The sequence below is a fragment of the Pezoporus wallicus genome, unplaced genomic scaffold (assembly GCF_028554395.1).
Source record: "Pezoporus wallicus isolate ANWC-B61680 ecotype Strahan unplaced genomic scaffold, APGP_CSIRO_Pwel_v1 contig_5069, whole genome shotgun sequence".
NCBI classification, from domain to species: domain Eukaryota; kingdom Metazoa; phylum Chordata; class Aves; order Psittaciformes; family Psittacidae; genus Pezoporus; species Pezoporus wallicus.
In genome coordinates this window covers 900,740-972,828 of record NW_026642361.1, presented here as the reverse complement: position 1 = coordinate 972,828, position 72,089 = coordinate 900,740, and the positions used below count along the sequence as shown (strand labels likewise).

Here is a 72,089-nt window from a genome sequence, read left to right as displayed (position 1 = left end):
TTAATCCTATTTTGCAGATATTTAATACTTATCAGGTGAAGGGTCCCTGAAAGTATTTGTCTCTTTTTAGTATCTACAAGAGTTTCCTATAGTGTGTCATCCATATGTAAACATCCATCCTGCAGATGACTGAAGTCAAATGTGATCAATATCCCTCTTATTTGCTGGAGAGAAATGCAGTGATGGCCATGAACAAGGAGATAGCTGAATCCAAACAGTGCAATTCCCCAGTTTCAGAATAGCACTCAGTTTGTCTACACAATCAGACTTCCAACTTCTCTGATAGAGAACACTAAGTCACTTTTTCTTCCATCTTATATTTTTTTGAGGATTTATATGACAATGGCAACAGGAAATAATGAAGAAAAAAGAGCAAAATAATATATTTGCTTCTAGAATCTATTTTATGTTGAAGAAGATAATAAAGATGAAAAAATCTCTTTACTGATAGAAGTAGACAAAATAAAGAAAGGTTGGTCATCTGCTAAAAGCCTCTGAGATATACAATACTGTAAAGTAGCACAGTGGATGAAAATCAATGTGAAAGCTCAATCAAGTGTTCCTTACAGTGCAGTTCATTATTTATAAAAACTACCATCCAAACATAGAAAATACTCTGCTATGTAATCTTATGTAATATTTACATAATTATTTCATAAAAGAATTTTTTCTTTTTTTTTTTTTTTACATTAAAAGCTGCAGAGTAGGAACTCCTGTGCCTACCAAAGTTTACTTAGAGTAGCAATGAATTACTCTGACCAATAAAAAAGGATAGGAGAGCTAGGTAATACCAGAAAGTACCTGAAAAAAACAATTTCAGGTAATTGTCTTTTTTATTCATTATAAATATAAAATTCAAACAAACTCTTGAGTGGCCTGTGACTTAGGTGGGACTTGCAAAACTTTGTAAAATCTTAAACCAAATGAAGCAGACAGATGTCTATCTCTGTTTCAGCAGTTTTGTGTGAGTCCACGGGTGAATTTATTGAGGTTTTTATTTATATAATATCCAGTTTCTGGAAGACAGTGTGTTCTAGGACTTTAAAGAAAAGTTATTCCACTTCTCAGAAACAATAACAACTGTGTCCTCTCTTTTCTTTACTGTATTGGCAATTTAAAAAATATTATATTTTCTCTTTTATATGCTTTGCTGAATGACATGACTCAATAGAGATATGTTAAGCACCTATTTAGTTGCTCACCTAAGAGTGAGCAACTATTAACCCCCCTTGAATTCTGCCTTTGCTGTTGGCTTTGTGAAAATCTGACTTTTTGTTTTAGTTAGACTTGTGTTATATATTGAAGACTCTCTATTTACAATAGCTAGTCCCCTTTTTTACTTTTTTCATCTTTTTCAACTACAATTAGAAGTTCTATCTTTAATTCTTTCTTAGTTCAGAAACACCACTGAACATAGCATGAAATTCTTTATTTCTGGGCTCCTTTATATAGATATAATAGTTTGTATACATACCATGCTAGATACTGTTTTTCAAAAATACCATACCAGATTGTTATTTAAAAATACTATACCTATACCGTATTAATAAAATTTGGAGATTCCTACACTTTTTACTTTAGTTTAGAAAGCCTAGAAGTCTTGCGGGTGCATAGATTGTCCTTCTCATGAATCATAGTCCCTGTAAGCCCACAGCAGGCAGCAAAATATATGAATGTTAATGGAAACAGAGGACATATGTTGAAAATGGTACACTTCCATGAAAATTTCAACATTTTGGTTTCTGCTTTTTCAAAAAATACTCTCTTAAGCTCTTTTCAGAGCTGGCTGACAGCATGCATGTATTACGCATCAGGAGTAAGTTAGAAAGTTACTTTGTGGAGGTGCTTCAAAGAATTTATAAAGGAAGGATACACAAGTGCATATTTTATTCATTTTCTGTCCCTTGTAGGTATGCCAAATAGGTTTGCACAGAGATTAAATTACCTTCAATAATTACAGCAATTTAATTGAATTTGTACATACATGTAAGACTGTTCTGCCCTATCTGTTACAATTTGAAGCTATTTTATAGAGACAGAAACTTCTCAAAAGCTATTAAGCCTACATATAACATTTTGTAATAAAAGTAAAAAATATTAATCTATTTTTTTTAGTCAGGTTCCAGGTTAAATTATCTCTGGGGAAATAATAAAAAAAAATAAACCCCAAAAGCTCTCTTTGTGCAAAGCGCTGGATGATGATTAGCTCAAATTTCTACAACACAAACATTTGTTGAAATAAATTACTTTTCCTCACACAAGTTGGAAAGAGTCACAAGTACGAAGCTCTTAGGTAGAGAAAAGAGTATTTATCTGTTGATTCTTCCAAAATGGAGATGCTAATACACAGAGCATGTATCCTGGCAGATAAGAGCAATTACCACTATTTAGGTTGTAAACAATGTAGGAATATTCCAGGGAGCCTGAGGGAGTGGAAAGAAAATGTAACAGTAAGAGCATCTATGCATTTGCTTAGGTGAGGCAGATGTTTTATACTTTTAAATTTTGTTGTTTGTGTTGAACTTCAGGTAGAAGTCTGTGCTGATGAAGACAGTCCTGCTGTTGCAAGTAACCATTTCTATTTCACAGCTCTAAATAGAGGATGCTAATTTTGCTGTACTGGACAATAATTCACTGAAGCCACAGAGTGAGAATAATGATATTTTTAAACACTGGGGAAACATTTGCTACCCGCTTTAAAAACTACTCTGGATCTTATCCATCCAAAAAATATAGTTCTTGCACATTGTTTTGTTCTTTACTGAGGAGAAACCTCTCAGATTTACATGGGAGTTCATTCTAACAAATATCTATCAATCTCCCTGACATATACTGATTTTATGCTAAGATCTAATTGGAAGCTGTAGGTTCTCCTATAGTCTGTGCATTTACTCTGGAAAAACTGCTTGCAACTTTAAATTGGAGACTTGTGGGTTTTTTTCCTAATTTTATATTGAATGCACCATTGAGCAATGTCAGAAATTAGGCCAGCATTTTCTATTATTCAGTTTCTAATTCATGATTGTCTTTATACTGTTAATTCTGGAGGGTGGAGCTAACCATATTTTCCTAAAACTTTCTGTCTTATAGGAAGCATGTGGATCATTCATCTCATAAAAATGCTGGGCACTGCTGATGTTTCTAGTAACGAATGGGAATCCTGCTAGAATGGGAGGAAGACCAGCCAGATGGAGGAAAGCTGATGGTGACACGGGTTTTGCCAGCTCCAGGATTCTCCTTGAATAACATGAGGTTAATGAATATTACGTATATTCTGTCTGTTTCCTATCTTAACTTTTTTGATGTAGAAAGTCACTGGTGTCATCCATAGTCCTGTGAATCATAATGACATGTTAGCAGTATAATCCTGCATATGTTAATGTGGATAGAAATTCGGGGGAAGCTTTTAACTTCTCTAAACATAACTGATGAGTCATAATTCCGGAATTCAAATGATACAGAAAATTTTCTTATGGAAGAATTAAGGTTCAAGCTTTAGATAAAAATCCCCTCCCCAAAAAACAAACCAGCAAAACCAAACAATCCCCCCCACCCACAAAAAAGCCACCTCAAACCAAAAAAAAATCCACCACAAAACAACAAAAATAACAACAACAAGAAGTTAATTTTTTTCTGAAAGATCCTGATTCAATGATGCGTACTGTATATGTATAGGCAAGGTGGTGGTCTGGGCAAACATTCAATATCAAGAAGTTGCACTTTTCTTCCTTTTCAGGTGAAGGCTTGCAACTATTTGAAATGGTAAGACATGGCTTTTAATATTTTTAGAAGACAAGCATCCCAGTTAGTAAAAATGTAACTTGTTTTCTAAAGAATGAAAGCTAAAGCTAAAGAACTTGAATGACTTCTAGACAGACTTTGAAAGCTAAAGAACTTGAATGACTTCTAGACAGAAATGGTGTCACTCATTTCAAATCCTATGTACTTAGATCTACCAGTAACAAAAACCTATGATGTGCTTAAATCTAAACCTGTTTCCCACAGCTTACCAGTCTGTTTTGGGGACCATGAAATAGGTAAGTAAACAGTTACTTTTTTTAAAAAAAATCACCACCAACAAAAAAACCTTATTATGTTCTTAGAATACCTTCTTAGACAAATTTATATAATGTGTATGAAATATTACTTAAAATTTGAAAGTATTGGGTTTTATCTTTATTGTCTTTGTTTTTGGAGGGGAAGGAAAGAAAATAGAGACGTATAGAATAAAATCACTCTGAACAAAAATATTAATTGAATTTATAGAACAGTAGCATAGCAATATTAATTAGGCTCTCCAAGTATTCTTCGCTTGGAAGTTTTGTATTTGTAAATAGGAATTTTATGTATAAACAGTTATACTGGAAATGTCTTTGACACTTTTTGTCTTTAGCATATTAGAGAAGGTACTGCAATATAGCTAGTGAACAGAAGTACTGTAATCTAACACACATAATTCTTCCTTTTTCTGGGGGGGAAGACAGACCAAGAGCATAATAGTCGAAGGAAATGGTGTGAGAATAATTTACTGTTTGAAAGTTGTTCAGTCAGGAATATTCTAGTCTAAAATTTACAAATACAATAAAACATACAATATATGACTAAGAAAAATTCTTTATGCAAATGTATACTACATTAAAATTGTTTGACAGCTAGGTAACATTTTTTTTCCTAGGTATTTTTCCTTTCCTGAAGTGCTACACTGATGCTAACTTGTCTATAGGAGACAAAAAATGAGTTTTTGCAACTGTCTCATTCATCGTGCATTTATAAAAATATGAGTTATAAGAGAAGGATGGAATCCTGATTTATTTCTCTCTGAATTCCTAGGAGATACTTAAGCAATAAATTCTTGCATCAAAGATTACCAGAACCACCTCTAGCCAGGGATTTTAACAGATGTGATTCTAGACACTGTTTTTGTCACTCCCATTGCTGTTTGTCTAAGTTAGCTTTTGAGCATGTGTTAAGAGATTTTTCCTGTGGGATGGATAAATCTGTTTGGCTTGTGATAGAACTTGGGGCTTCACTTAAAGAATTCAGAATACATTTTCTTACAATTTATTTAATCTTAAATTTAGGTGGCAAGTTCTTAGAACTGTTTATAAGGAAAGGATTAAATGATTCTATTGGGTGTTTTTTTGTATGTGTCTATTTGATCTGTGGAATTTTCTGCATGCTTTTTTTTTTTCTTAATTTTATATATATCCTAAAATCCAATTTTACTCTCTATCAGCTTTCTATATCTTTCTGTAGATGTGATGTGTATTCTTTTTTTTTAACCATTTTTTTTTCAAATAACTTCATGAGGAAATTTAAGAGATGCGGGACAGATTAGAGAAGTCCGTCTGGAGAATAGATCTGAAAAAAGAAACAGAAAGCCTTTATACGTCTAAATTTAACCAATGACCAGTAACAACTTCAGACCACAAAATCAGAATCCTCTTCTGAACTGTCGTATTTTCTTTCTCACATAGAATGTCCTACTGTAGAAATTAATGAAAAATATGTAAACTGAATGGAGGTAAGATGGAATTAGATTGACCTCTTTGTAGCTGTAGTATTCTTTTGTGGAGCATCCCACCCTGGAGAAGTCCTTTGTCAACTGAATCTTCTGCTGGTACAGCTTAGTCAAACAGGGAAACAAGAAATGAGTAGGCAAAGTTCAAAAGTAGGCAGAGTTCAAAAAAAAGGCTTAGTAAGACAAAGGATCAATGAAGTTAATATCATTTGTCTTCTGGGACCAGATAACTGATCTTCTAGATAAATGCTTTGATGAACTCTCCAATATCATAATTCACAATTAATTTTATTATTTTAAAGATCCATCTTTGAGATGAGATTTTTTTTTTCTTATAGAAAACAGATTTTGAAATAGCAGTGCTTAAAGTGAATCAGTTTCACTATTTTTCCTTTTTCTGCACTGTCTGAAATATACTTACAACATCCATTGATAGGGCATATGACATTTCACAAAGGCAAAGATCTTGTGTTCAGTTAGCAGATGTTCCAGTGTTCAGAAAGACCTGTTTCTTGCTAGGTCACTAAAATACAAGAATTTTCATAAAGTAGCCTTAGGAATTAGTTTCTACTATTATTATTACTAGCATTATCAAGTGAGAAACTGTCACGATCTCAAGTCTGCATTCAGCATTTACATTTTATAAATATTAAAAAAGTTATTACCAAGGCAGACTAATTTATGCCTTTTTTTTTTTTTTCCTCAGATGTAAGCATTAGCTCCTGACTATGAATTGAACGAAAAGAGAAAGGATAGAAAGTTAAAAATAAAAACAACAATCTCATGTCTTTTGTTTCATTCATGTGTTCAGCTGCTGTGTATTTCATGGCATTTTATGCTTTCTGTAGAGGAGCTGTAAAACCGTATATGAATTCAGACATTGATTGTGTAAATACTTGGTTAAATTACTTAGATTAACCCATCATTTACTAGCTGATTCAATTACATGGAGTGACACTGCTTCTCTTGGAAAGACTTTCTGTGTTTAAGACAGCTTTCAAGGAAGCTGAATACTGTATCCATTTTCTGTGAGTAATAAAAACAAGCCTTTACATAAAAAGGCAGGTGCAGCCAGAAATAATTGAGGAATATTAACAAGAAAAAGTAAATCATGCTTAATATTTTAAAAAGAAAAAGGAAATTAAATTCCAGGAGACGGCCTTCCTGGCGGCTCTGTCTTTGAAAAGGTTAAAGATACCTGAAAGCCCCAATACCTTCAAAGGGAGGCAGGACAAATTCATGGAAGGAAAATTCACTGAGGACTACTGAATTCATAGAAAGCTGCAGATGACCAGGAGCTCTGAACTGATATGATCACAGATCACTGACAGAATTATCACTTACCTGTGTCCAGTGCTGTGCTTAGACAACTCCTTTGCAGTTGAAGACAAAATGATTTGGCTAGCAGGATGGCTAGTATCATTTGGCACAAACTGTAAACGAAGTGTCTGTCAGTAGTTCATAAAATTATATTTGCTTTCTGTGATTCTAGTGTGACTTTATATCATAGGCCTTGATCTTCACCAGGCACTTCTTCCTAATCAATATGATCAGCGCATCCTTTATTCTCTCTAATGAGTCAGACCTTTCACACCTTTAAAATTTAACTGATTTTGACCACATACGCAAATCATACATACCTAGTGTTCGGCAAGCTCTCACTTGTTTCAAAGTGCAGTTATTTTTCATAGAATTATCAAATAGTTTTGGTTGGAGATCTTTACAGGTCATCTACTCCAACCCCATTACAATGAGCAGGGACAACTTCCACCAGATCAGATTCCTCAAAGCCCCATTCAACTTGCAGATGCCACATCCCTGGAAGTGTTCAAGTCCAGACTAGATGGGATTTTGAGCAACCTGGCCTTGTGGAAGGTGTCCCTTCCCATGGCAGGGAAGTTGGAACTAGATGACATTCATGATCCTTTCCAACCCAAACGATTCTATGATTCTATGGTTCTACGGTCCCATGATTCTGTGGTTCTGTGGTTCTATGGTTCTATGATTGATTCTAAGATATTAGACAGTACTGGTCCCAGTACAGCCACCCGAGGGACACCACTTATCATTGATTTCTATCTGGACATTTGAGTTGGTAACTGCTACCTTTTGGATGCAACCATCCAAGAAATGTGTTTTGGACAAATTATTCCCTTGTTATCATCCTCACAGCACCTCATAACACCTTATAGCATGGAAGATCTTGCTAAGAAGTGAACTTAGATACTAAGCTGAGTGACCACAGGTGATGTCTCTTTCTAGTTCATTTAATGTCATGTAGTGATAAAAAATTAATGTCTCTACCTGAAAGCAATGGAGTTAGGTCCATGTTGAGAAGATGGAACAGGCTGTGTGTATTTCAAAATCCTATAGAAGCATGTCCTTACTTATTGTTTAAAAAGTTCTTCCAAGCTCATTTTAGCAAATCATGAAAGGAAATGAGTGGGATGGAAACCATGATCTCCCACTGTTCAGACATAAAAGTAATTTCTTACAGCTCAGTAAACCCGGTGTCCACTGACTTCTGCTCTATACAGTTTATACCCATGAATAATTATGTGAATGCCCTGAGTAGGGGCATTTTTCTGCTGCTGACTAAACAAGGCAGAGGAGATTGTTTTCTTTGACTGTTTCTGCAGATAATGATCATCCCAGTCCAATGTAACAAGTGAATTATGGCATGATAGTACTGCCTGAGGTGTCTGCTGGTCTTGAATGTGATATGCAAACCACTTTGTGATGGTCTGACTGGCACCAAAGATAAGCTTGTGAAAGAGGCCTAGGGGAATTCAGTAACCAGATGAATGAAAAGGAGAAATAAATGAGATATTTTTTGCTGCTTAAAGTAACAATAAATTCAGAGAAGACAGAATGATGTAGGGGGATGTAATATTAATAACACTCTTTTCTTACAGTCAGGATTAAAGTTTTATTTGAAAGGACTTGCCCTATTCTAGAACAAAGTTGTTACCATTCTTGAATACTTGAAAGCAGCACAATTAGAACTGCAAATCTGACATAATTTCATTCTTTGACTATTACCAGGAAAGTAATCATGCCCTCCTTAAATAACTTGTGCAAGCCTGAGCTCCTGCAAGACAAGTAATCATTTACATACTTATTAATTCTGACATTTTTCTAAGGTTTTTTCTCCCCTCTTCCCTAGGTTACCTCTAATAGTGTTAGTGAAATATGTAACAACTATTCAGATATCTGAAGCAAAGATCACTCTTGAAAAGAAAAAAATATTATATTGTACTTCATAAATTCTACTCCATCCCTGTCTTCTCTAGAAGCTGAATTGAAAGTTTCAAAAAGGAAATAAGTGGATCTCATGGCAAATGCAAAACAAAGTTTTATTGAAGTAAACTTAAGAAAATCTTATAGGGCTTAAAACTTATTTTCCATATGCACCTGAGACTTGTAACATGTTTTATTTAAAGAAAAAAAAAAATCACTAAAGTTTAGCAATATAATTCCCTCCTTAAGAACTGCCCCTTACTATTTCTATTACCTTTGTCACAATTTGAGTCTTTTGATGTAACTGAGAGAGGAGACATATAAAGAGGAGACAACATAAACGTGTTCAGCAGTTATTGGATCTTAAGCATTGATGAATACTTGACTCATGCATGATGTTACCTACAGCTATTCAGCAATCTAAACTTTTTTTTTAACTAGCAGCCTAATTCAATTTTACTGCTTATTGGAGATAATAGGCAAATATAGAGGCTGCAGTCTTCTGTAAGAATTTTTAGAATTAGACAAAAACATAAAAGGGTTTACCCATACTTTGACTTGAAAAAAGGACAAGAAAGCAACTAAATTTAATATTTAGGAGTAATTTTGTGGTTGCTAAGTTAAATATATGGATGCCTTACTGACATGGATAGGTTTATTGTATTTTATATCTCAGTAGCTTGTTTCAGACAAGTATTATTTTCTGTTTGAAGCCACTCATGACCATAGATTCCATTTAACCTTATTGTCTCTATGCTAGCAATCGGAGGGAAAAACTGCATACACAAAAGAAAGCAAGCACAGTAATTAAGAAAAGGGACTGGCATGAAGTGATGTGGTCCAAGAAGCTCACTCAAGAATTTCTGCAGATCAAGCAGATGATATGTGCATGGTTCAGTAGGACCCCAGTCTTTATCTATGGTTAACTGTAATATAGGCAGCAGTGACACCAAAATATAGTAATCACTCTGGCAGTACTTATTTGGCATTTTATTTGCTAGTGTACATGTCTGAAGAATTACACATGGAAAAAAGGGAATTCAGCTAACATTATTCCCTTAACATGAAGTGGTAACATACTGTCAGTATGTGTCATTCCTGAAGCAAATTCAGTTCTAATTAGATTTTGTGTTGGAGATAATTAAAGTTCACAGATTATAAGTATGGATAGGAGCATTGTGCAAATCCAATCTGATCTCCTATAAAACATAGGCTATGGATTTTTTCATCAACTCTTGTTCTGTATTAGGGCACATCTGAAGAACGCTCCATTTCAACTAAAATATTTATAACATTGGAGAACCTATCACAGACCGTAATAAAGTAGTCTATTTACATTATTCTCAGTGTTTAAAATTAATTCCTTAGTTCACACATGAATTTTTCTTGCTTCAGTTGTATATCATTAGATGATATAGCATTGCTTTCTATGAAGAAAAAACAATTTTTTAAAGAGTTTAGGTGAATAATGAGGAAAAATACAATTTTATGAGTTCACTTGCAGGTTTATCTATGTGACATCATGATATCATAATTTTTTTCTGCATTTCTTTTACTCAAAACATGAGCTACATATGGAAAGAAATATGATAGGTCTCCTTTCAGATAATATACAGACTCAAAACAAAAATTGTTTTGTAAACTTTTTTTACCTTACAGTTAAGAAGTTTTCAGTTTGCGTTTAGGGTAAGATATCATAAAACAACAAAGCTTTACTAGATCCCATTGTCTTTTTGTAAGCATAGTAAAGTGAGCCTTTATGTCAGAAATGGAAACTACAGCATCCAAAATATTTAAAAAGATTTTCTGCGAAGCATCCATATGCTGCATTTTCCTGAGGTAGTTCCAGATGAAATCCTGATTCCTGCCAATACTGGGTTTTGTGAAAGTTTGAATCAGAGCATAATGTTGTGGCTCTGAGAATAACATTTATCTATTTTGTAACTAGCTTAGTTTTTACTAAAGGTTCCAAGAGATGCAATATCTCTCAAGACTACCTTATTTTTAATTTACCTTGCTGAACAGATCCAGTAGTATTAATGGGGTTATATTTATGCACAGATAATTTGATTTAACTTTAATACTGCTTAACAGATCAAGTTTAACACTGTTGTAGTTTCTTAAAGTCATTAAGTTTATACCGCTTTTATTTGAATTATTAAGTATTTAATGATCGTTAACAAAAAAAAAAGAAAAATGAAAATGTAAGAAAAGGTTCAGGTTTGAGGCTAAAAGTCACACAATTTTAATATTAATTATCATTAATGAATCACTACTTCAGTTAATAATAAAAGCTCAAAAATTTTCACAATATGTGTAACACATTTTAAAAAGATAGTTCTGTACTAGTAAGATCTCAGAATATCAGGTGTTAACTCACATTCTTCACAGACATAAACACAATATTTTTTTGTATACCAGAACAATGAAGTCAATTAGAATTTTGGCAGCAATTTTAATAAATGTAAGAGAATGGTCTTTATCTGTCACTTCATGACTCACCTCAAAAGATACCAGCACTGTACTATAAACTTAAAACTATTATTACTGAAGAAGAGAAACTACATGAGCACACACTACCCAAGAATTATACACTGCTACATATTACCAAAGACAGTAAAAGCAGCACAATCATTTCCAAATTGGATGAACAGAGAAAGTCCCTGTTGATTTGATATTTTGTCGTAACTCACAAATGAGTGACTGGAGTCTATGAGCAAGACATACTAGCCAAGCAGCATAGAGGTTTCTCAACACAACCAAAAACACCAGTTTGCCTAACCCACTATCACTTCTCCAGCAGTAGTATGTCTCAGTGGTTCAGAGGATGGTGGGGGCAACCAGTAGGCCCTGATGCATGGAATTAATTACCAACAGAATAAATCAGATTAAACAGTGAATAAGTTTCTTTCTCAGCCATCTGCTGCTTTCATTCCTAAACAGCAAATGTATTCACAAATTAAATACTTAGCAGAAAAACAGCCTGTAGTCGCAGCAGTGAATATTACTGGTACACTCATGTAATTGCTGCAGGACAGGATGTGTCATGCACTGGTTTATATCTTGCTTTATTTATGGCTTTCATTTTTACTTAAAAAGCAGTAAACAAGGAAAAGAGTGAACTGTAATTTTTCAAATATCAGATCTTTAACTTAAAAAACATATAGCAACAAAACATTCCAGTTGCTTCACATATTGTGAGACTAACAACACACATGCTCAGGACTGATGTTCAAAGCTGAAGGGCACCAGATAACAACATAATGAAAATCTGTATGACAAACACTGTATCCCATTTCATAGTAATCACAGAAAATATTTTATTTCAGTGATTTTTTTCCCTATAATTTTTGCAGCACTGTAGAAGTTACAGAACCTTGAAGACAGTGAATTTGAAATGAATGTGGATTTAAAATCTGAGCAGCCGATCAGTACCTAAAAGTCATTTCCTGTTATACATAGGCCTTTCTTACTATTTGGTAACTAAAGAACTTTTTGCTAGCACAGTTTTGGCTTCTTTTGGGTTTGGACCATCTTCTACTACACAGGGGCAAGGTTCTGTTCAGATCTTGTTCTATTCTGAAACTTTCCAACTATTCTTAAATCTATTCTCCTGGTTTCTATGGAAACTTTATGAAATCAAACAAATTTGCTGCAAGTCACTCTTCAAAGCACAATTAGAAGCAAAGTAAAAAAGCTTCAAATTTGGTTATTCGTGGCAAAAAAAAAAATTAATTGATTTGAAGCTGAATATGATTCAAAAAACCCCAGTGAATATTATAGATCATTCTTTCAGATCACTGATTTAAAAAAGATTATATAACTCTCCTACCTACCAATTACTCTTCCCCCTCTTGTATCTGAAATTTGAAAATGAAAATACCTAATTCTCACTATGACATCAGATTCTTCATCAAATTTTCTTTAAAAGAATCACTCAAAATTTACTTTCTCTGCCACATTTCATGAATAACAATACATTTATCGGTGTACCAGCAGCACCTAAATATGGAGTAAAAGTACTGACAATAACATAGCTCTACATCCATAGCCTTATGTCAGAATTTTCTCAGTTCTAAGAGACATCTAAGAAAATGTTTCTACATCTGCAGATTTCTACAAGTGGCCCCTGAATTCTCCATCATAAGCATGGGAAACACTTTGGATAAAATGTAAAGAAGCTTCTTTTCTTCCATTGTCTTCTCCAATAGAAAGATTACATTATCATATCCTATTTATTTTTCAGACTGGCTCACATCTTCATTCCATGACTGTGCTTTATCACATTTTCATTACATTCATTATTTTTTTCCTTCATCATTTAAACCAAATAAAATATTACACTAATAATCTTGGTGTGATGTTTATTCTATTGTGAAGAAATATTAACACAATTTAGCTCCTTGCCAAATATTAAAATTCACTTTTTAAGTAAGAACAATTAAAGGAAAAGTTTGCATTTCCAGCTTCATTGCCCAAATTTTAGTTTTGATGCAGTGGATGTCTGGATCTAATGGAGTAAGGAAAACAAGATGACATCAAAAGGCATAATATCAAAATACTATAATTCTAATGGCTGTAGCCAAGAATATGTATTAAATAACGAGGGGTTCAACACTGATTTTTTTTTTTTTTTAATTCTACAGCAGCAAAGTAATCATCTCCTGAATAATTTTTGTCACTGTAATGAAAACTGTCTCACCACTAATTACTTTATAAAGCTCTTGCAAAGATCTGAGCTAATAGGAAGATACATAAACTAAAGAAAATCTTAAGAAATGGGGAAAAAAGTAAGTAAACGATTGTGGAGACTTTTTTTTCCTGTTGTAGAAGTATGCATAAATAAGGTGCACAATTTCTATATAGGCCATGCTAACAGATATGTGAGCATATATTGTCTCTGTTGCTTGTAAAGGTTTGCTATAGTATGAGGGAGAGTTTACAGCCATCAAAGTGGAACATTCCACTTAGGTTTTTATCAATATGCTTCAGCATCACAATTTTTCCACTGAGCCTGATTATTTTAGGAAATTGGGCAAAGGCATAAAAGTTTATTAATTTTTTATGGGGACAATAAAGCTAACATTGAAGAACATGAGTTTGGGACACCATTGCTCCTCCATTGCTCCTCCTCACTGATTCCTGATATTTAACATAGTGTTTGGCTTAAAGGAATTTAACAGCATTGCAGAAGAAAACCAGTGTGAGTTTGAAAATTATCAACTATGGATAACCAAGTATTTGGAATCAGTAAAAAGGCTTGTTTAGAAATGTCATTTCCAGACATTCCATTGATGCTACTGTTATTTTCATTCCCATGAGCTTTCACGGATATGAAAATCCATTGAAAATATATGAAAATAGCTTTCATGGCCTCATCTGTTAGCTTAGTTTTGCTTTCTTAATGGTGAAATTTCTTTTGCAAATATTAACCACATGTATGTGTGTTAAAATAAGTATAAATTAGCTTGTGAGTTCAGTGGGAGTAAGATGGGGCCCTACCAGAAAAAAAAGATTTTGATTCAAGAGCAAAGTACATACTGTGCTTTTCAAGTAGCAGCTGTTTTTTCCAGTGTATCAGACAGTGAATGTATATTTGCTTGCAATGACAGGTCAGAGCCAAGAATTTTGAGTGGAGAGTTTTATTACGAAGGTAGCTACTGAAGTGAGATTCCTCTTGACAAAGCCTCAGTCATTCTGGGCCAACTTTTAAAATTTAGGTGGGTGGCTGTTTGACATTTTAGAGTAAATCAAGCTCTGTAAGAAACAATGAAACCTAGTTGCACTGAGAAAAATGGCACTGGGATAAGACAGCAGAGGTCACATTACAAAGTTAGTGATTTATGCATTACTTTCAAAGAGTGTTTTAGCCTCTTAGAGCTCATGATGGAGCAGGTTTGCTGGTAGGACTTGTGAACCTGTGGGGTATCCAGGCTGGAGCAGTCTGTTCCTCAAGGACTACACCCCACAGAAGGGACACATGCTGGAGGAGAGAAAGTACATGAGGAGGAAGGAGCAGTAGAGACAACATGTGATGAACTGACCGCAACCCATACTCCCTACCCTCCTGTGCCACTGCATAGAGAAAATTGGGAGTAAAGTTAAGCCCAGGAACAAGGGAGGGGTTTAGGGAAGATGTTTTAAGATTTATGTTTTATTTCTCATTATACTACCCTGATTTGATTGGTAATAAATTAAATTAATTTCCCCAAGTTGAGTCTGCTTTGCCCATAATGGTAGTGGTTGAGAGATCTCTTCCTGTCTCTGTGTTAACCCAGGAGCCTTTCATTGTATGTTCTCCCCTCTGTCCAGCTGAGGAGAGGAGTGATAGAGTGGATTTGGTGAGCACTTGGTATCCAGGCGGGGTCAACCTGGCACACAGATCAAGTGCAGAAGAGGCTGGAAGAAAAAAGTATAAACACAAGGGAAGCTGCATATTACTTCATCCTGCTAATCTGAGTCAATGAACAAGATCAAAAATGTGTAATTTCATTATGCTACTGAGTAGATATAGTTATTTTATAGCCATTTCTTTAGAACATTTGTTTCTGAGAAACATAAAAAATTAATTTAGTTATTACCCTAAATATATATTGAGACATTTATAAATATTCTCACTCTGTATTGATATATGCATAAGAAACCCATCTTCTGTCCCCTTTTAGTTATAGTTCTACCACTTCTGTAGCATAAATCTGTAGTGAATATATTTTCAAAAACCACAATTCAGTTTTATTTACTGCTGATTACTTGAGGAATAGTTATGGGTAAAATAGTTTGTAACACCTGATTTGCTTTCTATTAAGAAATCATTATGTTTGAACTTGTTAATTCCCCCAGATAAAGCTGCTCAGAGTAACGACTGAAAAAACATTCTGTTCTTCAACAAACCTACATATATACGTGCCTGTCAAAGTAGTTCTTTTTTCAAATATTAGTGTACTGTTCCCAGTGTACTTAGCAATTGTTATTTCACTCACCTACACCTCTAAAGAACTAGAAATATCTATATTGTTCACACTGTAACTGCCATCTAATTAATGAAGAGATTCACATTATTATTTGAGCATTACAGAAACATAAAATCTATACTCAAAATGTTTAGATAAAAGAGAATTAAAAAATGCAGGCAGACATACTAATTTTTCTTTCCATGTACCTTTACATTCTCTGTTGAGCCATGGCACATGGATTTACTCCAGTAATCTAACCCCTTAGATTTGATGGCTTATATTTTAACAGTTGTGTTTGTTCTTTTTACTTTTAAAAAATGATTTTATATACTTACATGTTTTCAAATAAATTAATTAAATATACTGTAACAAGAAAATGCAGAAAAGAGAAAATATGAGCTAATTCACAAAATTGCATAGGAGACCTGGGGAAGAAGTGTTATTCAAATAAACAAGTGGTAAATTTACTATATACACAAGTAACAAAGGACACAGTCAGAAAGGAGGTAGCCTACAGTAAGGTGCTAACTTTGTTCATTGCAGACAAAAAAAATCTATTCCATGTTCCTTTCTGAGTGACTTGGAGCCAAAAGAGAGAAAAAATAGGCATAGCTCTTGGTGAAGTGAACTCTCAGTGGAGGTTGTAAGCAAAATAAACTTCATTCCACTTGAAAGACCAATGCAACATATGTTTTCCATGAGTTCTTTTTACCTTACTGAAACACAATTGTGAAAAGACCATGGAAAATTATGCTTTTACAGACTAAATGTTAACTCAGAAGCTATGCATTAACAAAGTCTACAGGAGATCCTTGTTACAAACAAGTAGGAGAAAAAACAGACACAGCTAAATACTTCCTCAGAATCTCAAATCTGCTATCAACGAAAGTCTTTCAGGATTATCACTGGAAAAGTATTCTCACTGATTAAAAAAAAAGTACTCCTCAGAGTTCAGTAATGCGCTAGTTTTAGCAGCCACGTCATATTTTTCTAAAGACTTATCAAATGCTTGCTATTAAGCTATATAACACTTCAGAACTGAATCAACAGCAGTGTTGTAACACGCAGGCAGGCCTTTATTTTCAAGTTCCTTTTTAAATATCTCTCTGTGATCACCTTATTTGCCTTGTTTGTGATCCTCAGAATACAGGCTGTAGGGATCCTGTTGTGAGTACTGTGCCTGGAGTGAGTGATCCACAGCGCAGCTAACCTGACCAGATGCATGTGCCGCATGCAAGGTGTGCTGTGCTGTGCCACAGGACAATCTCAACCAGCTCATTGAAATGGGAGAACCTGGAGTCAGCTCCTGCTCAGCACTGATTTTGCCTCCCCCATGACCTTGCCTTTAAACAGTGCAGTGAGAAGTTCTCATGGGAACATCTTTCATATTTGACTGTAGAAATGGTGAAGATAGTTGTTTCCTCATGAGAAAATCTTCTAATATCTTGAAGGACCAAAAGGGGATAATCTCTGCCATAGAGAGCACCTGCATAATGTGCTGCACATGGATCAGAGTCTTGTTCCATGCTACACTACTCAGGGCTCTCTGTTTCTAAGGGGATATATTATCCATGCTATTCTCTTCTTCTAGTGTTAACTCTAATGAACAGCCTTTTAAATGATATTTTAAAGAATATATGTCTTTCTTTGAATCATAATGGGCAGCACCTCCTGGGGCAAAACTGGCTTACCTAGACATTTTTTAATTTCAGTGTTTCAAAATGTGTTTGCCCATAGGATACCTTTTGTCTTTTCCTGTAAACATTTTGAAAGCCCTGGGTCAACAGAATTTGTTCTGATTCAGAATCCAGGTAAACGATCCCAGGTTTGTTGGGTTTGTGTTGATGTCCTGCAAAGCAGAGCTATTCTTCTGCCAGCTCTAAAGATGATCTCTGTCCATTAACATTTCCAACTAACTGTTTTTAATCTGTATCATACATTATCAAAGCCAAAGCTGAGTTTGTGCTTGATTTAAAGTATAAACTAAATCTCTTATTGGCATGGTTTATATTCATTTCACAAAGCACACAGCAGGACATTTTTATCTTATATACATACATGAACCCTGTTCCAGGCCTGCTTGAAACCCTCATAGCCAGCCTGTATAAAATGCTGTGGCATCCCCCTTGTACAAATTAAGAAACAAATCACAGTGGCCAGGTTTTATCCCACTGATCCTCTAGTATCCAAAAGACATGGTTCATTTAAAAGTTGTGCTAGTTTTGGCTGTCTCTATAGTCACTGGAAAAAGAAAACTGAGAGAAAAGATATCTGTTCAGAGGAAAAGACACAGCTTAGGGGAAAAAAGACTAAGCTAGCAAGATTGGAAGGATGTAGGCACTGCAGGATTCCCACTGTATCATGCAGATAGCATCACTGTACTGAACAGTGTACAGAACTCTGCATGAAGACACAGAATCTCCATACTATGATTAATAGCTTGAGGTCCAAGACTGGATTCCACATCAACCAGCTTATTCTTCCTTTAGCAAATAATGAATGCCTATGAAACTTGCTGCTGCACTCCTTTTTGGATTCATAACCATCATCAATGTAAGATCTTTTGGAATCAGCAGCCTAAAATTTGCTGTTTTAAACAGCTATAAGACTAAGTGAGAAAACCAGTGCTTAAAGAGCTCTGAAGAAGGGAGGAGGTCAAAGATTCATATCCCTTGTATTGGTTAAAGATCCTAGTCTCACGTTTTCACTCTCCTGGGTAGTGCCTTAATTATCAGCTTTCAGGTTTATAAGGATTTTTCTATTCAATCTTTATTTGTAAAGTCATTCCATTATATATTACTTTGCATGTTTCATGTACCAAGGTAGAAAGGATGGGAAGGAGAGAAGCATGGGAGTGAGTGGATAGAATGTCCTGAATAGGGAAAGAACTTCAGAACCTGTTCTAAAAAATAGCATATACAGAATGGATAGATTGGAGAGCATGAAGTCCTCTCTGTCCTCATTGGTATTCCCTTGATAAATGAGAGTTCAGGTGTTTCTAGGCAGCATCAAGAACTGTTTCCATTAGCTTTGGTGATTAACCTAAATACCATTTTGCTTGTCTGAAGAAAAATCTACTCCTTGATGTGGATCAAAGCTGTTACTTACAGATTTCTAAGAGTCTGAGTCACATAGGTTTACTCAATACAGGTTTTGGAAATGAAGGAAATTCTGAGTAAAACCATTTGAAGTCAAATAAGGAATCCAAGCAAAAGATTAAGTTAGTCCCATTTGGTCTCAATGCTATTAAACTACATAAATTATCTTAGAGTCTCTAGAATAGTTAATGTCAAGTAGCAAGATATAGAACCACAGTTACTATTTAGTGTAAACATCATGAAGTATTCAGGTTATGTAGGCTGCATTATTTTACACAGAAAAGACTGTGGATAGTTTCTTATTCCCAGAAGGATTTGAATGCTATTTTCTTCTCAGCTGAGTGAAAACAGTACCTCAGCTGTTACATCTGCAGGGAACAACAGATGAATAACCATGTATCCTGAACATGTTGTATTGAACATTGATTATTTTAGTAATTTCGTTTCTTTTAATGTTCTCTTTCCATATACATAAGTGATATTTAGCCTTTTCAGACTAAATATGTTTCAGGTGAACACTTTATTTATTTATCTGTGAAAATTTTATTAAATTCAATGTTACATTATTTTTGCTGCAAATTATTATCCAATGAATTCTCACCAGGAAGAAACTTATTCCGGTTTTGTCTTCACCCATCCCCTCCCCCGGACTGTAATTATTAGGAAATTACAACAACATACATGACAACTTTGAATAACTCTTCTATCCCTAAGATGAAATTTGTTGGCATAACAGTGTGGCAAGTATTCCTGAATTAGATACACATGCAAAAATCTGTGGTGTTCAGACCATTCATGAACAGGAAAGGGCTAATCATTTAACCAAAATATTCTTCCAGCTGCAGCTGTAATTTCATTTTTCAGGTTACTATTTAATTACTGTTAAAAGAAATTAAGAAAATTTGTCTGAAGGATGCCATATCAAAGTCTGCTATAGTTGATGATAAACATTGCATAAATAGCTGACTTTTTAAAGGTGTTGGAAAACAGAATTTTCACTAATATGGGTGGAAGACCCTGAATTTAGTTCAGTTTCAGACTGTGTGAACAGTTTTCTAACTTCTAGATGGATATATATTGAGCTTAATATCCTTCTGTTTCTAGATCAGTTATCTATATTAGTGTTGCTAAGGGTCCTGACATGTTTGACTTTAAATTTAACTCCAGAAATTTCCAGGAGAAAAAGTAATGGATTTGTTGACTAATTAAGTAACTTTATTTCTTTGGAAGTGGAAGGAAGTCTATAGAAAATTATTCTGTGATAGTTAAGCAAAACCATTAATTGCATCAATCACACCCTTTATTCTGGATATGTCACTACTAGTGTGTTTGTTTAGGAGACAGATAATAGAGCAAGACTTTCTAATAGTCAATGATGCCTATAGATGATGCCTCATCCAAAAAGTCTAATGTTTTGCTAGACTTTCATACAGTGGCTTGGACAATAGGACAAGCATTTTCAGGCAATAGTGCAATATACTTTATCAGTTTATGTAGTTCTATCACTCAAACTCATATTTTTGAAGGCATATTTGGACATAGATGTAAGCAATTTTTCAGAGAATTCTGAGACTGTCTAAAACAAGAATTCTGAAGTACATAAAAAGGGAGGAAAATATTTGCCTCGAGAACTTTCTTCCAGCAAGGAAGGCACAGAAGGAAACTGTCCCTTGTCAGAGGCTTTCTCATTATTATCTTTCAAGGGAATAACTGAATATTCCTGATGCCACTAAAAAAACAGGTGTTGTTTTTTTTTTTTTTTATGAACCTCAAAGGATAAGCAGGACAGATTCCAGCAGAAAATTAGAATTGCACCTGAGGTTATGGACACTTTGACATATCAGTGCCAGTGAGGGACTTACTACAGCTGCTGAACTATATGCTGTCAAGAAGCCAGACCTGAGTGCTGCAGTGCGTTATAGAATCATAGAACAGTTAGGGTTGGAAAGGACCTTAAGATCATTTAGTTCCAACCACCCTGCCATGGGCAGGGACACCTCCCGCTAAACCATGTCACCCAAAATGAGCATTCTGGCTCATTTTGTATAATACCATGTATACATGCAATAAATTAGTCATACAAATAGAGCACTGCATTTTTTTTTGTCACTATTTTTGTCGTATTGATATTTTTCTTGATTGCTGTGCATCATGGGCAATTTAAGCTTATATGTTTGGCAACCATAGCATTTCTGCCTGTAGCCAAAGATGGTTGTATTCAAGAGTCTTTCTGCACTTTGGTCTCTATAAGATCTCTTTATCACTGTCTGCTAGAAACTGCTTTTAACTGTTCACTTGAACCATTCTTCCTCTCAGGAAAACATCTGAAAATGAATACTTAAAACAGTCAGTAAAAACAGTTGACTTTTTTTGCCTCTCTTTACATATGGTATTTACCTCTCTTCATGAAAGGGCATACCTTTGAACACTTAACTTTTTGTATTGTATTTCATATGCAGGGAGACTTAAGTTGTTTATTTCCCATTACTGTCAGTTATTTATAATGTGAAAAAAAAAGGAAAATTAATTTCTGGGTTTTATATAAAAGTAATTGGTGTCAAAGTAAGGTTGTCTGTCCAGTTGTAGTTATCCAATTCTAAAGTTCTCCAAATGAATAAATAAATAAGTAAATTGAATAGATATTGATGGGCATGGCAAATGTCTGTATGTCATGCCAAATCTTGCAGAGCTTAACTCTAAACATTTTGTTGAAGTTTATACAAGTCTAGATTGAGTCTTGAAAATCGGACCGTTTGGAATGTGAATACCTTAATCACTGTCAAAATGTTAGTGTTCTATCATTTAAAAAGGGGTCAGTTTTACTGTGGGGAAAGACGACACACATCCTGGAGTGACAGCTACAAAAACCTGCATCTTAAATAATACTGATCAAATTATAAACCAAACTAATTGCTTGTGAAGATAAGGAAAATTCAAACATCTGAAGAAAAATCTTGTGGCAGAAAAAGGATGTTGATGAGAAGATTCACTTAGAATGATCATTTAAGGAGAATAAAAAGAAAAAAAAAATAAATAAAAATAAAAATGTTTTTATTCTGTAACCTAAGAAATAGTTGACATCCTCATAGAGGTAACTTGAATTTTTCAGATAAATTATTCTTATTCATACCCACTTTTAGAAGAGAAATAAAAATAAAATATTCAATATTCTATTTCATTTTTGTGGGGGAAAAAATAAAAAGAAAAAAACCTCTAAAGCGTCCAGATGTCCTTGTGGCACCTTAGCCACTAGTAGGCTACTTTTATATGCTTTCTAGTATTTTACTACGTTGTTAACCAATGATCCAGCAACTTGATATGAATCCCTGGGAATATTCAGATATCTTTATATTAAATAAACATAGAAATTTCCATCAGATCTGAATATTGATCTTGTGGTTGAAAGAGGAAAAACAACATTCTGGTTGGTCTCATCCTGTGTTGCTGCAGTGCTGCTGGGAGAGGGGCCAATCAGAAGACAGCCTGTGCTGGTGTTCCTTTGGGAAGGATGGGGTGGGAGTGAGCATGGATGAATGTTGGGCACAGCAGGAGGTTGGGGTTTACCTGGACTGGATCTGATGCATCAATTCTTGGTGGACAGCATCCCACCAGCTTCAGATCCTCACCTGGGGCTGGTTTTCCCAGGAATTACTTGGAAAAGAGCTGCCGAGCCTCTCTCCATGAGGAAGGGGTAAGCTTTGCCTTCCTTAGGGCCTGGATCATGAGAAACTCATATGGAATTGGGTGAGTGTCCCTGCCCATGGCGGGGGGTTAGAACTAGATGATCTTAAGGTCCTTTCCAACCCTAACTATCCTATGATTCTATGATTCTAAATCAAAGTAAATAGAACAGTAGAAGCTTAGCTAATGTCCAGATATATAGCTCGACCAGATCAAAGAATAAAGTAAATAAGATGGCTTAATTCCAGTTACTTGCTGTCAAACACCTAAGTCTAAACATTTATCAACTTCAAAAAACAGTTCAAACACTTCAGCTCTAACCATGGTATGAGGGGTGGATGTCATCCTATTGAAGAGAAGAAACTGAATGCTTTTGCCTTATGTTTTCTTAGCAACTTTACTGACCCACAAGGGAACAGGAGGATTGACTATACAGGAGTCATTTGACTCTGAATCAACTTCTTTCCAAAATTATCATCCTAAAGAAAGCTTGAACAGTTTTTAAACTGAAATTACAGGACAGGCATCTGTCTCCTTGCTGAGTACCTGTTCTCTGGGCGCAACACTAAATGTCTGCTCAGTTTGCCTCTGAGAGTGTCCTGTTCCATTAAAGGCATTTTTGTGAAGCTGAGTCTGAAGGAAGAGCACTTGAGCTGAAACTTAAAAGCTACAAATGGCTGTTTCAGATATTTCTAACTAGCTCTTAGTCTTACTCAGTCCTACTAGTAGATAGAACAGCATTTATGTTTGCAAGGTGGCTTTGTCATCACAAAAGACCATTAAGAGTTTCTTTTTCTTCAGCTTTGGGAATGGTGTATCAACAAATCGTTTTCCTTTCTGTCTTAGCTCTTTAAAGGCAGCAGAAGATGATCCTGTTTTCCTTACAACCAAATGTGTCACAGAAGAGGTAAAAAAATATAGCTAGTAAACAAGTCATAGACTGCATATTTCTACATGAATGTCTTCAAAGCTTTCAAGTCTGGTATACAATGATACAAAGATTGGAAACTATAGAATAAAAAGGATTTAGAAGATATAATTATTGGATTCCTTATCTTTGTAAGTAAAAAACAAGCCTCAAATTAGTAATTTAAATTGGTCTCCAATCTATATGTAGGAAATATTTTGTAGAATTAATGATGTAGAAAATTGTTCAGATCTGATAACTAATGATAAAAGGAAATTATTAGTCATAAATAGAATAGATAATAACTGAAATTTTGTTTCAGGCAAGAGAAATCACTGCAGCTGAAGCTCTGCAATTGAGAAACAGCGTAAAGCAAAAATCTAAATTTTATTGATTCTCATTCAGTGCTTTAATCAAAAGTTTTACATTAAGATTTACATATTATGTAACTTCAATTGTCCAAAATTTGGGCATACTGAAGCTATTTATGCTATCTCACCAAATGAAATAATTTATCTCAGACTTAAAGAGCATTTTTAAGATGTATTTGCTATTTTGCCTTGGTTAAATGATCTGGTTTACAGTATTATTACCCCATAGAACAGTTGCACAGATGCATGTTGCTCTGCAGTTCACAATGAAGCAGGTATATAAACCAGTTTTCCACTGGACAAAAAGTTTATAAAATTACATCCCTAGGTTCTGAAAGCTATGAAGCACCCCTAACCTGTGTACCCACTAATCCCCATACTATCTACACACATTTCAGTTCTTCAGCAATCTACAGACATGATCCTTGTCAGTTCAGAACAATGTGTTTTATAAAGTACTTTTAACTGGGACACTTCTCCAATTTTTTTCTGTGTTCACTTACAATTTATAGTTTTTCCCTTTTGTGGTCTTGTTGGGTGCAGTAAGATTCTCCAGACAAATGCAGTGGGGTAGCTGTTGAAATGCTATATTTTTGCACAAAGTATCTCCTAAAGACAAAATCACTTTAAATAATTTTTTTAACCAAAATATAACTTCACAGTAACCTAACCTTGAATCTTAAATGAATATCATTACTTGAAAGGATCAAGGAGAGAAAACTAAAGGTTTTAAAGTTACATATAAAACTAGAAAGTGTGGATGGTTTAAGGTAAAATAACAAGTCTTTAAGAGAAGATGGTACAAAAGTAATTTGTGCAGTTTATTCATATTCTGCTGGTCCCTTTACAGAAGACTGTAATGATAACAGTCCAATACTGGTTTTGCAAATAATTGACTTTTGGTTATTAAACTAAGATATGCCTGCTTAAAATGTATCAGATTTTTCAGAGGACCTTCATATTCATGTAAAAGTTTGGCCACATCTCATTTATAGTACAGGTCAATCAGCTTCTGGGTTGACCAAAAAAATCATAAACCACAAAACAGTTCTCAGGTACATGATTTTTTTTTTTAACATCATCATAGCAACTTTTTCTTTTCTCGTCATTTTTTTTTTCCGAAGAAACAGCTAGCTGCTGAAAATTCTTACAAAATAAAAGGACAGGTAACTAAAATTTAGCAGATCTTCAGAAAAATTAAAATAGAGACTAAAAGTGGAAGATATTTGGCAACTTATTCTTTTAGTGTCCTTTCCAGTTTCACCTATGTAAAGGCAAAAATGGGGGCAGGTTAGCAAACTTTTTTCTTACCCTAATTTTATTTTCTGATGCTTTTATAAATTTTCTTACCATCAAGCAGATAAACATTACAATTTATCAGGTTCCCAACTACTTTAAATCCAGAGACTGGCATGTTTATTCTACTTAAATAAGTATGCAGTTTTGACAAGGATTTTAAAATGCATGTCAATCAAACAAGAGGATGGTATTTTTCTCAGTTACTTCCACTGTTGACATATGGCATGGGAAAAACAAATGTAGTACTTGTCATAAGGCTGCACATACTGGTGTTATCTGCTAAGTAACAGAGCCATAAACATAACTTCCAAAGTACCATGAATTTTCTTTGTTTCTCTTTTTGGACTGGATGATCACACAGCTGTCGTGCTGTATATTTTACTCAGATTAATTTATACCCCAAATATGGCTAGTAATGTAGTAAAGAAAAAGTCCTAACTTCATTAAAAAGAAAGAAAAATTCCCTGTAAGTTAATGGGGATCAGTAGTCTATCTAAAAAATTTTTGATTGACTTTTTGTACAAATCAGTTGTGTCTGGGAATTCAATCATATGCTGTACTTCTGCCTTAAAGAAAAATAATAAAAAAATCTCCTAAGAAGCTTATTATCTAAAGACGTTCATTAGAGAAGTCTTTTCATAACTAAGTCAGTTTTAACCAATAACAAATTTTCATCTAAGAAAACCCGTACTGTAGGAAACCTCCAGAATGAATTAGCTTGTCTTGGCCACTCTTTTGTCCTGGACAGTGACCAATGGCATATATTTAGAGTAAATGCAGAAAAATAAGCATGTACAGAGTGATTACCCAGCTCTTTGTAATCAGCAATTCAGGCAGTTTCAGTCAGAATTTAAATCCGTCTATGCTCTACTAACTTCTACAGACCTATTTTGAATTCATGTTTTTTGTGTGTTCATTGCAACCTGTGGCAATACCCCATAAGTTTATTTGTTTCATAATTAACTTCTTTAGATTGCTATTTCTTGCAATAAATCTATCACAACACCTGATTAAATGAGCAGCTTGCTGTTTTGAAATAGTTTATCCTTTTCAAGTCATCATTTGCATAGATTTAATGATTTCATAGATGTCTGCCATAACCTTCTCCATTATATGTTTTAGGAATTTTAAACTATTTAATCTCTACATAGATGGAAGCCATTCCTTATCTTTGAATATACTGCATACTCACCCTTCTCTACTCTGTCTTGTTGAAATGAGGGGGAAAAAAGTATTCCTGTACAACTATTCTTTCTATCAGGCAAATGGAAAGATAAGGTGGGTACAAACTATAGAGGTAAAAGAAAAAATCACAGCAATACTGGACAGCACCTGTGGTTCTCCCCATGTTTTCACAATTTCCCTTCTGTCTCCTATAAAACTAATAACATTTATAATTTTTAGATACATTCTTGCTCTTGGAGTTAGAAGTTACTTACATGTGCTTTTGATATCTTGCTTACTCCTCAGAAGGACTAAATATCTTCTCTTTTCCTGAAAAAAAAAAAAAAGAAAGATTAATATAACAGTCCTAAGTAACTTATTTTTGTAGCTGCAGAACAGTTTTCAGGACTGGGAATACACAGAGGTAGTTAAACCTCTGTGGCTATTGTCAGATATATACTTTTTTTTTTCATGCATAGAGATGTCCAAGGCCCTTAACTTATGAGTGAAACTTGATCTAATTATAATGCTGCTTTCATTTGTATTGGAAGCTCAAGAAGACAAGGGACCACCTAGTTCAATAATACATGAAAAAAAAATATTTTTTTCCTGCATTTTTTTCATTTTGATGCCAAATGTGGATAAACCAGAACAGATACTTTATCTAATTAGATATATTTAAAGAAATGCTTTTCTTTATTAAAAGCTTTACAGCTAAGCACATAATTAGTATATGCTGTAATTAAGCCTCCAGTGACTTATAGATCAGTTGGCCTATAGCTAAGAGTGTTAAAAGTAGACTTAAAAACTAAGATTAAAAAAATGTAGGGAAGCTGAAAAAATGAAGAACCTCTTTCTTGACTAATTTAATTGGATTTTAATCAAATTAGAGTTGTCTATAGTCAACAGAATCTGAGGGGCGAGATTCTCAGTTGACCAAATGAGCATGTAAGAAATGGATGTCTTTCGACATCAGATAACATGTTGGGTCAGGTGCCTAGGACATTTGTAATGTAAGCCAAGTTCTGTTTTGTATTTCATGGGTTTTGAGCAGCTGCAAAATTATTTCCTGATTTAACATTACTGATTGAAGTAAAGGCACAAAAGGAAGGAACCTGCCACATGATCCTGAAGTATGTGAAATTTTATATTACATTAAAAAAAAAAAAAGAAAGAATGTAAGATTTAATGTAATAAACATTTCATATTAAAGACAAAAATAGTCCTGGAAGCTGAAGGCAGATTCAAGGTCTTCCAAAGTAGTCTACACACTAGAATACAAAGTCACATTCATCCTCTAGTGCTTCTTCTCTGGTCCAGTATACCCTGCACTTTTATCTGCCTGAGAACATCTTCACAAGACACATGCAGATTGTCTTCCCACACTTCAGGAGACTGTTGTCTGGTGACTAGGACATGAGCTTTGAAAGATGCAGATCATTGTTTGCAGTGAAAGGATAGGATTGAATCTGGGAGCCCAACCTACTCAGTGGGTGCACTAAGTAGTAAGTCAGTAAGCAATATGCAGCATAGGAAAAAAGGGAGAGGCTTCTCTTCTCTGTCTGTGGTCTAAATTTGACCTACTTTAGATTTGTAGTGTGTGAAGAGAGTGGTCCTGCCATGTTCTATGGCTGCTGGGAGTGTTTACTGGATTGAGTTTTTGGCATGATTCAGACTTCACTCCTCCTAGTTTCTCAATCTAAACTGAGCTCAGACATGATCTAAGTGCTGAGCTGCTTAAGCCTGCCAACTATAGGACAGTTCTGGGCACGTGCAGTGACTTAATAGGCACCTGAAGAGATTTAGCATCAAATGTTGAAGACTTTATAGAGATTAGGTGTCTCCAGCTCAGAAGGTGAGTCAGGATTTTGCAATTACAATTTCCCCTCAGCGGCTCAAACTTATTTTGTTTTAGTATCTAAATCTTGCAGTGGAACTTGCCTTGAATGCCCTCTACATCTAAAATAAAACAAACAAAATCTGTCACTTTAAAGTAGTAGGGTTCCTTGTTTACAGTAGTTAACTGCAAAAACATCTTTCTTTAGTGAACAAACCTTAGAAACACGTTAAATGCTCATCAGTAGATGAAAACCTCATAAACCAGGTCTCTGCACTTATGACCCCTCTGATCTAGGGAATAGTAATACTTAATCTTTTTAAGAGAAAATGTGCACAGAAATAAGAAGAACATACGAAGCACATGGCATTGAGAACAAATTTGTTTGGTAGTTTGAACAGCATTACTGACAATTAAACCCAAGGTTCCTCATCTAAATGCCATTCTTTTCTGAAACAATTATGACGTTATAATGTACATCTTGTCTGAAAATAGGTGAAATGAGTGCTGATCATCACCACTATGAATACGTACAGGATTTAGTTGAAGGTATTTGAATTTTTAGGTCACCAAGACATAGCCAGAGACAAGTTTCTGACTTGTAGCAGGTTAGGCCACTCAATCCTTAAAACCTATTAAGAAAAATTTACTTTCTAAATCAACAAGTTAGCTGGAATAATTTGAATGTTAGCTCATATGATCCAGAGACACAGGTAAAATGACCTTTATTATTACCTCTGGTTAGGCACTAAAGTTGAAATAAGCAAACAAACAAAAAAACAAAAATGTGTGTTCCTAAATTCTTTTGCTGTTTTTGAATGTCTTTTCCTTCAAAAAAAAAAAAAAACAAAAACCCAAACGTGCAGTTCTCAGTTGTGCTGAGTTCTTGCCACTGCCACTGGTTTCACTTCTATCCTGAAATCCACATATCTAAGTGGTTTATTCTGAGGTCATTCATATTTGGAAATGGTCAAGCTCTCTTTTGTGAAAAATTTACAAGTCAGACATCAAAATTAAACTGTTTAAATGAGTCGTCAAGTCTTTATTAGTCTATATTTAGGGATCCTACTTACTATCCTAGATATTGTACAAGAAGAAGATTTTCCTGAAGTACTGAAGTTACCAGACAAAGCAGAGTCCCAGACAAAATCAGTGTTTATATGCTTTTGAGTATCTGGATTCTTGTCACTAAAACAAAGCTCAAATAGATGGCATATTGTTCCCATCGCACAGTTTCCTAAAGTGTCCTGGATCAAAAACATGTTGATTCAACTAATTACATCATATAGGGAGTGCACTTTGGATAGCATTCTTTGTTTACGCTACACTTACCTGAGTCCAATAATACCTGTGATTCTTATAATTGATGGTATAAAATTTTAAAACTTGCTAACTCTTCTTTGACTCTTTTGTCACATTGTTAGTTACCTTGGGATTATTTGGCTATACTTTTTTCCATTCTTATTCAAGTTGAAGTCCACTGGGAAGGGAAAATGAAGAGCTGAGAAATCAAAAGGATTTGAATGTAGATAAAATAGCGTTTTCTTTTTAAGGTATGTTTCTTTTTGTCTTCTTTTTTTTAAGATCTTTACCACAGACTGATGTTCTGAAGCCACAGGCTATTGAACTTTCTAGTACAAAGATCCACCTGGTGCTGAATAATCACACACAACTTTTGTGTTTGATCTGTTCAACATGAAGCTTTTAAGTCAGGCTTCTGAGACCATTGCCCATCATGCTGACCAACACTGTGTCAGTTCCTTGTACTTCCCTGCCTGTATGAATTCATCTGGTGCCTCTTACCTTACCTTACATTCAATTACAAACTTTTTCTGAGGCAGTAGCTGTGTTTTATGGTTGTACTATATATATATCTGAAGCCATCTCCTAAGTATTATCACAGTGCAAATATCAATCTATAGCTATTTAAAGTAATTTATATTAATATAATTTACTGCTTTCTTTTTTTCAAGAGTAAAAGAATGTATATCATGCTTCTAGCAGGGCACTTCAAGACCATAGATCTGCATTTAAGGGTAATTTTAATTATGCATATTTTGAATATAATAAAATAAGCTCTTTAAATATTCAGCTCAGTGAGGGTTGGAATCAAATGAGTCTATTTTGTATGTGAAACTCTCAAAGATCAGTGAGTTGAGAAATTCAAACACAGAAATTCTTTCATTACTAAGTGATTCTGAAAAATGACTACAATTCAGGAAATAGTAATATCTGTTTCTTATTTAGTAAGGTTCCATAGGACTACCTTTCCTCAACACATGCCTCATGCCCTTCATTCTGACTCTTCCAGCAACCAGGTAGTCACTTACCCAAGTGCTATCTATATTTTGAAGAAATGCTTCTCCTTGTTTCTGGAAAAAAACAGATATATGGTTAGGTTCTAAAAGCACTGCAAATGTATATAATTACTAGTTGTGGTGGATCAGACTAGAACATATAAAGAGCTACATTCTTTATAAAATGAGCTTAATCTGCTAGATAAAACAAAATTATTTGCTGATGTGTGAAAAAAGACTAAGAAGAATCCCTTCTTTTCAAGTCATCTGCCACTCCACCAAATACATCTGGAATTCAGTATCCCAAAGTTTAATTAAACCTGCAGAAAAATTAACCATTTATATACAATCTGCAGAAATTCTAATTCTGGTCTTCTATGAACATGACTATAGAGCTGCATTAAATGGAATTATGGTCAGAAGAATTTCTCCTAAGCCACTTATTTTCAGTTAGAATAATTAGCAGCATTAGTTTTATTAATACACACACTCAAGATTCTGCTGGTATATATAAAGAGATATATAAAGCAGATATGTCAATTTACTATAATTTTCTCTTTGACTTATTGCATATTCACTCTTCATGAAGACTCAAACCTGCAACCTGAACATGGGATGTAGACTCAAACTGAGGGTAAGACAAAGTTGGTTTGGGTTGATGGAAAATATTACAACATTAAAGAGGTTTTCTACAAAAGTTTTCACATATTCTACCTCTTATGCATTCTCTCATATTCTTTTAATGCATAAAGGAATAAAGGAAATTATTCACTCAGTTTAACATACTTAGCATTAGTAGTTAGATGTGCCTGAAACCTCAGACCACAAGCTGTGAACATTCACGTAGATACATTAATCTTTTTACCTACTTAAATAAAAAAAAAAAGTCCCAGAGCCAGTTTGTGTCTTAAGATAAGAAAGCAAGGAAGGCCACTATCTCCTCAGAAGAAGCTGCAACCTTAGAAATAAGAGGAGAAACAGCCCACCAAGAGACAGTGAAGAGACCCAGTAGAGAGCAAGAAGACCCCAGACACTGTTATTATTGGACTGAACTGCTGTGTGAAGGGCAGGAAACTAATATTATTAGGGTATCATTGTTCAGTGGGTTTTTTTTGTTCAGGATTCTTCTCCAGAGGCACCTAATTCCTACAGCTGTATCGCTCAAATAAATTACATCATCAGATTTAAAGTCTGGGTCTCTGCTATGGAATACCTGGGTTAGAGAAGCATTGTTAACAAATGTTCTCTAAAAGAATGGCACTCAAGCATCAGAGTGAGGGTGACTTTTCTATGTTCACAGATGTTCATATGCCTATACTTCTCCTATTAATTATGCCTGAAAACTAACAATTCCAATCAGAAGCATTTATCTGTGTGCAGAGAAGGCTCCAGAGGATGGCAATTGACAATGCATGTTATTAATATATGTTTGTTATTCAAATGCAAAATAACAAAAAATTAAATTAAGTAGCATGGCATTTCATCACACAATTGTACTAAGGAGACGACTGTACATGTTCTCTCTTCCACCAAACATCCCCTGGACTCTAAGAACAGTTAAATAGTTGTAGAAGAATATCCCAGTAGAGTCATTAGTTACCCTATTCCTTTTCTTTGCAACTACATGGTCTCATCAAAAGGAAAGAGGATTAGCTACGCTTTCTATATCATGGCTGTGTTAATAGTTGAAGTTTGTTACTGGCAGTCAGAAAAAAATTGAACTAAACTGTACATTGGGTGATGAAAGAGTAAGACAAAAAGAAGAGAAGTTGATTGAAAGAAAACTTCACTTTCTTTTTATTAGTTTTTATTTTATTTGTTATACTTTTATTTAGACATTTTTCTCCTCAGAGCTTCAGTCATTTAATCCTCTGTTTTTTTCTTACTTTTTCTAATTAGATATTATTTTAGCCACAGGCTTTCATTTCTGTCCTATAGTTCTTAAGCTGTGGCATTAGTTATTTATTTGAAATTGTCAGTCATTTTGAGTCAGATGGTTTATAACTCCACAATGCAAAGTGGCTGTTGGATTTTGTACTATATACATGTATCAATTATTTTGGTAAAGTGGATACTGTTTATACTCTTAGAAACAAAGGAAACACATATTTAATATGACATTCTCATTCTCAATCTTCAACCATTTAAAAGGGAGATATTATTTTACCTTCTAGGCTTTCTCTACAGATACTATTTTACCTTCTAGGCTTTCCCTACAGTCTCTAGAGTGATACCTCTGGAATATTATTACCTCCACTGTAAAGTTCACATCTAATGTAGGTGGGCATAATGAATCATGCTTATTCCTGTCCATTGAGAAAACCTGGGTGATTAGGTAGGTTGGTTGGTGTTTACATTTTAGATGACTGAAATAAGGAGTGATGGTTTTCACCGTTTTGATGTGAACCCAGCAAGAATATAAAGGCAATCCTTAATATTACTATCTCTTGTTTTTAAGTAGGTACATAAATGTAATTATGATATTGCTTTACTAAGATTGACTTAAAATACTCAATTTGTTTTCCCTTTTGTTCTATCAGTCCCAATTTGTGTCAAATGACAAGATATGTGAAACATAGCTCGCCTTTATTCTTTCACCGCTGTGACCTCACTTAAAATAGTGCTTACAAAAAATATTGTTTTGCTTTTCATTGTTTTCTAAGCAGTAAAGTCTGTGGAATATAAAACTCATAAAAGGTTGTTTCATTCTTGCACTTGATGAGGTGAGGACATTTAGCTCTTTCACTGATATTATGATGCTCTCCTTATTCATAACAGTCTTACCTGAGTTTATCAAATAGTTCAGTTGTTTACATTTTAGAGTCTTCAGTTTGTGGCAAATGAGCATAAAGTTGTTGAATTAATGACACCAAATTTTAAACTAATCTGTGTGATTAAACTGTATATCTTGAAGCCATATTACTTAAGGGAGACAAAAACAAAGGCCTTTGAAGAGTTTGGTTCAGTCATTAGCAATTCAGCTGGGGAAGAAGAGCCTGCATTGCCTGTTGCTGCTCAGAAATGGCATGTCTTGGTTGGTGGTAGTAGTATAGAGAATTCTCTTGCATTACTTCCAGCCCGTGAATAAAGAACTCTTCAAACCAGCTGAATGTTTTTTTTTTATTGTTTATGGCTTACTCATTATTTTATATAGCACTGGTGTGCATAAAGGATAACCAGTTAATATATTTGATGACTAAATAGTACATTGCAGCCCTTACAGTTCATATCATTGTAAACCCATCACTTCAGTAATATGAAACAGAAAAATGGCATTTTAAAAGTAAGATGAGATAATAAACAGCACCCACCCTCCTTGTTTATACTGCAGCAGTTGGAGCTTATTATTGTTCTGTGTAAAATGCTAAGAAAACAACCATTTCCAGGCTGGATAAAAGCAATGTAAATATCAGCTAGTGTATTAAGTGCTATTAACCCAGCTGTAAAGAGCTTATTTGCACAAAATGTTCAGGAAGAAACTCTTATTACTTGGCAATATTACTGGACCATAATCTTTAAACAAACTCTGAAACCACTAGCTAAAACCATAGACGTGTTGAAGTGGAAGCAAGTATCTATGTACAAGAGCACTTAAAAGCCTAGTAGAACTGCCTGAACAGAAACAGGCACCTTTCTATTGGTCAGTTATAACAAAAATTAGAAACTTATGCTGTGCAAAGTAGGTTTCTTTTGATGAAAGCTACACTATGGAGTTTCTTAGAGACATGAAAATTTAGAGGCTTCTGAATACAAATCTGTTTCACAGCAAGGCACTTCCTAAACTGAAGCATAGCTGGAAATAGAAGGAGTGAAATCAAATTCATCAGATAGCTATCGCTACCACTCTGAAGTATTGATTGTCAAACTTATCTGTCTACTGTAATCAATAACAACTGGTTCACAAATAAAATTTCTCACTGTCTGTATTTATACAGATGGAACTGGCCACAACTGAGTAACTCCATCTTGTGTAATTCCACTGTTGCTGCATAAGAAGTTCAGAGAGAACCAACACAGAATATAGATAGAGAGCAACTGAGTTTTTTTAAAATAACAGTCAACTGTGAAGCAATTATCTTTTTTTTGTGTGCTTGTTTCCCGTGGGAATGATCAGCTCTGTTATTAGTGGCCTTAACTGAAGAAACAAAAAAGGACGTATTGACTAAATAAGATTCAGATTCTAGAACTTCTGGGGAAAAAGCCCAAACCAACAAACCCAACAAAAAAACATTTGAAGACATCACTGTGTTGAATAATGGAAAAATATATGTAACACTAATTATACCAACATGCATATTAGCCATAACCAGTAGGCAAATGATTCAACAACAGGGTAAACATGCAAGACACTGAGAACAAATCTTTCCTCACAGGTAGCAGATATAAATGTTCACTTGGTATAGGTAACTCATAATTTCCCATTTGGATTATTTTGATCCTTTTTTTTTTTTTTAAGATTAAAAAAGTTAAGAGAAACTGAGTTTAGCACAAATTATTCAATCTTGAACCTGTTCATTTACAGTTAATAAGTAAGATGCTTGAACAAACTAATCCTGAGTCAACCCTAAATCAAATATAAAAGAATGACTGAAGCAGTAAATGTGAGTGAATGATGAAATTTTATCTTTTTTTAAAATATATTAAAATAGCATATTAAGACAAAAGTCTTAATAGAGTGAAATTAAACTCTAGGTAGATATTGGGAACTGTAAATAGAATAAAAACAGACTAAGAAAAAGACATTTAAAATCAATTTATATTCAAACTGTAATCCATTTAAATTGAATATTGAGATGAAACCTAGAGTCAAAACTTCCATGCTGCTGAATACAACAAAAAGGAAAACAAAAGCCAAGAAAAAAATGAATGGCTGAATGATGATGAGAAAGCTGAGGTTTATATCTTGTTTCTGGAAAATAAAAAGGCAGCCAAAGGAAATACAAAGTACTTCAAACTGAAATCTGACACACCATACACCTTCTCAAAAAAAAAAAAATTCAAAGTCAAAACAACCACACCCCCCCCGAACTTGTAGACTGAAAACAAGTCTGTGAACATTAGAATGAATTCACCGTGTTTAGTATTTTTTTTATTTAAAAAAAAAAAATTCTGTTAGACAGCCGTTTATTTACAAAGGGTAGTTAAAGTAAGTCAATGCCCACTTCCAGCCACAGATTTCTTCACAGCTGCTTTTTTTTTTATGCTGTGTTGTCAACTATAATTATATCAATTGTCAGGCAGCTGTAAATAATTATAGAAAACATGGAAAACTTCATAGGAAGACTTATAAGCAGGTCAAAGTTGTTCTTTCCCTGCTAGCTTCAAGCATTTTAATCCACAAGATTTGACCATACATTTTACGAGAGCAAGTACTTTCACAATAGTTGAAACAATGAATTATTTAACAGAAATCATAATCAAGATCTTCAGTTTCTCTGAGTAATACCTTTAAACTCCAACCTAAGGCGCTGGAAATGGATTTTTATTTTTTATTTTTCCCCAAATTGCAAACAAGAAAAATGATATCTTGGTTTGAAGCACAAAAATTCACGCACCTAAATTATTAGACCCATTAGAAAAACCTTTCACCTAATAACAATAACATCTACTTCAAGAACAGGTAAATATAAAGAGCACAGAACATAGGACTATATTTGTTATCAGCAAACATAGGGGGAATCTGCAAAAGGCCAATTCCTTGTCTTTCTTAAGGAGTCAAGTAGAACAACGTAAGGTCAAAGGTTCTATAAAAGACATGGTTTAGATGTTGTTACATCTTGACCCTCAGTACACCCAGTTCTTCAAAATACCAGGAGGTAATTTTGACATGCAATTAACTACAAGAATTTGCTTAATCAGTTAAATGTGGTTAGAAGCTATTTCCTATCATTAAAACATCCACACTTCTGATTCCAGGATAAATTTGAAAAATAAAACCTCTGTGAAATGGTAGAAGCTAAAAGGATGTTTCAGAATCTCAGTGAAACTTTTTCTCTAATTTAGTTTAACAAGGAGCTGACAGTGACCTGAACTGGTTTCATTCATCTTTAGGCTGTGCAGTCTAATGTACAAAAAAATGTACAAAAGTCTGCCATGTTGCAGAGAGGCTGCCTGCTCTAGTAAGTCCCACTGACTACTACCTGCTTCTAGTGCTTCATGTGGGTGTTAGGGATATATATAGGAGTAGCCTGGGGAACATAAAGAAGGACTACAGAGTCCTGGCGGAGGTGGTTAGGGGCTCTGGAGCTCAAATAGTCTTTTCATCAATTCTCCAGGATGCAGGGGAGGACCTAAAAAAAGTTAAGAGGATTAGCCAGGTTAATAACTGGTTAAAAGGGTGGTGTCATAGTCAGGGGTTTGGGTGTCTTGAACATGGGACCCAAGCTTGTAGGCCAGGTCTAGTGGCGGCTGGTGGAGCTGGTCTGATAAAGAAGGGAAAGAGCAGTTTTGGTAGGAGGCTTGCCAGACTGGTCAAGGAGGCTTTAAACTAGATGAGTTAGGGGAGGGGGGCATCATTCCATCCCAACACACCCAGTCAGTTGGCAGAACCTATAATAAATGCTTGGAGCACTGTAGGGATATCCCAGCTGCTCCAGCCAATGAGCCGGCTTCATTTGGAGCTCGGCTCAGATGCCTCTATACAAATGCCAGTAGCATGGGGAACAAACAAGAGGAATTAGAGATGTGTGCGCATCTATGGGGGTATGATGTAATAGGCATCACAGAAACATGGTGGGATGGCTCCTATGACTGGAGTGTGGGAATGGAAGGTTACAGGCTCTTTAGGAAAGACAGGCCTGGCAGGCAGGGAGGGGGAGTTGCTCTTTATGTTCGGGATAGGCTGGAGAGTATGGAACTCTGTCTGGGGACAGGTGAGCAGTCCACAGAGAGTTTGTGGGTCAGGGTTAAAGGGAATATAGCTATGGGAGACATTACTGTGGGGATCTGTTACAGACTGCCTGATCAAGGAGAACCTGCGGATGAAGCACTCTATAGACAGATAGGAAAAGCCTCAAGCTCACAGGCCCTTGTTCTCATGGGTGACTTCAACCACCCTGACATCTGTTGGAAGGACGGGACGGCCCGGCACAAGCAATCCAGGAGTTTCCTCAATTGTGTGGAAGACAACTTCCTTCTGCAAGTAATAGAGGAGCCAACAAGGAGAGGTGCCATGCTTGACCTCGTGCTAAACAACAGGGAAGGGCTCATTGGAAATGTGACGCTCCAGGGCAGCCTTGGATTTAGTGATCACGAGATGGTCAAATTCGAGATCCTCATGAAGTTTAACCAAGCAAAGTACATGGTCCTTCACCCTGGGTCAGGACAATCCCAGACACAGCTACAGGTTGGGCAGAGAAGAGGTTCAGAACAACCCTGTGGAGAAGGACTTGGAGGTGCTGGTTTATGAGAAAATGAACATGAGCCACCAGTGTGCACTTGCAGCCCAGAAACGCAACCATATCCTGGGCTTCATCAAAAGGAGTGTGACCAGCAGGTCAAAGGAGGTGATCCTGCCCCTCTACTCTGCTCTTGTGAGACCTCACCTGGAGTATTGTGTGCAGTTCTGGGGTCCTCAACATAAAAAGGACATGGAACTGTTGGAACAAGTCCAGAGGAGGGCCACGAGGATGATCAGGGGACTGGAGCACCTTCCGTATGAAGATAGGCTGATAAAGCTGGGGGTGTTCAGCCTGGAGAAGAGAAGGCTGCATGGAGACCTCATAGCAGCCTTCCAGTATCTGGAGGGGGCCTATAGGGATACTGGGGAGGGACTCTTCATTAGGGACTGTAGTGACAGGACAAGGGGTAACAGGTTAAAACCTAAACAGGGGAAGTTTAGATTGGATATAAGGAAGAAGTTCTTTCCTGTTAGGGTGGTGAGGCACTGGAATGGGGTGCCCAGGGAAGTTGTGAATGCTCCATCCCTGGCAGCGTTCAAGACCAGGTTGGATAAAGCCTTGAGTGAGATGGTTTAGTGTGAGGTGTCCCTGCCCATGGCAGGGGGGTTGGAACTAGATGATCTTAAGGTCTTTTCCAACCCTAACTATTCTGTGATTCTATGATTCTATAATGTGCTTCTTTCACTGCTGTTTTTCCCTTTCACTGCCAAAAAAAGCTTACCAAACCATTAAATTTTAAATGCCTTTTGCAGAACTATTGAAAATAACATATGAATATAGAAAAGGAAAAAAAAGTAGGACATTTCTATAGATTTCTATATGTAAGCACATGATAGGACATTTCTACTAGAAGTGGGCTTTAGATGGAAGGATTAAACTTGATCTGATACATATGACAATAAGGGGCTTGGTGGGTTTTTTGCTAGACTAGGGCTTTTGTATGACAGTCTAAGCTAAGTCTGGCTCATATCTACATTACCTTAGTGTTCAGAAAACAAGCTAATAAAAGATTGCAGTTAGAAAGGATACATATGGAGGAAAATAATAATTTTTCTTCCTCTATCTATAGTAAATAAACTTTTTTTTCTGTTTAAAATTCCTGTGATATTCCTGTCACCATACAGAAATCTGCTTCCAGTCAATCATATGTAGGAGATGCATTTATTGTGGTAAAATTTACTGATATTCTAAGAAAGAAGTGAGAAAGGGTTAATTCATATTTAAGTGTTTGTTCTAGTCAATTACACTTTGGTATATTTGGTATGATTATCAATGCTTTTACTAAATCAAGCTCATTATTGAGCTAGTAAAAAATCAGGCATAGATATTCTGGCTTTCCTTCTTAAAAACACGTGTTTTCTGAGTGGCAACATGCAAGAATTTGTTTTTCAAAGTTTCATATCTTTGTGGTACCAAGGCAATTAGTTTTACCTCTTGACATAGCTAAGCTCATGACTACACAAAGAAGCTAGAAAACTTGTTGGCTGATTTACTGTAAAAGCAATTCCCTTCAGCAAAGGTACAGCCTTTGGGTAAAATATTTGTGTATATATTTAGTTGTTTTAAAAATGTGAATTTCTTGTTTTGTAGAATAGAAGGAAAAATAAACAATCTTTATTTCCAAGTATGTCTCATTCCGGCAGTGGAAATGAGAATTGCAGCGTACCTGTTCTAAATGACATTAAACCACTGCACAAAGGCATGATTATAAATAAAAGCTTTATTTTCTTCCAGTCAAGTGAAATCTTTACTTTAAACAAATACACCTGTAATTCACATGAAATGTGACTGAGATTGAAACAGTAGGTTCCAAGGTCTCACATTAAGGCACCAAGAGCAACACGAGTATTATACAAAAAACAACTACTGTTCTAACTATTAAAATTAAGTATTTAAACAACAACCAAAAAAGAAAATTAGGTTATAAGAATTGCTGAAGCTTTGCAGTGATCTACATAAAAGTCTCTCCTCAGGTATGCAAAATCTAAGTTCCAGTGTCCAGAGGCAATGAAATAACTCAGATAATTTTGGCCTATTATAAGAACAAACCTGGTCGAAACAATTTCATTTCCTCTGTGGCAGAAAGAACAATCTTTAATGGAAAGTGGAAAAAGTATATGCAATATATACATCATTGTGGTTTAAGCCCTGCCAGTAACTCAGAACCACACAGCCACTAGCTCACTCCCCTGCCTTCTTCCTCTCCCAGCTCCTGGAGGGATGGGGAGGAGAATCAAAAGAATGTAACTCCCATGGTTTGAGATAAGAACAGTCCAGTAACTAAGGTATAACACAAACCACTACTGCTACCACCAATAATAATAATGATAAGGGAAATAACAAGGAAAGAGAATACAACCTCTCACCACCCGCTGACAGATACCCAGCCAGACCCAAGCAGCGATCTAGCCCTTCTGGGTAACTGCCCCCAGTTTGTACACTGGGCATGACATCACAGTATCACAGTATGCTAGAGATTGGAAGGGACCTCAAAAGATCATCTAGTCCAATCCCCCTGCCGGAGCAGGAACACCTAGATAATGTTACACAGGAATGTGTCCAGGCGAGTTTTGAATGTCTCCAGGGAAGGAGACTCCACAACCTCCCTGAGCAGCCTGTTCCAGTGTTCCGTCACCCTCACTGAGAAGAAGTTTCTTCTCAAGTTTAAGTGGAACCTCTTGTGTTCTAGTTTGTACCCATTACCCCTTGTCCTATCATTGTTTGCCACTGACATGCTGTGGTATGGAATACCTCTTTGGTTTGTTTGGGTCAGATGTCCTGTCTCTGCTCCCCCCAGCTTCCCCTTCTCCCTGGCAGAGTATGAAACTCAGGAAGTCCTTGGTCAGACTAAACATGACTTAGCAACAACTAAAACCACTGGTGTTATCAGTGCTGTTGCCAGGCTAAAAGTCAAAACAACAGTGCTGCACCAGCTACTAAGAAGGAGAAAAATGACTGCTACTGCTGACCCCAGGACAAACATTCATAAACTTTTGGTTTTCTCTTTCATAACACTTTCTTAAACAAGGTAGAGACACATGCTATAGATAGGAAAACACTAAGCTGGATGGAAAACTAGTTTGAAAAGGAAAATTTTGATACATAGTAAAACAATAGTTATTCACAGCTTATTACAAAATTGGAGTCAGTTATCTGATGATAAGTGGTTCAGAGCAGCCCTGCAGAGAAGGACTTGGAGGTGTTTGCAGATGAGAAACTGAACATGATCTGGCAGTGTGCACTCCTAGCCCAGGAAACCAGCTGTATACTGGGCTGCATCAAAAGAAGTGTGACCAGCAGGTCGAAGGAGGTGATCCTACCCCTCTACTCTGCTCTCGTGAGGCCTCACATAGAGTACTGTGTGCAGTTCTGGTGTCCTCAACATAACAAGGACATGGAACTGTTAGAACAAGTCCAGAGGAGGGGCGTAAGGATAATAAAGGAGCTGGAGCACCTCCTGTATGAAGACAGGCTGAGAAAATTGGGGCTGTTCAGCCTGGAGAAGGGAAAGCTGCTTGGAGACCTCAGAGCAGCATTCTAGTATCTGAAGGGGGCCTCAAGGTTGTTAGAGAGGGACTCTTCATCAGGGACTGTAGTGATAGGACAAGGGGTAATGGGTTAAAACTTAAAAAGGGGAAGTTTGGATTGGATATAAGGAAGAAGTTCTTTACGGTAAGGGTAGTGAGGCACTGGAGCAGGTTGCCCAGAGAAGTGGTAAATGCTCCAACCGTGGCAGTGTTCAAGACCGGGCTGGACAGAGCCTTGGGTGACATAATCTGGTGTGAAGTGTCCCTGCTCGTGGCAGGGGTTTTGGAACTAGATGATCTTAAGGTCCTTTCCAACCCTAACTGTTCTATGATTCTATAATGTCAAGGAAAAAGTAAGCAACAGCAGGAAATCTGGAAACAGTCTCATCTAGTGAAAGAACAAGAAAAAATTTAGAAAGGACTGAAAGAGGTAATACTAAAATTATTGTGTCCAAAGGTACACCTAACTATTCTGTATCTAAGGCTAGCCGATAAGAACTGGTTACGAAGGAGTATATGCGGAAAAATTAGATGGGCTGACCTTCTTCTCCCTAGTATATTCCCTGACATTTTTATATTAAAGAAATCTTGCAGTGTGTAAAAGAGATTCATAAAATAAATGAATGTAATGTTCTGAGCATAGTTATGGATTCAACCTTAAAATTTTTGGCATAAGTCTCAAGGCACAGATTTTGGGTAAATGCCAAAAAGAAACTTTTAATAGAGTTCAGAGACGTTTCAAATGACAATCAGCAGAGATTTCTCTAACAGTAAGCTAGACAAACGTTTTTGAGAGATGATAATTGATCCTGGAATAAGGCAGAGAATGCATCAAATAAACCCTTAAGATCTCTTTCAGACATATTTTTTATTATTCCATATCATCTCTGTCATCTTCTAACTGTCTTCCAGGTGTTTTTTGTTTCTTTAGCAGAAAATGTATAATGTGTTTTATGAATAAACCATGTTCAAAGTTTGGCTGAGGAAGATGAAGTGAGGAAGTCACAGCTTTTCTCAGGTAGAATATGATTAATAACTACACAAAGCCAGAAATAGACTGAAAATTAAAAGGTCTTTACAGAAAATTAGATGAACTTCAATATCATCCAATATTTAATTTGAAAAAAAAATAGAAAAAAATTAAACCCTATTGGGAATTAAATGAAAATTCAGACCTCACATGGGAACACATCAAAGTAGTGTCCCAGTACAATTGAAATGTTTTTTTCACACAATAACTGAGAATTATCTTCTCTCTATTATTGAACATAGCTCCATGGTTTTTATTATCTTTTTTCACTTATTATGTTAGTAAAATACCTTCTTTTTAGTTTTTCCTGTGCTGGCATTCCATACTCTCAGATGTAGGACCAGACATGGTATTTTTCTTCTCATTATATGTCTGCTTTCTAACAACTGAATGTTTATCTATTGAGTTAGAAATCATCTGTGTACAGGAAGTCAGCTAAACATAATTGTATTCATCACATTTCAATTATATCATAGTTATTATCTCAGGCATCGCTAAAAACATGTAACAGTATATAAGCTGAAACTACTAAATCTTCATATAAGGTTTTTTTTTGAGCAATTGGCACCCAGCCAGCCAGCATACTTACAGGCTTCTCAATCTGCATGTCTTCCTGCACTGAACAGCATTTAAAAAAGAAAAAAGTAAATGAACACTTCATTTAGAGGAGATTAGTTCTCAGTTTCATTTTAAAATGTGGAATAGTAGCTTGTTTCTCATTACTTCTAGAAAAGCTTTTCCTCACTCCCATAAGTATGGAAAATCTTATGCCAGAGAGCTAAACCTCACGTTGACATTTGTGCATTGGTACTAATCAAGGCTAATCAGGGTTGTCCCTGTACCACATAGCAACATAATAGTTCTTCTAAACACAGTTACACCCTACAGGTCTTAATTCATTCTTTTAGAGGCACAAAACATTGAGTTCAACTAGTTATGCATTCTCAGTTTGGTTTCTACAAATTGAAATTTTATAACTAACTGAATAAAACCCATGGTTACCTTAATTAATCTTGTCCTATTTCCCTTTGCTTTTCCAATGAGGATAAGTATTTTGATCTCATGAAGAGCAGTCACTTGTGAAAACCACTTCTTGACACATTATTTTTCCCACGTCTATGATCTACTTTGTGTGTTCATCAGTCCTTAATCAAACAACGAATAATGCAGGATTAGCTCTTCTCAGATATCTTATGGAAGCAACGTTGCACAGAATGTATGTGTCTTGAGAATCTTTTACAAGAGTCTCAGTATTGATTTCATGGTGATGTGTTAGTGCAGCATTATGCTTACTTTTCTGAAGCATGGTTTCAAACTTGTTTGTGCTATTCTTTCTATGCAGCCAGTTTATATTACAAAGTATGAGGAAATTCATGGTAGGTAGCACTATACATCTTCCATATTTACTATAAGCATTACCTACTCAAATTTACTATCATATATGATCATCCTATGTGTTAGATAATGATGCTGAGCAATAGAAACATCTGAGTGGTTTTTAAGAGTGGTTTCACTACACAAAATGCTTTCAAGAAATTGTAACTATTTCTTTTTCTTTTTAATAGCAAGTTCATACATTTACCTTGATTGTGTACAGCAGTTTTGAACATTGTCTAACTTTATTCTATATATATTGTTTCACTGAGATGACCACAATGTAAGTCTAAGTTAAACAGCCTCTAGTCTTTTCAGAGAAATCTGGAAAGGTGTACCCAATGCTCTGTATCGAGAGCTCAGACGTCACTTTCCATGGAACTTGTGACAAGGTGGTGGAAAATTTTAGCCATATTTTGGCTGTTAAATCAAGGGAAAAGGTTATCTTTGCCAAAAACAATTCACTTTGTGATTCTTTACCTCAATATCTGCAGCATTCTGACTGTTATCTGTTTTCTCTCCTCATTGTCCTGATTGGCAAGGGAAGTACAGGTCACAGTGCAGTGCCACCTGAACACAGCTGCACAAGCTGCTCCTTGTAATGACAAGCTTATTATACAATAGCAAGAAATCAAAATGCATGTTTCCTGGCAAGCTGAAAGCTATCACTTTCAACAGGAGGGTAACTAATGTAAAAGGGAAAAATAATCCTTCACATCCATATCTCTTTGTAAAAGGAACTATTGCATAAGTTGTGTCTGTGGCAAAATATGCTGAGGTCTGATTAATAAGGAAGTTGAGACAATGAGAGGAAAAACATTTTATTAAATACAAAAAGTCTTCCAATCAAACAACATACAAGCCCCATCAATAATGGCTTGAAAGAGACTATCTTACTGCCTGCACCAAATGTGTCTGGTTTTTGAAGACTGCTTAAGTAAAAGTCAATTATACTGCTCATGCATTTAATGCTATATTTTTCTATGCGCCACTTGTTATAGATTACAATAGTGAACTGAAAACACAGATATAGTGGTGTGAGGGATATTTATTATAATTTTCTGTCTAGATAATCTGAATTTGTTTCCCAAGCAGGTGGTTTCTATGGAATTAAAGAAGCAGAAAATTGTTTCTGCAAATTGGGATTGATGAAATGTCTTTTTCTAAGGCACAAATACAAGTAATTGCTGATGAAATTATGTGTTAAAATAATTAAGGTGAATTATTTGCTCACTGCTTTTGTGTGTTTTTTGTGGGTTTACATATATTTTATAGACAAACTGAGTGACATGCTTCACTCCTGAGTATTTATAATCATACTGCTTAATTGAGCTGTCAATTCCATGAAGAAGTACACAACAAAAATTCCCTAAAACCCATCCAAAGATTAGGATTTAACTGAAAGATCCCATTTCAGAAGAAAAATGGAGAATTATAATCAGAGTTTTGTGAGGCAATTTTTTCAATTTTATAAAATCAGATTGGTTAAAGTAGAAATAGGTTAGGTCTTGTACAGTTATAGTGGTTTTCCTTTGAAATTCTTCAAATCAAATCTGACTTAATTTTGACTTTCTTCTCAAGACTGTTACTTTTAAAGATATTTACTACAACTCTAAAACTATTTGATGATCTTTCCCAAATCTTAATTCATATTTGGAACTGGTCTCCCAAGGAGACTTCCTTGAGATTTTCACTTGTCTAGACATTTCTTGTTGAACATTTTTCAACCTTTTTTGTCAACTCAGTTTTTCAATTAAAACAGGACCCAGAAGCTAGAGATGCTAAGAGAAAGCTTATTTCCTTCTAAGTCCAGAATGGATCATTACAGGAAACTCCTGAAACTTTCCAGATATAAAGGTGTCAAAGGTAATACAGAGAAAATAGTATCAAGAAAATCTCTTCTGTGCTTAACCACTCCAATAACATAAGTGGGCAATTGCCTTTAAGATCCAGGGTCATCATGAAATGAATGGTTTCTCTATCAGAATCAAAATTGATGTGCTTATCTTGGTCATTACATCTGCTTATGAATGCAGGAGAGAGGGTAGACAAGCAAGTGATATAAGTGGATTTTAAGAGGATTTTAAGCCTTAGAGTGAGAATGTTCTCATGAAACTATATTGCATTATGTTTTCAGAGGATATATAAAAATAATTTAATCACTTAATCTGACTTTACTTTTTCTTCTTAACATTATCTTTTCAGAAGGTTTTGGTTGAGGTAAAAGAATCAGACCTTTCAGTGTTATTTTTGTTTTTATTTGCCTCACATGACCATTGACTCACATATTCCTTTACATTCAGGAGGAAATAACAGAAAATTCCTGGTTAGCATAAGCATTTCAGCTTTTAAAGCGTTGCATTGCATACTTCTCAATAGATTATTAAAAGTTTTCCAGTTGCATTGGGTCAGAGTCTATCAGGCAAATGCTTCATGTGAAAGACATGGCTAGGAATTTCATTTCAGTATACATAACCTAAAATTAAGTGTCTTCAATGTGAGCTGATGTCTAATTTCCCTCAAAGTTAACACAAATCCAGAGCTTGATGTAGATATCTAAGCATAGGCATTCAATACCGTCTGAAGTGCACCAGAATTTGAAGTTCCATCAGCTGAAAGACACCACCATTTAGGTCCTGTGACTTGCCAGTGCTGACCTCTGAGATGGCACCACAGGTGGAAACTTGTGCTCAGACTATACAATCAACATCCTAAAAAATCTCAAAACTGTTTAGCTAACTTATCCCTATATATTCACTTGAATTAAGCTGTTCTGTAATTTTTGTTCAGTAGATCTCTGATAGAAACTTAAATATATCAGTACACATGTAAATGTCTACATTTATATGTCTTCATTGCAACCTTATTTCCATTCAGATTTTTTGTCATATATCAAATTTGAGATACCTCTTGTTTTCCTTTTAAAAGTTGAAAAAAGTTTTAATCCATTACCCCTTGTCCTACCACTACCGTCCCTGATGAAGAGTAGCTCCTCAGCATCCTTATAGGCCCCCTTCAGATACTGGAAGGCTGCTATGGGCTCTCCACACAGCCTTCTCTTCTCCAGGCTGAACAGCCCCAACTTTCTCAGCCTATGTTCAAACAGGAGGTGTTCCAGCCCCCAACCATCCTCGTGGCCTTCCTCTGCACCTGTTCCAACTGTTCCATGTCCTTTTTATGTTGAGGACACCAAAACTGCACACAATAACCCAGGTGAGGTCTCACAAGAGCAGAGGGGCAGGATCACCTCCTTCAACCTGCTGGTCATGCTCCTTTTGATGCAGCCCAGGATACGGTTGCCTTTCTGGGCTGCAAGCGCACACTGCTGGCTCATGTTCATTTTCTCATCGACCAGCACCCCCAAGTCCTTCTCCACAGGGCTGCTCTGAATCTCTTCTCTGCCCAACCTGTAGCTGCGTCTGGGATTGTCCTGACCCAGGGTGAAGGACCATGTACTTTGCTTGGTTAAACTTCATAAGTTTGACATCAGCCCACCTCGCGTGTCGAGGTCCCTCTGGATGGCATTCCTTCCCTCCAGCATATCAACTGATCCACACAGCTTGGCGTCATTGGCGAACTTGCTGAGGGCGCACTCAATCCCACTGTCCATGTCAGCAACAAAGATGTTGAGCAAGACCGGTCCCAGCACCGATCCTTGAGGAACACCACTCGTTATTGGTCTCCAGCTGGACATTGAGCCATTGACCACAATTCTTTGTGTGCAGCCATCCAGTCAGTTCTTTATCCACCAAGTGGTCCACCTACCAAATTGATGTCTCTCCAATTTAGAGACAAGTATGTCATGTGAGACAGTGGAGAACGGTTTGCACAAGTCCAGGTAGGTGATGTCAACTGTCCATCAATTTCATAGCTCCACCATAGAAGGCCACCAAATTGGTCAGGCAGGATTTCCCTTTAGTGAAGCCATGCTGGCTGTCACCAAGCACCTGGTTTTTTCATGTGCCTTAGCAATGCAGTTCTTCAGTGCAGTTTTTCAATGTTTTTATCTTGTAATGAGAAGAGAAGAATCAGGTCATTCCATGAGACTTCAAGAAATTAGGAATAGGGAATTGGAAGTACCTGAAAATCTTCCAATCTGATTATATATCCAAAGATACTAAGCTAGACCGAATTAACGAGCTTTCCAAAATAGTATACCACTGCAACAGTATTCTTTCACTAAATACATTGGAAACCTAAACTTCCTATAGCTGCATCAAAATATTTTAAAAACTAGGTTTAAGGCTTTTGTCTTTTAAATTATGAACTTTTCCTCTTCACTTTCTTATGAGTTTTGTGTGGCTAAAAATATGAACAGAAAATAATATTAATCTTCTAGTAATAAGACAAAATGATTGGCTTCATCCTTAAATTTGCAGAATTATACTTAAAAGTGCACAAAGGTTCATTGATCAGCAATGAAGCTTGATCAGGTGAACATTCAAATCAGCAAAATACCAAGGCAGACTGCCTAAAACCATAAAGTGCTTGTAATAGTGTTCTATTTCAAGTCATGTCTCAGACTCTTACTGTGATGTGTAATAGACCAAGAGAAAAATTTAACTCTACCATCTTGCAGAGGTTACTTCCACAAGGCTGAAATTAGAGTTAAAATAGATTTAAGCAGCATCCTGAACAGATGCTAGCTGATCATTGACTTAATTGGAAGTGCTGAAACTATTTTATGTGGTAGAAAAACTAATCAAGATTTATTAACTTCAGGTAACAAACCCGTTTGAGAGGGCTCTGGAGAAGTAGGATAATCTAATTTCATACTTTCTTGGACAGGAAAACTATCACGCACAACAAATGTTCTGCTCGCAGTTCTCATTTGTGTTCCACATTACATTTGTTGCTGATTTGTAGAAGTTCTGTGATGTGTCAGACTCCACTCCTTCATCTGGACTATGTAATTCTCAAATAAACAAACTTGCTATGATAAATTCTAATTCAACTCTGTCATTAGAGAACAGGCATATTAGACTATCCATATTTATCAAACTTCTCATTTCCTCTCATTACTGTTAATAATGTGTAACACTAAATGCTCAAACATACAAGATTAGTGAAAAGCCAATTACGGAAGGTGTTCCAGAGGTGCTTTCAAAACACTGCCACTCTCAAGGCCTTTTTCAAAAGGTGTCTCTAACATGTGACTCTTACCTATGAGTTCCTGTTCCTTCTATCTGTAGAGAAGTATCTATGCTTTTATCATAGCACACTGTTGCCCTTGATGTTTAAATATTACAAGGAGGTATAAAAATGTCGCCACCCTATTCTATTGTCCAGTGCTATGATTTCAGTTATCAGTGCAGTGATGTACTACGCTACTGAGCCCGAGGTGTGTTCACACAAGGTGATTTTGTTCTCAAGATATATTCTGAGTACCCCCTAACTTTATTTACTTTTCCATGAGTTGTTTGCTGATGCTGGAAAATTCTAAATTCTTTCTGCCTTATCAGATTGACTTGTAAACTGTGAACATGACTGCTAGGCTCTTGCATAAATGTTCTTGGCAGCTCCTAACAAAATCTCTTTGTGCAAATGTTTATCTTCTTGGAGATGGTATGCACAAACCATATATTGCAGGTTGATTTTTATTTTTTGCATATCCCCATGTGGGTTTTTTTGGAGTTAAAAAAGAAAAAAAATCTATCTCATTTAAAATTTCCTTATAGAAAGGAACCTCTTTATGAGGTTAAGTTATATGATGAAAAAAATAGACAGATACAGCCAACCAAAAGGTTGGACTTAAAAAAATAGAAAGAGGAGACAGTCTAATTTATATCACACTGAATGCAGTGAGTCTTTGCATTGTTTTACAGAATCCTCAAACTGAATTTTTAAGATGGGGATCTAAAGAAATGCTTTTTCGAACAACAGATACTGCAGCACACACATAAAAAGACATACACACAGAGGAGGTTTTTGACATATACTGAGTTAGAAAGATGTTAAATAGCTAGAAACTTTGAAAGCAAGAATTGAAATGCGACAAGTTCAGGAGAAAACACCAAAACCACATGCAATGGGATATGTGGAGGGCAAAGTGAAAATAGCAGATCGGTTTACCAAGAAAGAGACAGAAAGAGCTGCCAAAACACAAGTGAAAACAAGACTTGAGGAATCAGTCAAGGATGAAAGATATGAGGAGGGTCATATGTCTCTGATTAGAATTTTTAATCAGGGATTTCTTCTGTGTTGTGAAACATACTGTAATTTGTCTAAATTTAAATTAGTCTTGTATTTTTTCTTTCAGGCAGAATTGTTCAAAATACCACTGCAAAAAGCAGGATTGATAAATCCAGGGAGCAGTTTTTGTAAAGAAGCTATACATCTCATACTTGGGGCTTATCTTTAATTTACACTTATACAAACTAGAAAATATTCTCTCAAGTTCTGAAAAGATACTGGCTGACCTCTATTACTATGAAGCTTTCTTAACAAACATCTTTATCTCCTCTGAAAATTATATTTTCAGATAATTCTAATATGTCATACACTTTTTGTTGAGCATTAGAAAATGTAATGTAATATCAATTTAGAGACACATAAATGAAATATTAAAGAGATAAAGACCTAATTAATACTATCTTTGCTCATAACTTATTATAAGTGAATTTATGAGAAATTGTTTAAACAAATTAAGTTCCTGTGCATTTGAATAAGGTAAATTTACAGCTTAAAAATTACAGCTTTCCTTTCAAATATTTAATTTTTAGAAATCTCCATCATTATAAAAATATATACATTTTCTGGGGATCTTTAGAATAACATCATTTGGATCTCAGAGAATAAATGTATAACAATATTTTTTAAAAGTGAGTTGCAGAACCTAATCAAAAAGAAATATGGAAATAATCTAGTTGATTATTTTAATAGCTAAGAAGGCCCCTTAATATCTGATTATGAGCCCATATAACTGTCCCAGTTGCCTCAGTATTAAATAAAAATGAAATTCTACATTATAAAACTGATATTTTCAGTTGCTGACAGTTGTGATTATAGCCATAATAATAGCTACAGTTATTCCACTGTACAATTGTGGCCATGGCTAAACCAAGAATTGCTCAATGCATTTTTTATACATTGAAAAAAATGTTTAGATTAACCTTAAGGTTTTAGCAAGGAATTTTTAAACATTTGTTTTACAAACAAAATTTCTGAAAGCCTAATTTGAACTGCCTGAACTTCTTTGAACATGTTTTTTAAAAAATGTCAGTACAGAAAAGTAAATGATGCTGTATTATAAGTTAATGTTAATCAAGTTAAACATGTGCTTAAACCTTAAGCATGTGAGTAGTCCTGGCATGTAATCATTAATTCTATAACAAATTAGGCTTAATACACCACCATTTCTACTATCTATGGTGAATTTCAAGTACTTTGCACTGGAAAAGAAAAAACGGAGAGGCGCTGTTGAACACAGCCATAGATTTCAGATGATCATCTTACCAGCTTGTACACTTCAAAGAACAATAAATCTGCAACAAAGATGATAATCACAAGATGAGTGGCTGAGAAATTATTCCAGGTGGCTTGAAAACACATCAGGTGAGAAAATAAACATCTGAATAAGCGCATTCATGCTACTAGACGTTTAAGCATTTTATTATTAATTTCTCAGCTGGTATAAATATTTGAGACATAAAAGTGCAGAAGTTAAAATAGTGTGAGACAAGCCTTGGGTATTTTTTTTTTTTTTTGGTTTTACTTCAAAATTAAAAGGCAAAAAGTTTCGTTAATTACAAAATTAAACTTTCATTTTTCACATTTTCCCATCTTAAAATTCTGACAAATAAATTCCAGTCTCCTGAACGAATATTTTTTAGTGAGCCTGAATTATGACCAAATTTATTCAGCCAGCCTTTGCTTGAAAATGTCAAATAAAATGACTGATGAGTATCACAGAATCATAGAATGGTTTGGGTTGGAAGGGACCTTAAAGATCATCTAGTTCCAAGCCCTCAGCCATCTAGAAGTGCAGGGGCACCTTCCACTAGATCAGGTTGCTCAAAGCCCTATCCAGCCTGGCCTTGAACACTTCCAGGGATCATCCACAACTTCTCTGGGCAGTCTGTTCCAGTGTATCAAAAAACCTGTCTCCAAACCTCATCGCTTTACTGCTTGGTTTCCGCTTTGTTGTACAATATAGGCAGTCACCTCATAGCTGTATGAACCTGAGGCTTGAAGTTATACACTGTCTCTGCTACACTGTGAACACAACAGGATCGCAGCAGGTTTTCTGAAGAAGTCCATTTCAAGGGAGAATATTGTGTGGAAAAGTAGCTTCAGAGCTACTAAACAACACTGACCAGTCATGGTGACCTTTTCCCTTTTTGCACCTTAGATAACAGCTTTAGCTATTTTTTAGAAAGATACTGGTTTGGGGTTTTTTAAACTTAATTTCCTTTACAGTAGACAAAGAAACGTTTTTCTATGAAGTTACAGTGAACAGAAATAATTTTCACTAGAATTTCCCTCAATTTCTGAGGAAAAGTCAAAATGTTAAAAGTTTACTTTTTCAGATTTACAAAATGGTGTAAGTCTGGACTATAATAGCCTACAATTTCTTATTTCCTCAAAGGCATAAAACTTCAAGTGCATTAATGTCAGTGTGAGCTATGTGCCAAGTGCTTCATTAGCTCTTGTAGTCAACCTTTGTGGGATCAACTGTTCATGACTTCAGCCTCCTGTGCTTACTGTAGGAAGTAGGTGAACTTCCTTTTCCTGGTGTTTACTTGTAAAATTATAACATCAGAGTAGGCCAGTCAAGCTGGCTTTCACAAATTGCAGGCATGAAACTGCTATTGTCTGACCTGTCTAGACTACAGCTATCCTCATGAACCTTATGAAGTTTCCAGTTAACCTTTGGTGTCCCCAAACCTATAAAATGGCACCATGGTGTATTTTGCAGCTCAGATTTATCCATACACGTAATATTTATAAGCCTGGCATGGTCTGGCAAGATCATATATTGAAATCCTGTTACTTTTTTATTCTGGTTTTATTAGGACAATAAATACTGTCTTCAAAAATTTCTGAAAGCTTTCTGGTTGACTTGAAAGTATTACCCAATAGAGTGTACTCACTTGACCCCTTGAAAGTGTGGACATGTGAAAAATCTAGTACCATCCTAGAACTGAAGGACTTAATCAAGTTCTTCTTACTGTTTGAGGGAAAGTATAGGAATTTTCTGAAGTTTCTGCTTATCATTCCAAAGGTACTCAATTGAGGACTGATTATCTGCCCAAAGAGATCAAAGTAATCTGGAACTAAGCATCAACAATATTCACTTCTTCAAGTATATTACGACATCTATGTTTCCTCTGCAGTTTCTTTACAGAAAGATGACACTTCTTAGAATGGCAAGCATCCTTTCAGCTATACATATTACCAGCTTGATTATTTTTTTCTTGTGTTTTAAATGGGTTCTCTTAATATTATAATTTTAGATCATCCACAATGATGGGCTTCTAATTTTTCACACCAGGATGCAAACAAATACTCTGAACTGGGTATCACAATTTAGTATGTCACTATTTACATTAGAAAGAACATGTCTGAAAAATTGCCAGCTATGTCCATTGCAAGTTCAAGTGGTCACATCCCACCTTCCTGCCTTCAGTAAAGGGTAACACATGTTCTCAGAAAGGAAGCACCTGTTAGGAAACACCTGTCCCTTTTTCAGTCCTTTGAGATCCCTACCAAAAGACCATTGGGAAAGGTCATATATCTCATTAGGTGTCCTGAGTTCAGCAGTAGCAGTCCTGTTTCTCCTTCGTGGTAGCTGGCGCAGTGCTGTATTTTGACTTCCAGCCTGGGAACAGTGTTGGTGAAGCCGATGTTTTCGGTTGTTGCTAAGTGATGTTTACCCTGACCAAGGACTTTGTGAGGCTCATGCTCTGCCAGGGAGGAGGGGAAGCCAGGAGGAAGCAGAGACGGGGCCCCTGACCCAGGCTAGCCAAAGAGGTATTCCATACCACAGCACGTCATGCCCAGGGTGGGGGGTAACTGGGAGTTACCCGGAAGGACACGGGCTTCCGGGTGGGACTCGTTTCTTGGCCGTGGTACTGTGTTCTCTTCCCTTGTTATTTTCTCTTATCATTGTTGTCGTTGGTGGTAGCAGTGGTGATTTGTGTTGTACATTGGTTGCTGGACTGTTCTTGTCTCAACCCATAGGAGTTGAGATCCTCCTCCCCGTTTCTCCAGGAGCGGGGAAGGGGAGAGCCCCAGGGGGTGGGGGTGGGGGCCCTCGATTGCTCTCAGCCTGGCACCACTCACTGGGAGTGAGTGAACAAGCTGTCTGGCTACGGTTTAAACCATGACATTAGGTTTATCAAATGTAACCGGGAGTGACTTTTAAATAGCTGATAGATACTGTCAGTTGTTTAGAAATAGAAGGAAAAAAAAAAACCCAGAAGAATGCCATGCGTATGATAACCTCCTTAAATTTAAAGCTTTGCTAATCATCATATCTATTGTATTTAAAAATCAGTGAGCAGACAAAATGTGCAGATTCCACTTTACAGTCTTTTATTTAACTGTTAGATTTCACATAATTTTCTTCTTCCAGAAAGCATTGTAGCTGTGCGGGCACAGCAAGGACTTATTTTCACACGCTTATTATAGAAAAGAAACTTTACAGAAGCATGAAGAAGTAATAATGATTTCAGATAACAATTGAATTCATATACAAAGACCAATAAATGCTTTATTAAACAGAACAACTCACTTTAATGCCCCAAATCACCTAAAATTAAGCTGTTTATGTTTTCTGCACTATACTACACACTCCCTCATGCAAGATATTTCTTTTGGAGAGATGAAAGCTTTTTGACTAGATTAGTCAATTTTATATAAGTTCAACTTTTGAACGTTCTTAAGAAAATTTTCTATGAATTCTGTATGGAGACAGGCTGAGAAAGTTTGGGCTGTTCAACCTGGAGAAGAGAAGGGCTGTGTGGAGACCTCATAGCAGCCTTCCAGTATCTGAAGGGGGCCTAAAGGATGCTAGAGACGGACCCTTCATCAGGGACTGTAGTGATAGGACAAGGGGCAATTGGTTCAAACTTCTACAGAGAAGTTCAGGTAAGATGTAAAGAAGTTCTTTACTGTGAAGGTGGTGAGGCACTAAAACAGGTTGCCCAAAGAAGTGGTAAATGCTCCATCCCTGGCAGTGTTCAAGGCCACGTTGGACAGAGCTTTGGGTGACGTCGCCTAGTATGAGGCATCCCTGCCCATGGCAGGGGGGTTGGAACTAGATGACCTTAAAGTCATTTCCAACTCAGACTATTCTATTATTCTCTGATTCTATAAATCTTAAGGAATTACTCAATTGCAATAATGTGCAAATAGCCTAGTGTTGGATTTTTGGGTACCAGCTCCCCACTGTAATTATTTGAAAATGTAATGCCTTAGCTTTTAAAGAGGTAACACATTCAAAAACTGGTGATGATTAATCACTAAATACTTCAGAAAAAGGAATAATTAAACATGCAGTGAGGAGCAATTATAATGCACTTCCAAAAGAATAAAACTAGTTTAAAACAAAAGTGTAAGTCGCTATCAGAATTCAAAAGCGCTTTAGATCCTTCAAACTAAAAAAGCTGCAAGTAACTCACACAGATGTTTGTTAAAAGGCAAACTTGTGAGAAAGATGCTATGCTGGCAAGTAAGCCTAACTGATGTTCTGCTCACAGTCACAGGATAACTGTATGTGGAGAAAACGTCTCCTGAACTAAATTATCGTTAGGGTAAGGCTAAGACAAGAACCACCAAGAACTATCTGTAGTTACTGAGATCCCTTTAAAACTGATTTGGGATAGAAAATGATTAGCATAAGCATGATTTTTTTTTTCTTTTAACTGATGTTCCTAAAATTATATAAAATCTGCTTTAGACCACAGGAAAACCTGTAAGTGCCAGAAGCACAGCAAGAATTGAGGTGTGCTGGGGTTGTAAGCTCTAATGATAAGAAGCTTTTCATTATTCATTATATGACAACAATTTTGTCAGATTATAGATGAAGCACATGAGCTTTGCAACCTGGAGACATGACTTTTCATTTCCTAACATTGGAGTCCTAGGGTTTTCTTAGGCATGAAGTGACTGCACACAAGGCTTACAGGCCTGTGCAAGTTGGTCTCCCTCTTTGACTACATTCTGGTTCACGAATTCTGTAGCTACATGATTATCTTACAAGAAAACACAAGGAAAGATAAAAAATAACTTCTCTTCAACAAAGAAACAGAAAAATTGCATCTAGAAGGAATCATCCACTTGTTTGTGCCAGGGTTACTTAGCATTAAAAATGAGACGGCTGACTAGTCAATATGTTTATTTACTGTTAAATATTCAAATAAATTCTTTGCCCCTTAATGTCAGCTCCCAAGGCATTTATTAGCAATAGGTAACCAGTATGTTTCTATTGTTGCCTTTCTGATATTAACTTTCTATTACCTAATGCTACCTAATTCTGATCAGCTTCTCACATTTCATAAGTTGGTAGAGAACAGAAAATTATCTTGAAAAGAAAAAGCAAAAACACCTGCTGAAACCTGCTTTTTTATTCCATAATATAATTTGGAAAAATATGTCATAAATTTTAGGCATCTTGCTGGGGTTTTTCTTTCTGAGTACTTGAGAAGTCTGCTTCTGTTTATACTACAATGACTATTTACATTATTTATGCAGTCTTCTATGAAGAAGCCTTTCATCAGCAAAAACACCATCAAGCAACTTTAAACGCACAAAATATCCTTTGGCTACTGGTGTGATTTATAACCTTCTACTATTAACACCACCCCCACTAACAGATACTCAAACACTATGTATTTCTAGGTTTAAATCAAAAATTCAGCTGAAATATAGTGATGCAATATGTCAACGATCCTTCAAGCAACCCATATTGAAGCAAATTTTTTCCACAACGAATCCAGTCATGTAACTCTAACTGCCCTTCCTTCGCATTTCTTGTCCAACTGAAATGTCTTCATGATGACAAGCAAATCTGAAGTATATTGTAAAAGAACATAATGTTCTTGTTTACAAATGCAAAATACATTTTTTAATATCAAAAATGGCAAAGTCATTTTTGAGCATCCTGCTTCCTGTTTTCATCAAATGAGCAGAGCTAGTTCTCAATCCTATCTTGGCAGGTTGTTGTGAAGAAGAATGAAGGTAACGATCTTTCAATAGGTGGCAGTCTTATTCATTATAAACTCCAGCAATATATATGGTAGGACAGAAGACGTATATGAAGATGATTTTCATTTTTAAAGCAAAGCCAGTAGCAATTCCAAAAGAATATAAACATGCACTAGTGAACAGTGTGCTAAACTGGCAACTGGGAGAAATGGGTCATAGCTTCAGCTCTGCCACTTCTCCTGTCGTATGTCTGCTATTTTAGTCTTTCCGAATGGGATTCATTCAAATAATCTAATCGGAGACGCAGTTTAAGTATCAGGAACAGTCAGAGACCTATGGTTAAACATGTAATCCTAGGATCCCTTTCTTATCAAGTGAATTAAACAAGCATTTCTGGAGTGCATCTGAATCAGATTGCAGCCTCTAGAAGTGACTAATACTTTCCATTGGCTATAAAGCAGACTATACAGAGACATTTAACTTTTAATTAGGTAAATAAGATGAACATATTCCACCATTTGTTTCTCAGTGCCTACATTATTTGTCCTGTCTCTAGACTTTATAATAAATACTGTTCACTTACTATGTATACAATGTTTAGTTTAACAGGTTTTTGACTGTACCTATAGCCCATGAAGACTACTTTCTAGGGCATAGTTATATTGCTTGAAGTATTTTTTTCTGAATATAAATTTAGGTCAGTGACAACAATAAAACCTGGAGGTTGATTCACAGTATCCCTACAGCATTTACATTTCAGAAGCAAGCTAGCAATTTTTTATGCGCACAGCATATAACTTTCAAGAAAAGCAAGTCTGTCCATAAGGACACAAGGGGCAGGGGAAAGTTTTATTTTCTAGTAGTAACTCAGACTTTTAGATTTTCAAGAACATCAGTAATCTAGTTTCTATGTTAATAAAAATCTATTTTCCTTGAGTTTGGAAGATCCTAAATGTGGTGTGAAGGGTACACTATATGGGAAAGATATTAGCAGATTCACCTTCAAGTTCTGGCCAACACATTCATGTCTAATCACATTACTTTAGAGAAAGTCACTGTACATACTTTACAGTAAATGCTAAAAGTCAACAAATAAAAAAGACTGCAAGATATGAGAATGAAGATTCTAAATTATACTATTCCTTTAGTTTCCTGAATTTTTCATTCCACTGCCCTGGGGCAGGGATAGCTGAAATGTTTTTGTCCAAATATTAGCTTCCATTTCGTGTGAAGTTTAATACAGAAAATGTACATGAGATGTAGATGATATCTGGGACTTAACCTTGGTGTATCTTCGTGCTGTGAAAACAAGCAACTAAAGTCATCTTGATATCAAGCTTTTTCATTTTAAATTCCCTGGTATCTCATAAACTTAGTGCAGTCAAGAAAAAAAATATTGAAAATATAGCTGAATTATACTGATTAGCCATAAAGAGCATCTTATCTTCAGGCAGATTTGATTACAGGTTCTGTTGGCACATGATTGGAGTTATTGCATGGCACTGCAGATAGCAAATATTTCAGTACTGGATCAAAGACATGTCTTACTTTAGAAAGAACCATTATAATTATTAACAGGATTTAAAATTGAAAAGTAAGTATCACTAAAACATTTAATAGTGTTTAAATGTAGAGAACATATTTCTGTTATTATGCAATTGCCAAACTTAAGTGAATATGGATTTACCAGTCACTGACCACACGGTTCAATTTCACTGTTCCTAATCTGAAATACCTATTAAACAGTCATTGATTTAAACAAACGAGAAAACAAGCAAAACTTCAATTATGAATATAATGCCAATTTCATATGAATTTTAGAAAATAAGTGCTGTTTTACTTGGCGTATTTTAGCTACTCTGTCAGTTAATATTGCAATGGGTCAGAAGAAATTACATGTTAACTGCTTCAAAGGCTCCCTGGTTCCAAAATGTGGGGTTTGTGGGTTTTTTTGTTTGTTTGTTGTGTTTTTGTTTTTTTTTATTAAGAGTTATAGTTTTCATTGGTAGAATAGTTTATAGCAAAAATAAAAACAAAGCAAGATGTTGGTTTTGAAGTAACATTTTTTCTTAGGAAAATGTAACGCCAGGCACTAAGGTGTCATTGTTAACTTTACCTCTATGTGCCTTTTTATAAAGAAAACGGTTTAAACCAGAAATGCCTTAAGGATATAAAGCCAAAAAAAAGGATTAAAATATTAATCTGTTACCTTGCTGAGATGAAGGAGAGGGACAAGATCAACAGTGGAAGAGAATACTGAAATAAGCTTTTATTTATAACATCCAAATAATGTTGTTTCTTAATCCTTTTAGACATTTATCCTTAAATTAAGCTTGCATCTTATAATTGTACAGAATTTGCCATAGAGAACTTTCCTTAGTACAAATCCTTGCAGGCAGTATACGTGCAAAAGTATAATGAATATCTGATGCTGAACAAGTGAATCAGAACACTTTGAGAAGGCAAAATGGCAATTTTCTGACAGGACTTTAAGAGTGCTACAGTCATTCAAAAATAAATTACCCATAAGAAAATACAATTACAGTCAAATGTTCCATCAGTGAAATAAAAATTTTATGATTTAATTGTCTCAGTAAGAATGAAGAGATAATAAAGAGGCTATAATCTCATCATTTTAAAAAAACAAGATATTGGTTCTGCCTTCATCACTTTTGACCCCTCTAATAGCTTTTGTTTTCCTAAATGTGCCTTTGGCTTAAAACTTCATCTCCAAATAAAAAGCAGTTTCATTCCTACATACTCAGACTTTTAAACTTTCATTGACAGTACTTAATTCTTATGAGACTAATAATACTCAAGTAAGATGAAACACTACTTAAAAATAGCCCTAAAATCTACGTGATTGTAGTTGTCTTTTATCAGTGATATAGCCTGCCTTAGGTCAAGTACCAACTTTCTTAATCCCCAATCCAATACCCATTTCAGCAGAGTTTTTTGACAAAACAATTTATTAACTTAAGAGAACCTCTTTTCTAATCCAACCTTTCATTCAGCCTCCAAGAACATTACAGATATGCCTCTACTACATCATGCAAACATTATCTTACTCACTTGACTCCCCTTTTGCTCTACCTCAAATCAGATGACTTCTCCTTTTCTCTTAAAGCTCACATTATTTTCCCAGTGCTGTTTTTACAAGTCAACTTCTCATCGCTGTCTTCTTACTTTTGGTTCTGCCCATGACAGTCATTGAGAAGTGACTACAGCTTATTTTGTTTGTTGTATCTATACATTGCAGCAAAGAGTGAATATAGGCACAGTCTAAAAGTTTGAGTTTTGTAAGTAATGTGATGATTGAAGATAAACACAGCATCAAACATTTCTATATGCAGTTTAGAGAAGAGTGAAAACAATGAAATGAAAAGCTTTGGAGAATCTATGTAGACTCAAAGCCTTGTAATTGAGTAAAACAATTTGCCATGAGACATTCATTCAGACTGATATTAGCTTTTAGTTTAGGAAAAGACTCTTTAATCATATTCAATCTAATTTAGAAGTATTATAGGAAGAAAGATGATGATACGGCTCGTTGAGATATACCACAGAGTGATTTCAATAAGATTTTAAAGCTAGTTAAAAACAGTCACATTACAAAATGATTGTTTACAGGGCCAAAAATATACTTTAATATCCAAAGCACCTAAAGCCAAAACCAAAATAAGATCTAGATTATACAGATTATACAATCATTGAAGATCTTTCAAAGCAAAAGCCCAGCTCAAACCAACAAATCAAAACATATCCTGACTTGTTTTTGTCACTTGCTTCGTGATGTGGATTTGTATATAACATTTGTATATAACAAGAAATTGCTGTCTTCATTGCCAGTCCCTTGTCCCAGAGGAACTGTCTTTCCTGTGCAGCTTTATTCCAGCTTAAGAAACCCTGCCAACAATCATTTCAAATTAAGACAAAAGAGTCAGTTGCTTTCGAAACTTGGACATTAATGTCAAATTCATAATGACGTTTTTCAATAAAATGCTACAACCCATTGTCTGGCTTCCTCTCTGTGTACAGAGGTAAATAAGGGATAGGTACTTTACATTTAATAGGGTTTGGAGTTCAGATCAAGATACAGTTATCTTTATGGCCTGACTTGTAGATAAAGTCTGATTTCAAGTTAATAGTAGGAAAAATTTCCCAAATCTAGTTTAATGGCTTTGGTCTCAGGCACATATCACTAATAAGAAATGGATACTGTATATCTGATGAGAGTCATTACTTCTGCAACTGACAAAGGGCTGGGGTTTTTTGAATGTGTTGTTTAACTTTGTCACCTAAATTTTTCATCAAGCATTAGCTGTGTCAGCTGAAAAAAACAACATATTTTGTAAAGTGTGCATGCAACTGTAATTACATGTTCATGACATGCAGCTTTAAAACAATAAGAATTAAGGAATTAATAGATATTAATATATTCTTAGATTTAAATGAAATCTGAGCTTTTAACTAAGGTAATTGGTTCTTTCAAATCAGAATTTGTTGAGCCAGTGGTACAAGGTCTTATTATTTTGCACCCCTCACTCTGAATTTTCAGTGACTATATTGGCATAAACATGTGATGCAATTATTACAGGAGTAGCTTGTGAAGCATAATACATGTGGCTGAGGACCTGGTGCTATACTGTTATCTGGGGGTTTAATCTTGTTATAGATGCTGAATGTCCATGTCCACAGGTAAATCATGGCCTTAGGAATTTGTCTGTGTTAAATTCATAGTGAGTTTCCAAAGCCAAGTTTTTCAAACACTAATTTGTAATGAATATGCAACTTCAGTACCAACACTTGCATTCACTAGCATCAATTGATGCTACCATCAAAAGCAAAGATTATCTAGTCCATTAGTAAAGTAGCAGGGAAGAGCTAAAAACTCGTGTTTTTTTTAAAGCTAAATGAACATTCAGATTAAACATACAAAGTACTCTTAGGCTGATAAAAATAGCTGCTTATATATCTCTTAGACTAAAGAGCACATATCTGACAGTTCAAGGTTTCTCAGAAGCATTCTTAGTATTTTTTCCACCAACATTGAACAAATTACTTCATTATAATTTAAAGCAGGAAAATTACTTTCCTGCAGGTTCTATTTGAAGCAGGGTTCTTTGATATTTTCATGTCAAGTTGAGAAGAGAGTCTTCCATCTGAATTTGGAAGATGTCATATATAAACTATTGCCCCAGTGAGTTAATAAACATTGAGTAAAGAAAGCATTCAACTTCAAAAAATCCCAGATTTTCAACTTCAGAAAAATATTAAATTTATTAAATGCTGACATGTTTCAGCCTCTCTCTTCCCTTTGCCACAAAGAATTCAAATTGATTCAGAAGATTTTAGCATCAGCATCTGAAAATAGATAAATATATGAATAGAGGTTTTTTTTCCTGAATGTCTTCATTGCTACAGCAGATAACATTAAATTGTTTTACTTGTTAATGAATCATTTATTAATAAGAAATAATCATTGATTTACCTTTAAATTTTTTTTGTAAGGTATCTGGAAATAACTATAACAACAGAATGCCACCAATAATACTCTGGTAGTAAATAACTGACTTTTTTATTCAAGATTCTCTGTTATTTTACTTGCCAAATTAATACCCACTAAGACCATTGATGGCTGAGATAATCCTTGTGTGTGTTTTCACTACCACAAGCCCAAACTTGATGAAAGGTTTTTGCTTGCACCCGCAGTAACTTTTTTGTAGGAGTTGTGTGTCGTCATTATTAGAAGTCTGTGGAGGTCTCTACCTAACCAGGGGTTTTAATATTTTGTATCTTTCTCCCCTTTCATTACCTGGTAGGTGTTTGGAGTATTTTTGTCCCGTGTTTTTTTAAATGTTCCTCTGAATATTTCAGCTTGCCAGACATCCACTCACGAGTTACTTTAGCTGGTAGCCATGTTCCTAATGCCACAAAACTACTCTGTGCATTGCCTCTAGGATTTCTGGGGTTTCTACATGTGAAAAACTGGACTCTGGACAAAGGGAGATAGGTATCAAGCGGGTTTCAAGTATCTCCAGTAGGTATTTCAGGTAGCTATCTTCCCTTTAATATTTCTTACAATGATTATTCTTTCAGCACTTTAGCAATGTGATGCAGTTAACATCCAACTAGCTTTTCATCTGCTAGTTTCAGTCTGCAACTGGTTGCAGTCACAGAGACTTATCAAAGACTGTTTCCTGTCAACATATTAATGAAGTGTTTGTGAAAACAAGAATATTCCTTAGCTTAAAGGCCAAGTAGCTCAGTCTGGTTTACCTCCATACTATTTCACTGCAATATTGCTCCATAGTGTTTCCTTATTTGCATGAAAGTCATGTGATCCAAGCTATATAAAAGAATTTATTTAGGAAACACCAATATTTACCTTATTTAACCTTAAAAATGATGCAAGCTTTCCATTACCATGAATTTGCTATTTCTGTTTATTTCAACTTCAAATTTGGTTGTGTTTTTTTTTTTTTCTTCCTTTATCTTTTCCAAAGAGAGCTTAAAAATTCAAAACAGTATCTAATTTTAAAATTATACTCCACTGAGATGGTTTGACCTTGGGAGGATGCCAGGTGCCCAACAAGCTGCTCTATCACTTTTCTTCTCAGGGAAGGGGGGGGGAGGGAGGGAGGTAGAAAGAAACCTCATAGGTCAAAATAAAGGCAGTTTAACAAAGCAAAAGCAAAGGCCAGGTACAGAAGCAAAGGAAAACAAAATATTTATTCTCTATTTGCCGTCAGCTGGTGATGTTCAGCCCCATCCCAGAGAGCAGGCCTTCAGTACTCATAGCAGTTGCTTCAGCAACCAATGTACAACACAAATCACCACTGCTACTACCAACTACAACAATGATAAGAAAAAATAACAAGGGAAGAGAATACGATATCACCGGCCAGGAAACGAGTCCCACCTGGAAGCCCGCGCCCTTATGGGTAACTCCCAGTTACATCCCGGTCATGACGTGCTGTGGTATGGAATACTTCTTTGGCTAGCCTGGGTCAGGCGTCCCGTCTCTGCTTCCTCCTGGCTTCCCCTCCTCCCTGGCAGAGCATGAGCCTCACAAAGTCCTTGGTCAGGGTAAACATCACTTAACAACAACCGAAAACATCAGCTTCACTAACACTGTTCCCAGGCTGGAAGTCAAAACAGAGCACTGCACCAGCTACCACGAAGGAGAAACATGACTGCTACTGCTGAACCCAGGACACCAGGGAAACTTGCTGCTTCATGCCTGTAAAATATTGCTAAAGCACTTGCTGGAGTCAAAACATGTTCCCCAAATATATGCATCAGCAGTGACCTCAGAGAATGAAACATGAGGAAAGATCTAAGGTGTGTTACCAGTATAAAACCAAAAGGATACATTTATGTTCACGTCTTCAAAAAGTTCTCATAACTGGTTGTATAAAGCAGTCCAGAGAAAGCTGACAGAATGTAATAAATTTGGAAATCTTTATTTTGCTTCCTAGAAGATAAATTTTTGGTTGCCTGAGGCTTACTATAAGCCTGTATACATGAACTAAGCATGCAAGTGCTGTCAGCATTAAAGTCACCTGCCGCATAGATGAGTTTAATGTTCAGTGTTGAGTTAAATACTCCTGACAAATGAGACAGATTTAATTGCACAAATAATATTTAGTTAATAAAGCTTCATAATATTTTAAATGCTATATAACTTGTTTGAAAACAAAAAAATTTGCAATATGCAATTTTTTCCACTTTATGGCAAAGCAGTCATCTTAAAAAAGAATATCTGAAATAGTTCCTATTGATTTCTTTAGTTTCTTTTAGATCACACGTGAAGAAAACATGCACTCACATGCAAGACATACAGTTATGAATTATTGGGGAAAAATTCCCAGTATTAACCTTGTGATCTAAATTATTTATCTAGTGCAATGCAAACTAGACCATACCTTTAAATAAAATGGTATTAGATCACAGTTGAAATGTAATGTGATAATAATTTGTTTCTATTGAAAGAATAAGAATTTTAACATTAAAACATCTTACAAAACTTTCTTCTAAATCAAATATATCTTCTGTATTAAAATAGTCAGCTATATTTATTGTGTTTTTTTATTTGAAATAAGGTCTTTGTTTTGGGACCATAATTCAATGTATGCTTGGTGTTTCATGATGTAAAAGAGTTATAAGTTTTTTCACTACAGGGAAATCATGCCTGACCAATTTGGTGGCCTTCTATGATGGGGTTGCAGAACTGATGGACAGGGGTAGAGCAGTTGACATCATCTACCTGGACTTGTGCAAAGCTTTTGACACTGTCCCACACAACATAGAATCATAGAATCATAGAATAGTTAGGGTTGGAAAGGACCTTAAGATCATCTAGTTCCAACCCCCTGCCATGGGCAGGGACACCTTATGCTAAATCATATCACCCAAGGCCTCGTCCAACATGGCCTTGAACACTGCCAGGGATGGAGCATTCACAACCTCCCTGGGCAACCTATTCCAGTGCCTCACCACCCTAACAGGAAAGAATTTCCTTCTTATATCCAACCTAAACTTCCCTTGTTTAAGTTTTAACCCGTTACCCCTTGTCCTGTTACTACAGTCTCTAATGAAGAGTCCCTCTCCAGCATCCCTATAGGCCCCCTTCAGATACTGGAAGGCTGCTATGAGGTCTCCACGCAACCTTCTCTTCTCCAGGCTGAACAGCCCCAACGTTTTCAGCCTGTCTTCATATGGGAAGTGCTCCAGTCCCCTGATCATCCTCGTGGCCCTCCTCTGGACTTGTTCCAACAGTTCCATGTCCTTTTTATGTTGAGGACCCCAGAACTGCACACAATACTCCAGGTGAGGTCTCACAAGAGCAGAGTAGAGGGGCAGGATCATCTTTGTCTCTAAACTGGAGAGACATCAATTTGATAGATGAACCACTCAGTGGATAAAGAACTGACTGGATGGCTGCACACAAAGAATTGTGGTCAATGGCTCAATGTCCAGCTGGAGACCAGTAACGAGTGGTGACCTCAGGGATTGGTGTTGGGACCGGTCTTGTTCAACATCTTTGACAGTGGGATTGAGTGTGCCCTCAGCAAGTTTGCCAATGACACCAAGCTGTGTGCTTCAGTTGATACTCTGCAGGGAAGGAATGCCATCCAGAGGGACCTCGACACGCTTATGAGGTGGGCTGATGCCAACCTTATGAAGTTTAACCATGCTAAGTGCATGGTCCTACACCTGGGTTGGAGCAATCCCAGGCACAGCTACAGTTTGGGCAGAGAAGAGGTTCAGAGAGGCCTGTGGAGAAGGCCTTAGGGATACTGGTAGATGACAAACTTAACATGAGCCGGCAGTGTGCACTCACAGCCCAGAAAGGCAACCATATCCTGGGCTGCATCAAAAGGAGTGTGACCAGCAGGTCGAAGGAGGTGTTCCTGCCCCTCTACTCTGCTCTTGTGAGACCTCACCTGGAGTATTGTGTGCAGTTCCGATGTCCTCAACATAAAAAGGACATGGAACTGTTGGAACAAGTCCAGAGGAGAGACACGAGGATGATCAGGGGACTGGAGCACCTCCCGTATGAAGACAGGCTGAGGAAGTTGGGGCTGCTCAGCCTGGAGAAGAGAAGACTGCGTGGAGACGTCATAGCAACCTTCCAGTACCTGAAGGGGGCCTATAAGGATACTGGGAAGGGACTCTTCATTAGGGACTGTAAGGATAGGACAAGTGGTAACGGGTTAAAACTTAAACAGGGTAAGTTTAGATACAAGGATATAAGGAGGAAGTTCTTTACTGTAAGGGTGGTGAGGCACTGGAATGGGTTGCCCCCCAAAGTTGTGAATGCTCCATCCCTGGCAGTGTTCAAAGCCAGGTTGTACAGAGCCCTAGGTAACATGGTTTAGTGTGAGGTGTCCCTGCCCATGGCAGGGGGGTTGGAACTAGATGATTTTAAGGTCCTTTCCAACCCTAACTATTCTGTGATTCTATGATTCCATATATAATGACTTCCATATAATATTAATGTATTTTATATTAACACATCTTAATTCTTTGAAGTGTTATAAGACCAGCCTCGAAAACCTTAAATGCATTCAGTCTTCAGTATGTAGAAAGATGGTAATCATAAAAGCAAAACCAGATACAATTTGACCTTGCATTGTAAAAGAAAATAAGAATGCTTCCCTGTACAGTCTACATCTGTTTCATTACAACAAATATTTTGGGGATTGCTCTCTGACACTGAGGACACCTTGAATACTTTGACCCACACATACTTTTCAATTTGCTTACTCTGCAAATTGAATTGTCCTAACTCCCAGTTCATTCAATGGGGAAATCATTAACTGACAGTGGGCAAATGCAAGCAGAGGATTCTTGACCAATTTTATGTGATGAAAAAATGTGATCAGAGGTAGTGCAAGAAGTTAGTATGAATAATGAAAGGGCAAAAAGTAATAATCTAATTACATTAATTTTCTGTACCAGCATCCCATCAACTGAAAATTTCAAAAGTCAACTTGCCGACAGATTTGCCATGACCTATCTTCCTTCTTTTGCCACCTTTTTGGAAGCCACATCATTTGGGAAGTGAGCACTTAAGGAGTTTTGTTAATCTAGAGAGAACAGTGAAGCAGACTAACAAAAAAGGACTCATACTTGTGACAGATAATGTCAGAACACTTCCTTTCTAACACTAAGCATTTAACCAGTGGAAATTTTATAGCTCTGAGTTAGCACAGTACTGTTGAAAGCACAAAGATCCTTATATTATCACTAATAATTGTTTAAAATTGATTTATTGCTTCCAACCACGTGTATCAATCCACTTTTACTCTAATTCATCCAAAAGAAAATAACTGCTATTCAGAACAAAATATGAACTGGAGACTCCATCATGGAATATCTCGGTAGATAAGTGATTTTTATTTTTTTTTTTAGTAAATACCTTTGGACAGTAAAAACACATGTGCAACATAACAATAGCAAATACATCAGTTTTGCTACAATCTTTATATCATCAAACATTTGAGATAAATATTCTGTCTCTGTATAGGATTACTGAGCTGAATAATATTTTTAATAGTACTATTGTATAATAGTTTCCAACTGTAGAACAAGGGCCTTTTAAAGAGGAACACCAACTCCATTTTACTAGTTAAATTAATTAAGTACAAAGAAGGAAGTGGAATAGGTGGAAGATTACCACTGATTAAATGAGTCTTCTCTGACAGGATCCTTTCTATGATAAATTCACGAGTATGCTCACTGTCCAGACCCGCTTATGGAATCAATTAAAAAAAAAAGCAAAGAGGATATGAGGAATGAAATAAAGCAAAATTACAAAAGCCAAGTATGAAAACTGAAACTCTTTTTCATGTCAGAAAGTAAACAGCAAATATTAAACTTTTCCAGAAGATATTTAAGAATTTTTCTGTTTAACTTCACTTTTTTTTTCTTTTTTTAAAGAAATTTTAATTTGGGAGAAAATAATGGAAAAAAAGTGTTTATAGTTCTACAGGGTTGCAAATTCTGTAATTGTGTTTAAAAAAAACCCACATAATTTTATAAGTATAATTACAAAAAGGGAGCCATAGGTGGAAATGTGAAAACTTGATACTGGAAGCCAAAACAGGCAACCTTCATTAGGAGTTTCAATTATAAAAGCAGGCCAATTAAACTAATCCCAGTGCCAATGAAGTTGTTCAAATTTTCAGCAACAAAAATAATTTAATCAATCCTACCAAGTAAAATAAGTGGAATTTATTCAGTAGTTGCTGTCCATGTAATTAGAAAAGATTATTCAATTTTTCTACATAGTAAGACACATGAAACAAGATATTTGCAGGAAAGCAGGACTTTACAACTTCAGAAAGACGTTTCATTACAAGCAGCAACTTTCCAAATAATTTTGTATAGAGTATGTATCCTTTCTTTTTTTCTGTTTTGTTTTGCTAGTGAGTTGTTGTCATGCTTTTTCTGAACCATATTTCAGCAATTCTGTTTTTATTGACTACTCAATTTTAGTAAACCACACTCAAAATAAAGATATAAAGACTCCTCTTTATACCATGCATGACAAAAGAAATAGGGGCAGCTTTAGCAGTGTGGGCCCTATGCGAATTCATTATATATATGAGAAATTGTACAGAGGGAAAATTAAGTGACTGAGATCTAGTATAAGAAAGTAGTAAGTATGCTAGTATTCTTTTAGAACTTGAAGTCTTATTTTAGAACAATATATATATACTGTAGCCTGCCAAGTGGTCCCTAAATGTATATTTATAAATCAGAGGGCCATATATGAAAAATATAAAGCACATGAAGTGTATAACTCAGCTTACTTAAAAATCTTTCCAATTATGTTTGTTTCAAAAGATTTGGTTTTTACAACATGTCAGAAAACAGGATCATAAAAATGGTTTTATTGGTAAAATGCCGACGGATTGCTGTGCTTTGTCATTTGTGCATTAAAAATTTTAAGGTAGACTGCAAAGATTTTTTTATTTTTTTTTTAATGATCTGCATGTGCCGGGTTTAGCATGGATCCCAAGCCCCAGCAAACATTCTTGAGAAGAGCAGCAGTTTATTTCGTGAAAAGACTTCTGCCTTTGTAAATGGTCTATTCCATACGGTATTGTGCTTTTGGTCAGATTAGACAATCAGTATGGTGAACAAGTTATTTTAACTTAGAATCATAGAATCACAGAATAGTTAGGATTGGAAAGGACCTTAAGATCATCTAGTTCCAACCTCCCTGCCATGGGCTAGGATTGGAAAGGACCTAAGATCATCTAGTTTCAACCTCCTGTTAAACCATGTCACCCAAGGCTCTGTACAACCTGGCCTTGAAAACCGCCAGCATTCACAACTGTGTTGGGCAACCCATTCCAGTGCCTCATCACCCTTACAGCAAAGACCTTCTTCCTTATATCCTTATATCTAAACTTCCCCTGCTTAAGTTTTAACCCATTACCACTTGTCCTATCACTACACTCCCTAACGAATAGTACCTCCCCAGCACCCTTATACGCCCCCTTCAGATACTGGAAGGTTGCTACGAGGTCTCCACGCAGCCTTCTCTTCTCTAGACTGAACAGCCCCAACTTTCTCAGCCTGTCTTCATACTGGAGGTGCTCCAGACCCCTGGTCATCCTTGTGGCCCTTCCCTGGACTTGTTCCAACAGCTCCATATCCTTTTTATGTTGAGGACACCAGAACTGTACACAATACTCTCAGTAAATTCACAGCAATACATTTTTATTTTTTTTTTTTTACTGGAGAAGGGCAAATTCTACCTGCTCATAGTGTTCTAAGCTGGACCAAATGAAAGATGCAGACATCTAAAGCAGGTCTTAAGCAAAGATTGTAAGTTTAAGATTTTGTGTCTGTATTTAGTATTTCATAAACACAAATGGTACAACAGTTTTCACTCATTACCTTGTTTCATTCTAAGCTTGAGGAACTTTGGGTTCTCTCACCCCTCATTTAAAAAACTTTGTCTTTTTTCTGAAGGGGATCCTATCATTACAAAATGCAAAGAATACATTGTCATCATCAAGACCATCACAAAATGTTCTTGTCATTGCTGTATTTTAGCTAAGACACAGCCATCAAAGGATGGTTGCAGTCACTTTTACACCAATCCAGATGATCCTGGGTCATCTCCATCCTTCCTAATATGGCAGTGTCACTTCTCACACACACAAAGGACAAGATTTTTAAGGCTAACAGCCCATCTAAGAGACTAAGCGATGCTGCTTTTCCTTATGTGGTGACAAGATAGTTTCTCTTCCTTTCACCCTAACCTTTGCAAGCGTGAGGGAGCAGTAAGATCCAGTGAGTCCCTCAAGGAGGGTAAAATGGAAACAACTCCCGGTCAGATGAATACATACAACAGTGTCTGAGCATGATAAGGAAAGACAAATACTAGCAACTGAGTCCTCAACAGCCCCAGACATAGCAAGCAACAAACTAGATCCATCCAGAGAGTCCAGTTAGAAGCAAAAGGACACAGGGACACAGACAAGTTGTAAAATAAAACCAGAGCATCCATATAAAATCCAACATAAACCCAAAAAAAACAAACAAAAATCTGAAGACCAGGGCTCTTACACTGCAGGTAAGGCAGGCCTAAGCTTTCAAGGGGTCCTAGGCTGAAGGATAGATGGTGTAGGTCTAGGAGAGATGGAGGTCTAGATGAGGCTAGATAGATGGTATAGGTCTAGGAGAGATGGAGGTCTAGATGAGGCTAGTCATCGTCATTAAGGGCTTTTTGGTGCCCTCAGGAACATGACTGGAACTATTTCCTCTAATTCCTCTTAGACTATTTGCGGTAGAAGTGGTTTATCAATCTGTTATGCTGCAATTGAAACTTACCTTTTGTCAGCCTTAGGCATATGGCTATAAAAATACCCTAGATCAGTAATTTGTTTAGTTAGGTGATTGAGCTTGAACTAGAAATTCTGGATTCAGCTTTGTACTCCAAGGCTTCTTTTTCCTTTCTGATTTAAGTGCACTTGGCACTAAGTTGACTGTTCTAGATCTCATTTCAGTGGTCACACATAAAGATTTCCTTTTGTGCAGAAAGGAAGACAATCCTTAAAGTTTCTATCCTGCTGTTTAGGATACTCTCCTGCCAGCTGGACTAGGGATTGCTACTTGTTCCGGCTCAGGTGGTTAAGCTTTCTAACCAGAATATTGAACAAAATACAGATGGCGACATCCTCCAGGATCCCAGGTACAGAAAAAACAAGATCTACTCAGGTTTTGTTTGGTTTTGTTAGGTTTTTTTGTTACTTTTGCCTTTTGGATATTTGTTTGTTCTTTGTTTTGTGGGAGGGGTTCTGTTTTGGTTGACTGGTTGGTTTGGTTTGTGTTTTGGTTCGTGTTTTGGTTCGTGTTTTGGTTCATGTTTTGGTTGGTTGGTTGGTTGGGCTTTTAATAATAATAGGCAAACACGCTATTACTAGGAGGGCATTTTGGACTCAGGAACTGGTTCGCATGGAACTCAGCACTATGGAGTGGAGTTAAGCTCCTGAAGTCCAGACAGAGAATTAGTTAATTTATGCATGAAATTTTCTCCTTAAGCACAGCATGGTTTTGGATCCTCCCTTCACTCCCTTTTCCCTTCTAATTCTCCTTGTGCACTCTATCAGGACTTAATACTGAACCCTGGATTCTGCTCTGAACGTCAACTGAGTGCAAACCTTCAAGTAGCTCAGTTTGTAGTGTCCAAGTCATTTTATGGACTCCAGCACCT

At 36.0% G+C, this 72,089-nt stretch overlaps 1 long non-coding RNA gene across 1 annotated transcript; it reads right to left on the bottom strand.

Annotated features, from left to right (window-relative positions):
- Nucleotides 1-17,778: 17,778 nt before the first annotated feature.
- Nucleotides 17,779-43,002, bottom strand: LOC130609987 (uncharacterized). Its single transcript, XR_008974933.1, has 4 exons — nt 42,915-43,002; nt 30,402-30,443; nt 26,510-26,564; nt 17,779-17,969 (listed from the first exon to the last, which is right to left on the bottom strand). It is a non-coding gene; the product is annotated as an uncharacterized LOC130609987 (long non-coding RNA).
- Nucleotides 43,003-72,089: the final 29,087 nt, after the last annotated feature.